The sequence below is a fragment of the Erithacus rubecula genome (genome assembly GCF_903797595.1).
Source record: "Erithacus rubecula genome assembly, chromosome: 1".
Taxonomy (NCBI): domain Eukaryota; kingdom Metazoa; phylum Chordata; class Aves; order Passeriformes; family Muscicapidae; genus Erithacus; species Erithacus rubecula.
Genome location: NC_136658.1, coordinates 28,593,607 through 28,665,695, shown reverse-complemented (window position 1 = coordinate 28,665,695; position 72,089 = coordinate 28,593,607). Strand labels below are relative to the sequence as shown.

General features: G+C 42.8%; 1 protein-coding gene across 1 annotated transcript; it reads left to right on the top strand.

Moving 5' to 3' along the window:
* Window positions 1–33,105: 33,105 nt before the first annotated feature.
* GUCY2F (guanylate cyclase 2F, retinal) lies at window positions 33,106–70,761 on the top strand (the record flags this gene model as incomplete). Its single annotated transcript, XM_079312193.1, has 18 exons — window positions 33,106–33,844; window positions 33,964–34,265; window positions 35,751–36,105; window positions 39,390–39,474; window positions 43,347–43,443; window positions 43,944–44,060; window positions 45,302–45,382; window positions 46,352–46,528; window positions 47,414–47,570; window positions 48,939–49,088; window positions 50,896–51,044; window positions 52,453–52,616; window positions 52,940–53,132; window positions 53,215–53,389; window positions 58,431–58,529; window positions 59,771–59,865; window positions 60,912–60,997; window positions 70,052–70,761. 18 exons carry the CDS (start codon window positions 33,106–33,108, stop codon window positions 70,188–70,190), a joined length of 3,360 nt encoding a protein of 1,119 aa, XP_079168319.1. The 3' UTR covers window positions 70,191–70,761.
* Window positions 70,762–72,089: the final 1,328 nt, after the last annotated feature.

Below are 72,089 nucleotides of genomic sequence, written 5' to 3'. Positions count from 1 at the left end.
ATGAATTTCCTAAGATATGACTGTAAACTCTGCATTGCATGGCAGGCTTTGGGACAGGGAGACATAACCATGATTGTTGCACACCCATCTCCTTTTGAGTCCAGCCCTATACACAACATTCTCTTGTACATTCAGACTCAATCCTTGTTTCCAAAATTAATTACCATTCCTCCTTTAAATGGAATTCCTTCACTGTTGACATCCATCATCCATGTGCCAATCTCCCTGCATGAAGATGCATTGTGCTGTGTGCTCTGTGCAGAGCCAGAAGTGTCTCAGTGGTGTTTTCTGAAAGTAATTTTGGGTAATGGTCCCTGGAGGGTCGCTTAAGCACATTCAGCTCTATATAAAGCAGTATCACCTCTGCCTCATTAACGTTTTGCAGAGCTGTGTTCCCTTCCCCCTCCAGCCTTTTCCCTCTCTTCACTGAAAGGCAGACTGAAGGAAGCCCTTCCTCTCCTCAGATAGCTCCCCCACTGTCCCATTCATCCCAAATCAGAGCTGCCCATGTGCCTGCTGTGTGCTGTTACTTTTCATTCTGTTCCTTTGGTGCCCTTCACTGGACTTAATACCAGCCTGAGACCCTTCTTCCCTGTAGCTCCTACCGTCCATTTGTCTCCATATTATCAAAGATTTTAAATAGTCAAGACTATTTCTACTCCGATTTTGAGAGCCTTGAAAGATTTCCAGAGGCTCACCCTGCTTCCCTTTCTGTATGCATTGCTGCAAAATCTTCCTCAAAGCTGCAGCTTGGGAGTGCCCAGATGTGCAGAACTTGTGTAGAACTCAAGGCATGCTGGTTCTCCCTCCTCTCCTAATGAATCCCTAAGGTAGGGAAGGGCTCTGCATTGGTACTGGGAATGCTCCAGGCATTGCTGGGTGATGGGGAGGATGCAGGATGTGTGATTTACCTTTTTTTTTCTCATGGAACAGCTGCATGAAAAGCCACTAATTGAGTCTTTAGCTTCAAGGTATGTTGTCTTTGATGGCTTCTCTGCTCTCCCTCTCTCCCTTCTTCCCTCTGCTGCCTCTCAATCCTGTAGTCAGGCTGCTGCATGCCATCCCTTCCTCCCTGCCAGCACAGCTGCTCTGCTGAGTACTGGTTTGGGGAACAGATCCAACAAAGCAGCAGAGCCAAAACAGATTTACTGGGGATAATAATTTGCTTCCCTAATTCTTTTTATCTTACCCTACTTAGCCATAGCTTTGTGGCATTACATCGTGATATTGTAGGAACACAAACTTGGGAGAGGGTAAGGGACAAGGACTGGGAGGCAATTGTTTAAGCTGAAGTTGCCATAAAAGAAAATGCATCAAGAAAACACAAAATGTAAGGCCCCTAAGTGGAAAAAAAAAACCCCAAGGATAGTATCATGTTCCTTTAAATCCCTCAAGGAATTTAATTTACTGGACAGAGATCCTTTCTACAAGTAAAAAAAAAAAAAGCACAAACAAACAACTCTTTATAAATTAGGAAATGCTTATTATCTCTGTCACCCTCTGTTCATTTCTGTGCCTCATCCTCTTAAAATTGGAGTCATGGGGACATACAGAGATATAGACTATTGCAATAAATAAACAAGTACCCCGGAGCTCAATTTTGATTACAAATATTTTAGATCTGCATGGATTGAGAGCTTAGCTCCTGCTGAGAGCTGTTCAAATATATCTTTAAAGAAAAAGCAAATCATGGCAAAAACTGAAGCAAGGCTTTTCTCTGCTTTTGCTTCTGGTTTCTCAGTTGAGCACATCCCAATGACATTTCCTCAGGTGTTAGGATCAGTGCTTTGAAAACCTGCCAGGATTACATTTTGTTCTTGGCATTAGAAGCACCAACTCTATCACCTGAAAGGAGTCTTATCACCTAGGAAAATGGGTCTTGCACTCCAGGGCTTCTGGGGAAGAATGGCACAGACGTGGGGCTTTTTTTGTAAGTGGGAATCTGCTGCTCACATTAGTCTATGAGGCAGCTGAAAAATTTAACAGTGAGACTTTCTGGAAAACATCTTCACTTCTCCTTCACTGGCATGGTCCTCCCTGGGCTATTTGTTCTGCAACCAAAAGCAGCTCAAATCCCTGAGGTTGGGGTCTCAGAGATGCTTGACTCTTTCTGGAAGTATTTAAAAGTTGTGTAGATAGGAGCTTAGGGACATGGTTTAGAGGTGGGCTTGGCAGTGTAGGCTAATGGTTACACTTGATGATCTTAGAGGTATTTTCCAATGTAAATTTTTCTGATTCTATAATTCTGTGGCTAATGGAGAGCAGTTGGTTCCTCTAACTGATTTGACACTGCTAAGATCAAAATCACCTTTCAGCACTGTCTCTGAGATGACCCAGGCTGTAACATGACCTTGAGCTATTCAGTTCCCATGTAGGCACATAGGTCTGGGATCAAATGATGGGATGCACTCTCCAGACCTCGTGGTGCTCCCTCTTAGAAGCCAGGACAGAGGAATCACAGGGATTTCAGGTAACAACAATCAGCTCACTGGGGACTGTTTGTATTTGTCACTCTTGTCCCACCTGCTTTCTTCACCTCCTTCATCTGATTTCCCTCTGGTCCTCTGGACTCTCCCGTGCCAAAATGGGAAGCTCCTCTGGACCTTGGACCATCCAGTGCATGCAGTTACAGTGCCTGAGCCAGCGAGCCTCATGCTAATTCTGAAAACAATCCTAGCTGCACTTTCAGACCATAGCACAAACCATTTGTCCTCAAGCAGGAGCTGGGATTTAAAATGCTTTAAGTCAACAGAAACCAAGGAATACGAATATCAGGCAGTGCAAGACCCTGGAAAATCTGTCCATGTGTAGCACAAAGGAAGTAGCCAAGAGTCAAAAATGTACCTTTCCCACAGGTAAAGAAGAGGCAGTGTGATGGGGATATGTCCCAGCAGCAAGCAAGGAGGCAAGGCTCCTGTTGCCTGGAAACTGGGAGCCGAGTTGTGACTGATCCTGGGGCTCACCCTGGAATCACTAAAAGGCCAAACCCTTCCCTGCTCCCCCTCACGAATATGAGGCTGCAAAAACAGAAATGTGGCAAGCAAACGTCTCTGGTTTCTTCTTCTGTTTTCAGGGCTGCCTTAATCCAGCATCAGCCTGATTGTGTTGCTCTGTGGTTTACTGTACTAGTCTGATCCTGTTCCCTGTGGTTCATGCTAACTGCTAGAGACTTTTTGCATTTAATTCTTTCTTTGATATCTCTTTTTTCTGTCCTAACTTGGGTTAAAGGGCTTAGATTCTGAAACAAACTACATTGGTATCTCTAAAACAACCTATGACCTGCAAGAGCAATTTTTAATACACTTATTTTAATGATTCTCCTTAATTATAGGGTATAATCAGACTTTCTATTCTGTATTAATACAGTACCTTACCCAGAGAGGTCTTTGTTCATGGCTGGGATTTCCATGTCTTTCTAAAGAAATCTGCAACTTGACAGTCTGTTCTAAATCTGTCTTTAACCAGCAGAGCTCAGCTGCAGACCCTTCACAGAGTGCTCAGGAACTCACTCAATCTCACTTAACTGAGTGCAGGGGACCCTAAACCAAGGTATCCCTCTGTAAGCTAGGCAAATGTGTGCCACTGGAAAATCCTTCACCTCTAAGTTTCCCATCCACAGCTTTCAGGGGAACAGCTCCAGAGAGGTTCTGGTGCAACAGAGCATCCCTGGGACTGGCCCACGCTGCCAGTGTGGAATCAAAGCACCTTCTCATGGCACCTTCTGAGCATCTGCTGCATTCAGCACAAACCCTTGCTGTGGTGCAGACTGTGGGGGCTGGGAGCTTCCTTCCCCCTCTTCTCCAAGCCCTTCCACTTAATTTGTGTCATTTTGTTCAGATGCAGCTGGAAAGAATTAAAATGTCAGCCAGGCACAATTGCCTCCATTGAGATGAAAAGCTGCTGGAAGAAACAATGCTAACAAGCATGGCAAAGAGAAAAAGGGAAAGCCTAGTGCTGTTTAGCTGGTAATAATTAGCCCCACGAATGGAAAGAGGCAAGATCCAGTGTGGCTCCCGTTCAGTTCAGGGGAGGTCCAGTTAGGACTAGGTCAATGGGCACTGCCTAATTGCTGCTAATCCACTACTGGATGGAGTCTGGTGTCCAAGATGTGCCATCATGCCAAAGCATCTAGCAAAACAGTTGCAGAGAGCAAGAGTGGGCAGAGATTTGGATAAACATAAAATACAGTCCTATAAAGGTACTTTAGGTCCTAATTATTCCCATTCTTGTATTCCCACACAAACCTCCTTATCAGGGATGTTTCTTCTCATCAAGGTGTGTGGAGGATGCCCTGAGTCCACCAGCCCTTCTTCCTTCCTTCTCCTCTTTCCACGTGTTTCTTCTTTTTCTGGACAATGTCAAAACTATCCAGATGTTCTTGTGCACATTGGGCATGCAGTCTCAGCTTGCACCAGCAGCTGTAGACAATTCCACCCTTTTTTTTTTCTTCCTTATATATTTCCAGTGTAGTTTCAGCATAGCACACACTTTATAAAACAACATCTAGATGAGACACTGGGATCAGGGCTCCTGCCCTGCTGTGTGAATGGCTTCATCTATACCAGGATGGCATTAGGAAATAAGGGTACAGAGAATTCTGGGGGGGCAGTGACATCCAAATCACACTGAAAGGACTTGTGAACTCTGGCCTACCTGGCTCTTTAAAATCCTTGGCAATTTCATGTGTTGTTCCAGATTCTTCTTGTTTGCCTGCCCTGGAGTAGGTCAGTGTTTGATTGTGACTGCAGTGTGCTGCTGGTGGCTGGGTTTGCACCCACCATCAGGTCAAATGTTTGATGTGCCTGGGAATTCCTCTGTTTTATTCAAGCTAAAGCAGTTGGCTTAATAAAAGTTAAGTTCCCTCCCTACAGGTTTTGATTAAGCTTAGCCTTGAAATCTTTCAGGCAATATTTATCTGATGCCAGTGCTGCAGACACAGATTATTGCTTCTAGAAGGAGCAAGATGGGAACTGGACCAGACATCCTAAATAACAGAAAATGGGGGTGGGCAGAACACCCTGAAAATTGTTTTAAGGTCAAATTTTTGGCAGAGAAAGAAACACAGCTTAAAGGAAAATGCAAACTCGTTGCACATGATTGAAATCAAGGGATCTAAGAAATAGATTAAAATTTTCCTGGGAAAAATTTAGGGTTTGCTCTGCAGGAAAAAGCAAAGCAGAGGAATGGAAGAGCATTGAATATGACTGCACCAGAAGCACTGTGGAATCTGAAGTGTAAGGTTTTTTGTTAATAAAAAGCACATCATCCTGCAATACTAATATGGGGGTGCCCTTCATTGGTTTTAGAAATAGGGATCAGCCCTGCCCATGACAGTGGGGCTGGAACTAGACAGTCTTTAAGGTCCCTTCCAACCCAAACCATCCAATGATTCTGTCCTTATTTAGCTCAGTAGAGCTAGGCTCTAAGTGTCACGATTTTTCACAGCAGTGCCAACACCTGGCTGAAACAAGGTCCATCACTTTTGACATCTGCTTGTGTGTGCCCTATCTTTGAGTGCAAGCAGCATCACTCCTCTCCTTTTGGTGGGACAGAGATCTGTGATCTGTCTTGATATATGTTTTCAAGGGGAGGGCAAAGGAAGAGAATGGCTACTCAGACAAAGCAAATTCTTACAGTCCAGTGGTCCAGTCAGACCATTGTTCCAGTTAATCCTGTCTTCTCAGATAGCAACTGCTCACTGGGAAGAGGAGACTCTTCCCAGGATGCAGCTGGTGAGCTGTGCAGTATCCTCAACCATGTGAAAAATTACTTTCTCACCCTCCCATGTAAACTTCTCGTGCTCTGAAGCACAATGTTAGATTACCTGAATAATATTGTCTCACAGCTTCTTCTGGCTAAGCCCTTTCTTTGAGCTCAGATTTCCCCAGTGAGGCATTGAAGTGAAAATTATGCCTTGCTGGACACTGCTGTAGGGACTTTCACAATCAATAGTCTCTCACTTTCCCCTATTTTATCTCTTCCTTTAGGCTAAGAGGTAAACAAGCTAGTGTATGGTTTGCAAGTGTGAGACATAATTGCAAAGGGAACATTACTCCTGTGCCCAACAGCATGATCCCTTGCCCACATTTAGGGAGTGTTGGAAATTGGAAGCAGGCATGTAAAAGATCATAAGAAATATATAAGAAACATAAGAAGTCAAGGAGGATGCCACCTGCCACACTGTCCCAGTTTGAAATGTATTGCAGTTTACACAAACTCAGGAATACTTTACTATGGCTGTGTTGGATACAGGCAGCACAACCTCACAGCAGCATAGAGCTCCCCTGGGCTCTCCTGCATTCCAGGATGGAATTCCAGGCTGGACCCACAGCAAACTGCAGGATGCTGCAGCTTCAAAACCTGATGCTTAAAGACAGCAGTAACTTCCTGACCCTGCTAGGAAATTGGTATGTGTTGGTGTAGAGACACCACTTTTACTGGTGGAACATCTGGATAACCTCTGCATCATTCCTGGGACCCTAGCTGAAGAAGTTCATATTTATATATAAGTCACCATCTGAGCTTTTACAGCCTCTGAGGTTCAGTGATGCCAATGCAATAGTCCTCATGAAAAGCATTCTTTATGCCAGATGAGATTAACTGTATGCTGGAGAAATTTGAACTTCAGATAGGATTTGAGTTCCTGATTTCTAGCTTGGTTCTCTTCTGTATTTTATAAAAACTGCCCCCCTCTGTGCTCTGTCTGTGGATAGATGTCCTGTCCCTGGAGGTGGTGTGTCCCCATGAGCCCTTATCTCCCTGGAGTTCACCCAATTAGCTGTGTCCAGCCAGCCTTAAAGGAGACAGTCTGCTAAGGGTTTGACACTTCATAATGCAGGTTTCGTCCTGTTTTCAGGCACTTCTAAATACAATTTGTGGCTCTATCCTAGAGTTTGCCCCAGAGCTGTTGCCACATCCAGATACATTCAGAGAAAGGTCTACAAATGCAGCTGATGCTACCCAAGCCTGGCAGGAGAGACAGGAACAACATCTGTGCATGACTTTGTCTCCTTAGAAGGCCATGGCATCTCACCCTCTTGCAGCTCAAGGCCCTGGCATGCAGGGAGAGGCTGCTGCTACAAGACAGAGCCCTGGCTCTGCAGCTGTGCTCCTTCAGAGCACACCTTCCCCTCCTTTTCAGTGCTGCCTCCTGGTCCCAGCCTTTGTGAGTCCCTGTAGGGGCCTGGGGAGGAGGAATCATCACTCTGCACCCCAGGCTCCCCTCAGGAGGTCCTGTGGGGAGGGCTTTGCCATCAAGGCAGTCAGTCCCTTTTCCAGCTCTGCCAAATTTCCCCAGGGTGCCTCATTAAGCCCGCTGCTCCCTCAGGCCCACGGAGCTCATTTCTTTTTTAATGCACGGGCTGACAAGCTTGGAAATATCAAACTCAGCAGCTTCATGCCCTGCTCAGATCTGAGGCACTGTGCTTTGGAGCTAATTAGCTGGATTTCAAATCAGAAGGGCAACTGACTGCGTTCTCTGACAGCTCTGTTTCATCAGGACCTCCCAAGAAGATTGTTTTAAAGTTCTTCTCTTCCCAGGCATGAAATGAAGTCACAGGAAACATCTCTTTTTTGTTGTTTGGGTGGGGTTTTTTGGTTTATTTTGTTGTTGTTGTTTGTTTGTTTCTGGTTTTTTGTTTTGTTTCTTCGGTGAAGGGAGGGGAAGCAGACATTAAATAATTGTCTTTGCCTCATCTAATGCACTTAATATTTGTTTTTAGGCAAGCAAATATATTTTCACTGGGGACAGACAAGCTTGTTTTCCTGGAAATGTCCATACACTACCACTTTCTATCCCTTGGTAATCTTCAGTGCAAAAGCTGCCTTGAAGTAAGGCTGTGCTGTTTTTTGCATGATATGAGATAGTTCTCCCCTGCCTGCTGCCCTGCCTCTGGCAGGCCACCATGGTACTCAGTGACCTGCAGGACCACAGGTTTCAGGGCTGGAAGAGGGGATTCTGAGCATCAAAATGGATTTTCCAAATTATATCCCATGCTCCCCATCCTGAGCCTTAAAACTTCCACCGCAGCCAGGGCACAGCCAAAGTCAAGAGCAGAATTCACAGCTTTTGGCTCCTTGTGTGTTGCCAAAATAAGATCAGTGGTGGCTTTGTGCTGCCCAGCTTTTTACAGTTGGAACAGATCTATGTTTTAAAGGCAGTTGTATAACACTTTTAGCAGACCTAGCATTCACTGAGGGAACATGGAAATCTCTTCCCTTCTATAACCTGCCCTGATTTCCTACAGAATTCCCCTAAAAGCTTCTTGTGTGGATTTGAGCCCACCTGAAGTTGTTGTTTCCACTCTAACTCATTCAGCCACTCTTTTGCCTCCATCTCTGGACCCTTAACCACCTCTGTGGTGGAGGCTGTGCTCCTACACAACACATTGCTATGGGAAATTGGCAATCTTGGAAGCTGCTACAGTAAGTTCCCACCTGAGCCCTCTGGCACCAATTCAGCCAGGCACTTTCTTCTTTATTTTCCGCCTCCACACCCCCAATTAAAAGTAATAAGTCATTAAATTGTCTTTATATTTGTGTTGGTGGGCCTGTCAAATGCTTGCACAATAGCAGCTCTTACACAACCTGAGACAAAGAGTCACACATGAACTGGCTGCCCTCTGTCACTTCACTACAAAGTCCCACATTGTACATGATGCCTTAAGAAAGGAAACCTAGTGAAATCCTGGAAGGGCCCCCAGAAACATGGATATGAGGTAGGGGAAATGGCATGGAGGGGGCTCTCAAATCTCTGAGGCATAAAGTAACAGGAGTCACTTAAATGAGTGGAGCTGGTATTCTCCTCCAGGAAAAGCTGGCTGAGCTAGCTCAGGACAAGGATTTCCAGCACCATGCCATGCTGGGGGCCTGATGTGTCCCTTCTGCACAGTAAAGCAGCTGCCCATCCTGTGTCTGCAGCACAGGGGTGCAGCTCTGTGGGGTCTGTGGGAGAAGATTTCCAGCTGAAAGCTTTGACACATGCTGCCTTATGAATCCCTTGCAGTCCTCCAATGGAAGCTGGAAGGATGATTTGCTCCCCATTTGACTGAAAAGAAATCAGAGAATGAAGAGTGAAAAGATAGCAGAAAGAAACCTTTTACCCTTGTCTCCTGATTTAGATCTTAATTAGTGACTCTGGGTGTATCTATGTGGTGTGTGGAAACAGGGATGAGGTCACTGCCCATGCACTGTTGTCAGGATTCAAGAAGGACCAGATCAGAGCAGGACTTGGGCTCTACTGGATCATGTCCCTGATATTTTTCCTCTCATGCTATGACACAGCACTGTATGTGTGGGTTTTGGGTCAGGGCTGCCCAAAAGCTGATGGATCAGAATCACAGTATCATCAAGGTTGGAAAAAACAGAAGACCATTGAGTCTGACTACTCACCAGAAACTGCCAGGTCCAGCACAGGAAGCAGTGATTAAACCCAAGATATTCTTTCACCAGAAGTGAAGAAAACTTCTACTCTTTTTAGCTGGTGGTTGTGTGAGGAAGAGGGGGGACTGACAGGACTTGCCTTCACCTGCTTTTCATTGCTTTTCATAGCAGGAATGAGCTGATCATAGCCTCAGGCACACAGTGCCCTTGTGTACTGGAGAATCAGGTCTCTGCCTGTGGAGAGGAAACAAATGTACAGCTAGACAGGTACCTGTCTGCTTTCATGGACCTTATGCTGAAAAGATGTTGAATCCCAGTGCCCTTTCCTGGCTGCTAACCATCCTTAAAATCTATCCCCATAGGGAAGGTGGGCCAAGGTGTGGTTGGCTGTATAAGGTTACACTGCATGATGCTATCCAGTATCTTTGCCAGGAGGCAAGGATTTCATGACTTCTTGCATTATCCCTGTTTTATGAATTACCAGAGTGCTGTGTTTATATAGCTGTCATGTAAAAAATATGTGCCTGCCCCACCCTAGCAGGGAGATTTGCCTTATGGTGAGCTCCCAGCTCTGAACCAAGCCTGTTCAATCAGGGACACAGCCAAACCAAACCAAGCAGCTACTCCTGCACAGTCTACAGATATTGTTATAGTCCAAATCCTACTTCCAGAAACTGTCAAAACTGGTTGTATGGGACGACAATGCATCAGTCAATGCAGAGTGCACTTTGTGCCCTGGGAGCTGAGCACATCACCATGATGGGCAGCATTTCACATAATAACATTTGCATTGAGACCAGTCAGCATCATGCTCTGCCAGGAAAACTGGGTCCTCCTCCTTCTGGCATGCAGATGCTTTTAACAGCTGCAACATTTTGCAGCCTTTAAAGCCTGCAACCATATTTTAGTTCAGCTTCTGCATCACTCAATGACCAGGTTTGCAAAGCTAACAGAGAGGATGAGCTGACTTTTTGCTTCAAATGTACTTTCAGTGGCTGACCAAAAAGTTGGAAGCTGGGAAGTGGACAGGTCCTGTGACTCACAGATCAAGTCTGGCAAAAAAGTGGTATTGCTTACAAGGAGCTGTTAGTCTTTGCTCTCTTTTGCCCTTGTTTTATAGTTGCAGAAACAGACTGAGACTCAGACCACTATTTAACAAGCCCAGTTTAAATTCAAGTGCACACATGTGATCAGATCTCTTATAAACAGACTGGTTTTTGCTGGCAGAGGTTTCCAGAGGAGCTTTTGGTTTATGGTACCTGGCAGCTAAAACCAGGAGAAAGCTGTTGGACAACTGGACATTCCTCATCCAAACTGTAAAACACGCCAAGCACTGTAATCTATCACATGTGTTTGCAGCCAGTAGGGAACTTCTGCCCTGCTTTATGTGCTGTTCCTTGCCTGTTGCCTCCAGGCAGTCACTGTGCTGTCCAGAACTTTGTGTCTGAGTGCGTTCCAGCTGCCCTGAGGAACAGGGCTGTGCATCACCTCTGTCTGCCAGGGCAGAAATTTGGAAGAACTTTGTAACCTGCTACTCAAAGCAAAAGAAAGCCAGCACCAATCAATTCAGGTGTTATATCCTGAGGATCTTGGTTTTGTTTCAGCCAGATCCTAGGACTAAGGCTATGGTGAGAAGCCAGACCTTGCCCCAGAGCACTCAGTCAGACCACAGTCCATCACTTGAATTTATTTGAAAACTACTGTCTGCAGTCATGACTATTTAAAGATTGTATCTATTTAAAACACACGGACACACACACACACATGAAAGGGAGCTAGAAATAGCAGGGGCTGTGAGGAATGGGGGTGAGCTTGAATTCTTCCCTGTCTGAACACATGGCAGCTTGGATGCTTTCCATGGATGGTCCATGGCCACTGTTCCTGGACTGCCAGTAGCAGGGAAAGCAACCTCTCCCACACATGCAGGCAGCCCCTCTGCCATTGCACTTTGGCCCTTCAGTTTATTTGCAGGTTGTTATCACACTATTTATAGCTGGCTCCTGTTTCTAACCCCACAGATCTATTTGCTGCTTTCAGAGTCCCTAGAGAGCCAGATATGTTTGAAGTGTGACATCTGTGAGGACAAATGAAGAGAAAGCCTGACACAAAAAAGAGATGTAAGGGGCAGACGAGGCACAAGGTATCTTAGGACCATCACTGAACTGAAGGATACACTGAGGGAGTATCTCCCTCTATATGATGCCATCTGTCAATCCTGCTTCCTGGAGTTCACAGTCTGACCGTGGTGATGGGAGAAGAACTACCCTGGAATAACCCCAAGGGTCTTTTATTTTTGCAATATTCTTCTCTCTGCCTCCTGGCTTGTCTCTTCAGGCTCCATTTCTTCTCTCAACATTTCTGCCACTTCTTGAGACAGTGACTGTTATGGCCCAGAAGGATGATTCTCCCTTTGGAATGAGGACCACCTTCTCATTCTGGGTACAACTGGTCTTTCTACAGGCACTGGCCTCCCCTGTGGGATGTGCTTCCCCAGGAGCTGCCTGACTCCCAGCCTGAGCAGCTGCAAGCCACAGGCTCTGCACGAGCAGAGACCTGGCATCCAGCACTCTGTGAAAATGCTGGCTGTGCCTGAGCTGCTCCCTGCCCATTATAGCACAGCAGCTGTGAAATGCATTACTCACAGATGTCTATAATTAGGGGCTGCCACCGCCTTCCAATGGCATCTGAACCTAAAGGGCCAGTGAAAACTGAACAGCATCCCTTGAGCCACCAGATGAAAGGGTCATGCTCCATAGACCCCAGTCACTCAGTTTTACTGATTTAGCTTCATCCTAATTGTGGCAATCAATGTGAGGAATCCTGAATCCAAAGAGACCGTGGCTGAGCTGCTGTTTGCAGCAAGGCATTCCCTTAAGTTCAGGGGGCTTTATGTCCTGGAGCTGTATGGGATCCTAAATGACAGAAGTAGGTCTTTATTGCTGAGTTTTGGGTTGATTATTTGTGCCTTTCTTCCTGACATGGGAAACTAATTTGCATCTTGACTAACACCAGCTGTTTGCTACTGTTGATGAGTTTCAGTCATCTGTAAGTTTTGTCAACAACATCCCGTTTTATACATAGTTCATTTTCCAACACGAGCACCACAGTATCAAAAAATCTATAGAAAGAGAGAACACAATAAAAAAACCCAACACAGTTATTTTAAATAAAACTTCTTAAAACTGTGTATTGAGGGAACTTGCATGCTTTTTGGGAAAGCAGGCAGAGCTTGTTGAAAACATTGTGTGTCCATGGTGTTGGGGTGTCTCCCTTGGATCTTCCAATGGCCCCAGCCCCCATTTTTGCAAAAGAAATTTTGATGTGCTTTAAGCACACAAACAGCCCCAACAGAGGGTCTTTGTTGGGCTAAGATAACAGGCAACTGATGGAGACAGGCAGTAGCACAAAAAATGATATTTCAGGGTTGGTGGTCTTTTCTGCTGACGATCTGTACATTTTTGGGAGGAGCAGGAGAAGGTCAGCATGACTTCAGAATGAATGATGAAGAAGAAGACGCAGGAAAAAGCCAGCACAGAAGAGAGATGGTTAAAATGAACTCTTACCAAGATCACAGAGCAAGAAACAGTAAGAGCCAAACCTGAGATTTTATCTCTATGTTCCCTGCACACCTCATCTATGCACTATTATCTCCTCTTTTGCTGCCATTTTCCATTTATTGCTGCAGTTCTACAGGAGCAAAGAATAAATGCTTGTGCTTTGGGTATTTTATTTTATTTTATTTTATTTTATTTTATTTTATTTTATTTTATTTTATTTTATTTTATTTTATTTTATTTTATTTTATTTTATTTTATTTTTTATTCCACTTTGCAAATAGACCACATTAACTTCACAGCCATGGATAGTTCCCATTTGTGGCTCTGCTATTTCCAGAGATAGGATATCCATCATTCTTGGAAGTATATGCAAGCTGACATTTTCTGTTAGACCAAAATATAATTAGATTTGCACACACCAGGTACAAGGTTATCTACCACAAAAACAAAAAGACATCCCACGAACAGGGAAGAACATCTGGGAGACACACCAATCCATCTAGGGACCAGCAGAAACAAAACCTGAATAATAGATGGGCTAACACAACACTACCAATGTCCTGTCTGATTAAATCTACTTCCTCAAACATCATCAAGGACAAAAGTGTCCCCTTTGCCCATAACTGGATGCATGATGAGTAGGGAAAAAATATATGACTTCTTACACATTGCTGAGTTGCTTTGTGTCCTCTGTGTTTTGCATTAAGTGCTCACAAGGCACCCCTGTACCCTGGGCATCAAACTGGTTTGCAAGTGTCCTGGTTTTAGGGATGTAACTAGTTAGACATTGCCTCAAACTGGGAAATTTGCAGGCAGACTCTACTTTCCAGTCTGCCATGCTGCCTGCCAGTGCTGAGGTGATGCTGAGTGTTGGGAGAACTTAGGATCTTGTCTAATGTGCATCCTGGCAGCCACGTATTCATGTTTGTCTTGATGCTTCCATGTTTAATGTTTGTGCAGTCACTAAATTTGGTCTCTCTAGAAGTGTCAGGCTTCCTCTGATAGAACAGCACAAGTTCATCCAGTGGGTCTGTGAGCACTGATATTGCACCCACTGTGTGGTCTCAGCCTCTGGCAGGGGCAGGCTTGGTTTGGGGGAGATACACTTGCTGTCAGTGCAAATCACCAGGGGGAAAAATCAACCTCAAACTAGGTCAGATTAAAAGGACAGAAAGTGAGTTATAAAGGCCAGTCAGCAATTGACTTTGCTAGCACACTTTTATTTTTCTGGGGAGCCAAGGAGGGATCTTTCTCCCTGCCTGCAACTTGGTGACTGACAGAGACTATGTTCATGTTCTGCACATCTTGGGCAAGATGAACTGGCAGGTAAAATGGAAGTATTGGGAGAGACAATAATTCAATTTCTCTCATCAGTTCAGTTAATGTCTTTCATTTAGAGGGCTCATGGAGGATCATTACTCTCCATTAAGCTGCCACAGGTGGACATAGACAGATGGTAAACCAGTTTCCTCAAAGCACTCTACTAAAACTGTCTACCTGGGGACAAATCCCTACACCTGGCTGTCAAAGAAACCTGTCAGGCACATGGATGAGAGTCTGGGAAAATCCCAGGAGCTGGTTCCAATGAGCTTGGATCCTGGTGGGCCTAAAGGAGGTCTGCAGTGTACAAAGGTTGAAGGTGACAGTTTAGGACCAGATGTGCTGCAAGGTAAGGGTGGGCAGAAACTCACCCCAGAAGCTCTCATACTCCACTGCAGAGAATTGTGAGCCTGGAAATCCTTTGATGTTGAGCGTGTGAGGCTGCAGGGAGCAGGAGACCCCCCTCAGTGGGTCCATGTGTGCCATCCCTTCTGTGTCCCAGGAGACAGTCAAGAGCCCTTAAATCCAAGACATTCTTCTAGTCCATGTTTTAGGTGTCTAAACTATCTCAGAAAATTGGAAGCTCTACTGGTCAGAGTTCCTGGAGCCTCTTAAAGCAGTAATATTTAGTGGAGTGGACAAAAAATTGGGTTCAAAAGACCTGCATTCACACTCTTTTTTCTACTATGAGTTTGAAAAAAGCCCATCTGCTTCGTTGAAGGATGGACAAAGAAAAAGACTGCACTTCTACTCCTCTGCTTTGACATGTGGGAGATGGCCTGGGGTTAGTTACACTATGAGAATAGTGTAACTAGAATAGAAAAAGAATCACAGCTTCAACTTTTGTGCCTGGTCCCTTGGCTTGCCTCCTGCAGTTCCCTCATTGTAGCCCAGGGCTAGTACAGGCTATATGGCAGAGGACAGAGGCAACACACATTTTCCTTGAAAGATCTCTTAAGACACTGCCTGGGACATAAGTTTTATTCAGACTTTTAAAAACTCTCAGAAAGGGAAATTTTAAAAGGCTGATGTTGTTTTTTCCATCACATGAACAAGGTTTCTTGGGTGGAAAGGATTTTCTTTGAGTTGTTTTGCTCTGTGCTACTCAGTAAAATTGCAACAAGCACTTTTGAGTGGCTCCACCTTTTCCAACATGAGGTCATATTTCCTGGATGGAACTGGTCATTGCTGAGTTATCCTGGAGGACAGAAGTGTTGAAGGCCTCCAGAAGGCTTTGTGAGGGTCTATTGGGGAGAGCTGAATCAACACACTGAATAATGGATGTCTTGTGTGGGCATGCAAATCCAGGGCCAGGGCTATGCCAGGCTTAATGATGGAAGATTCAGGCTGGTGTTGCAGATGCAAGTGCTAGAATGGGCCAGTTCAGATCTCTCACAACTCTTTGTGGCCTCACAGCTTCTCGGGCAGATTTGACAAAAATCTCTTGGACATTCCTAAGAAATGAGAGATGCTGTGGACACAGATATGGGGCTGTATGAGCAGCTGAACTTGCCTGTGAGATCACAGAGCAACAGAAGCCATGGCAAGGGGTGACCTGTGCAGGATGAATACTCAGAGATTGCTGATAGAAAGCAATGTGCCCATGGACCTCCATTTCTTCCTGGAGTCAGGAGAGCAGCAACACGACATGAGAGACAGAGAGAGATGCAATAGGAATATCCACCTTTAGATTCTCACACAAGCCCTGTAAATGCCTTTTTTGAGTAAAACTCACCACAGGCCCTGAAGGCTGGAGTTAGTCTCCATGTCATGCATGGGACTGGCAAATAAGAAATTACTTCTGCCTTGGAGGTAAATATCAACTAGGTCTATAAAAGTCAGACCAAATTCTCAAAGCATTTCACTTCACAGGAGCAATAAACTACCCACTTACTGCTGGCCAGGGCAGCTCTAGGGGACCCTGAGCAGGGCAGAGAGGGTTGGTCTGCAAGGGACTTTAGAGATCACTTTGTTCCAATCCCTCCTGCCATGGACAGGGACATCTTCCACTACACCAGGTTGCTCCAAACCCCATCCAGCCTGACCTTGAACACTTTCAAGGATGGGTCTGGGCAACCTGTGCCAGTGCCTCACCACACTCATCATAAAGAATTTCTTCCTAATATCTGATTTAAACCTGCACTCTGTCAGTTTGGAGCCATTCCCACTGGTCCTGTCACTCTGTGCCCTGTTCAAAGTCCCTCTCCAGCTCTCTTGTATCCCCCTTCAGGTACTGGAAGGTCACAATAAGGTCTCCTTGGAATCTTCCCTTTTCCAGGCTGAGCTTCTCTCAGCCTGTATTCACAGCACAGGTGTTCCAGCCCTCTGATCATCTGCATGGCCTCCTCTGGACTCATTCCATCACATCCACAACCTTTTTATGTTGGGGGTCCCAGAGCTATACTGCAGGGGGATTTTCACCAGAGCAGACAGGAAGGATCCTCTCCCTTGACCTGCTATGGCTGTGCAGCACTGATGCAGCCCAGGATTCAGCTGGTTTTCTGGGCTGAAATCACACATTACTGCTATATCCTCCTTCATGTGATATTTATCTGTTGCTTTTTGCCCAAAGGCTGCTTTGTCAGCTCTCTGTTTGTACCACATTTCTTTTAGGATTGCAGGGGCTTGTTACAGCTACCACAATACTAATAAAAAACCGCTGAGTTAAAGGTCCTCTAGATCCACTGTAATGACTTTCACAGATGAGAAAAAAGCCCAAAACAAAGTAGGGAATTGTCTCTGCAAACTGCTAATATTGCCTGAGGTGAATTGACTTGGACATACCATTTTCCTAGTGGAGGCAAGAGCTCGTGGTGTTTCTGCCCTTCTTTCCTTCAGCTATATTCATTACAGAGATAATTCACTCCAACATGTGGTGTCACCTAAATCTGCCTTCCTATCTGTGTCTTGTGGTTGATCCTCTCACACCTTGTAAGGGTTCAGACTTTTCTGCAGAATTTCCCTCTGGACAAACCAGTAAAGATTTTCTTTGTTGACTATGAGCAGAAAATCTTTAGCTCTAGAGTACCCCTGAGGTATCCCACTTCCTGTCTAAAGTGACTGAAATTTTGAAGCATGTTCAAAGATACTTGGGGAACAAAGAAGAGGACTGAAAGCTTAGGCAGACAAAGACTTAACAGGGAGGCAGTCACAGAGGTAGCATGATTGCATAGTGCTCCTTTCCCTATGAAACTAGGGCAAACAACATTTCCGTTGCTTTTTATTATGTCCTGCTGTGCACTGCCATCTTCCATCTGCAAACATCAAAGAGCCACTGCTGTAGTAACCACACATGACATCTGATGCTGAACAGGAGGAGATGAAATCCTCAGTAACAGGGGACCTATTTCTATCTAAACTTCCCAGGCAATAACACTGGAAAAGTGTTTTATAAAATGCGTAACATAATGAGAAGCTGAGAAAACATTTTCCAAAAATTTGTTTCTAGCCCGCTCTAACAATTGCCATCAAATCCTGAAATTTTATTCTCATTTCAGCACAGAACAAATTAAGCTTTGAATAAAGGCTGTATTATGGCCTGAATGAATAGGACAATGTTTGCATTGAGACCTCTACCTTCACAGGGTAGGAGCAACAGGCTCATGGCCAAAAATCCAGGACTGGGCAGATGGTGACATTTCATAGCATTGTCCCTAGACAGCCCCTCATCAGTTCCAGGAATCACTGTGCAACTTTCCAGATCACAAGCTGAGCATCACTATGGAGGGAAACTGCTACAGGGATGTCAAGGTAGCACAGATGATGTGATGTACTTATACATCTTTCTTAGCCAACACCAGGATATAAGTGTCTCCTTTACTACTGAATTGCAGGAGCATCTAAGTGCCATATTAACACTAAGAACCAGCAGGGAGCCCTTAAAAAGCACAACTGATATATGTGCTGCTTCATCTCAGATCTTGCCTCTAACAGTGGTGAAGGGATGGATTTTGTACCCTTTATGATGCCATGGTGTGCTGAGATGGGAAAATTTGGTCACATATATTTCTGTGTATTAGTAGATTTCTTGAGAAAGTTGCTCAAGTAATTCTCTTCTGAGACTGAATTCTTTCTCCTTGCACTTATTACTGCAGCTGGACTCACCATTTCTGTCCTGACTCAGACCTCTTCTTAGCAGAGGAGATGCTCAATGAAACATCAAAAAGTCAGTCCTGTGATTGGATGAAAAGCACTGCACCTGGGCACACGATGTCCATCGTGTACCTTGGAAGAGGAGCTTGTGCAGCTGCAAAAACATCTGTGTAAGCCCTCAAGCTGGAGCAGGGAGAAACACTGAAGCAGCAGCCTCATTCTTCTGCAGAGAATATAATTTGTTTTCTGATGGAAACATATGGCCATCATTAATAATAATCACTGATTATGCCAGTTCCTAATTGGGCACAAGACACCTTGGTGTGCGAAATAGGGTAAAATGACGTTGGCAGATGGTCTAAGGAGACAAAAGTGAGAATTGTGTGGGTTTATTTGAGAATGAGAGAGTCTAAAAGAGTGAACCAAAGCCTAGATTGACTAGTCATCTGCCAATCACACCAAGATGTCATTTTTTATTGCAGCTGAAGAAAGGCTTGCTCATTATTTCTTTCCTACATTTGAACAACACTCTTCAAAAGTATGTGCTACATTGTGGAGTCAGACTCATAAAGGAAGCCAATAATTAACAAAATTACGGCTACATCTATTAATTACAGAGTCATCCTCCCAGGTCTTGGCAGCTGCCCATCGGGGTCATATCTTCCCAGTCTGCTTCATTTTGGCAGAATTTCCAGACATTCACTGCTGTGACACTAAATGACACATATTGTCTGGAACGACAGCTCTTAGGACATTGCATTCATCACTCATAAGTTTTTATCACAGCTAAACACTTTTAATTTCTTCATAATATAGTAGCAATTTGGATGATAATTTCTGGGAATGAGAAAATTTGGAAACTTGGATAAAACATAAGGAAGTTTTTTTCTGGGACAAATCGTCCTTTCTCTAATGTTTCAAGAACCTGTAGGATAAGGTGCAATGCATAAAGAACAAGTGAAGCTTTCCTAACAGACCTTCCCAGCTTTTAGTAGTGGTTTAAAGACTTCCTGGGCTGGAGTTTGAATACGGGCTACACTTTGTGTGCAGCTACCACAGACACATGGGGGTTTTTAAACCAAGCAGAAGCAGATTTCTGTGCACCAAGTGAAAAAGAAACATTAAGTTCCTCCTTGTTTTAAACCTGACACCAGGAGCTTTATCAGAAGTCCGTTCTTTACCAGTGAATAATCTTCCCCTTCTCTGCACCACTCGTGGTGGCACAGATGATGATCCTAAGATCAGCTCAGATAAATAAATGCCCCTGCAGATTACCTAACTGGGATTTTGGTAACTTTCTTCCTCTCCAAATGACTATTGTTATTTACATTTGGATTTTAGTTTCAAATCAGCTTCATCTGACTTGGCAAAAACTGCCACTGTGCTTTGTTTCCAAGGAAATATTTGGATCAAACATAGCAACCAGAAGCTGCTGTTATTATTATTTAGCAAATAGCCCAGACCTTTGTTTTCTATCCAAGCATCCCTCAGACTCTGAAGAGTTTGGAAATCTAATCCCACACTGGATCTTTGCAAACAATGCCTCCCTTTCAGACGGGCCAAGCCACAAAGCCAAATCCAGCCCTGCCGAACCTTCGCGTTGCTCAATCCTTGACGTGAGCTCCAATCGCTGCCATCTGTTTCCAGCTCTGTTATCCATTACTGCTGTCATGCTGTGCCTCCTGCTCCCTGGATCCATAGGAAAATGCATCAGACCAAAGCTGATGAGGCTTTCTAATACTGCCAATGGTGTTATTGCAGAACTGTATTCGTTATGTACCTTGAGGCTTATTAGAAGCATCTGGAATGTTGTGCTTCGAGGGTGTCAACAAAGGCTTCTGAGATTTCACCTTCTTCCTCTTGCACAAGCCTGTTTTAAATTTCTTTTGGGCAAACAGCTCCAAACACCTCTATTTCATCTCTAGTAAAAATATCACACTAGATAAGCATACCCCATTTATATTCAAAATTTTGCATGCTAGCTTGTTTTTTTTTGTTTTCGGTTGGCTTTTTCCCCCTCCAGAATTGCACAATAAAAATTTAATGATCCTCTGCATATATTATAGACTTATATGGAGATCTATGCTGCTTGAAAGTTAAGCATAAGTGCTCACTCCATAACAAATTGCTGCAGAGGTTTAGAAAGTCTGCAAAACAACTCTCAGCACGGGGCAATGATAGCTAGGAATAGGCATTTATCCTTTGCTCTTTAGAGATATGACCCACTTTAACCAATGTTAAGTGGAAATCCCTCCTCTCATAGAGGAAAAAAGGGCAAATTGAAAAACATAATCAGAGCCTTCTTCCTACATACGTGCACATCATTGTTTACTTCTGCATTCTTACTTTATGAATATCCAGTTCTTGTGGGATTGGGGCTTTTGTGCTGAATTTGAATTTTTAATTTCTATAATCTTCTTGGAAGATGTGCCATCTTCTTGATGGTTTTCCATCAATCTCTTTGGACTATGTTGCTTTGTCTGTTCTACTAAGGAATATTGTTCACCTCTGGGGCCAAATAGTACTGCTCAGACTGTGTCCGATGGCAATGCCAGGCCAGTTATCTCTCCCCCTCTTCCAGCTCTTTTCCTTCCTTCTTCCCTTATTTCCTACATCTGGAGTGTTCAATGTTCAAGCTCCCAAGGAAATCTTGATGTTGGTAGTAAGCCTGAGTCACTATCTTTGCCTCCAAAAAGACCCAAAAACCTCAGCCTGTGATTGTGTTTGCCCTCAGATCTGTTTGCCCTCATCCATCACATTCACATAGCATGGAAGTCTAAGCCAACACTGTTGAGCCCAAGGCTGCTGGTGTTTATTTTCCTTCATCATGTAGTCAGTTCTCTGTCCTCATTTCCCCCTAAATTCAACTAAGTGATAATTGAGTATAAATACGCATTGACACTGTGAACTATGCAAGCTGAAATCTGATTAGCAATAAACTTTATCCTCCTTCATTCCTGCACCTCATCTTTGCTTAGTCACTGCTTGGTGTCAAAGATCCATTTCCCTGGAACAATGTGTCTTCTTCCCTGGAACAAGGCTTCCTTGTGATGAAATGGATGCTGTAAATAAAGATGTCCACCCAGCTGGAGGGTTCAGCTCCAGGGGTGAGGTTGGACAAGATTTTGCAAAACAGATCCTTTAACACAGTCCTTTCCCCTACTGCAAATCTGACAGCAGAGCACAACCCTTTCTGTATTCCTTGCTGGGAGCTCCTTCAGCATCTGCACAGATGTCCACTCAGGGGAATTAGTTGCCTTTCTTCTGTTTTTCTGTTTGTCTGCCAGACAATGAAATAACAGGGGTTAGCACTAAACAAACCATGGGGGAGACGTGTATATTTTACAAGACCTCAGAAACGTAGAATGTTGATAAAGATGCACAAAAGCCTTGTGGGACACCATGCCTTCTGTCCAGGGAGTGGAGACAATGTTTTGTGTTCTGTTCCTGGAATAGCACAGAATGGGAACACCAGTGGAAAAAGACCTGTATAAACAGCAAGCTGGAGACACAAAGGCATTTCCATGATCATTTTGACTTGACTACATCCACCCATAATTCAATGGCTCCTGTTGCCATAGCAATGGAGTGTCTCATCATTTTTACATCTTTTTCTTCTCAACAGCCATGGGAGTTGAGGAGGTATTGTCTACACATTGTACATATGGCTGGAGGTGTTTTAATCCCCCTCTTTTATCACCCAGTTGTAGGGGTGCATTCATTTCCACACCTTGGGTCATGACAGGGAAGGAGCCAGACACCAGCACCCCATCCCAGTGTCTCCCTGCTCAGGAGGGGGGAATTGCAGGTGGAAGGTGCTTTATGAGTTAAAGCAGAGTTCTGGGAGACAGAAAATTTTGGCTAGAGGACGTCTGAGCGTTTCTGGAAGATTTCAGAGTTCCATGCTGGCTCAAAGTAATCCCTCCTACTACACCCCTGATTGTTCAGATAGAGCAGTAACCAGATGCCCTCTGGTTACTCTGGGACCTGGAGACACCATCTCAAGGAGATTAACTTGAGGTGACATCCCTCCATTAGCTCCATCCATCCAAGGTAGTTAATATGAGGTAGGGTTTCCTTTTAAACTCCTCTTTATGGGCAGCTAAGCTATGTCAGACCCTCACCTTGGGGCAGTATCCAAACGACAATTACCATGCACATACTGGGCCCTCAGTTTTGAAAGGACAAGTTAAAGCACTGTATGAACAAGAAATTAGAAAATTAGAGTAATTCCTTCAGTGTTGAACCTCATGCCACCAAAAATTCAGCAATTAGCATTCCCCCCTTTTTTTTTTCCCACAGTGGTTTTGGTAAAATCTGAAGATGATTGTTCTGAAACACCTTTCTACTTAAATCTGTCTTCCTACCTAATTCCTACCTAAAACCTATCTGACACCATGTGGATATGTTAGACCCAGTGGAGCTGAATGGGGCTACCCAGCTTCTTCAGTGTTTCAGTGGGAACTTTCCAGCTCCCTAGTGGCTCCATAAACACTTTCATTGGAGTTCAGTTACCCTGTGGACATGGAAACTCACCCTGGCATCAGCTGGAGGGTTCAAATCCCACCAGTGATGCTGCAGGGGACACATCTGCCAGCAGACACAGCTGGGAGGGGATTCCTTACAGCTACAGGGAGGAAAGGAAGATTCAATGGATGTTGGAAAAGGAGGGACAAACTCAATGTCCAAGGCATTTTTGGAGGATTTGACTTCTCAACCAAGTGTTTATCCAGAGACCAAGCCCAGGCCAGCCCCACTGCTGGGTGCTGGGCCACTCATCTTCCCCAGTTTCATAGCAGGGGCTTGTTTTGCCATCCCCAATGCCCTGGCTGCACTGCTCTGAGGAACTTCTTGCCCTTTCCCAGGACACCAAGCAGACTAAACCATCCTCCCAGGCAGTGGGTCCAAGCATCACTCTGATCATAGCTGAGGACATTGCCACTCCCTGGAGGAATGGGCTAGGTGTTTTTCAGGCATCATGCTTCATTAAGTGTTTCATTGCATTGCTTTGCAGCTGCAGGGTGCAGTGGTGGGGGCTGCAGCTCTGACTTGTTGATGAGCACCAGGGCTATTGCACACACAGCTCCATGAGACCCAGCGATCTCTGAGCAGGGAAAAACCCTCAGAATAACATGAAATCAGGAGTGATTATAAGCTTGGCATTTAGGGAGTCCTCTGAATTGTTTGTCATACTCAGACGTTCACCAAGAGGGAAGCTTAATTAAAATGAGGTTCTGAGAGAGGCTTGACACTCTTCTCTCCAGAGCAACTCACTGCTTAATTGGAGAAACAAACTGTGTCCAGTGACTTAGTGGAACATCCAAGGCTTTTTGGACAGAAATATGAGAAGGAAGGCTGAGGACAGTGAAATATATTTTACCAACACTGATTTCAACTTGGTCTAAGGATCAAAATCCTGCTAGTGACAGTTTAGTCTGGATGATGAACTGACAAATCACGCACGTGGAAAAATGTGTGACTGGAATAACAGAAATCCTCTCCCTTGTCATCCTCTTTTGTTTTGCTTGCAAGTGCTTGAACCCTGAAGAAATCTCTTTCCTGGAAAAAAAAATCCCTCTCTGACAGACCCGATGCTGATGCATTGTGTCTGATTCCCAGGGAGCTGTTTTTGGTGGTATTTGAGCATGAGCAGGGGATTAGAGGGGAGCCCAGGGATCAAACCACCCCAGCTGACTTGCTTTCCAGTCTAACCAGTTGGAAAATGCCCAGGCTGCCAGCGATGGAGCGCTCTCTTGTGGGCTATGCAGGGTGTGAGCAGAGCCTGTGTCCGCTGTGTTGGCTCAGAGGTGATTAATAAAGAAAATAAAGGCTGGGGAAGAAAGGCGTGACATAAACCAGCACAGCAGCTAAGTGTAACCAGATGTCAGGTTGTTTTGATTCCCTCCTTGCAAAACAGAGGAAGAAGGAGATTCTTGTGGAAGTTCTTGATCTGTAATAGGAAGAAAAGGCCAATGAAGCTGGAACCATGGAAAGTTGGAAACAGCCCATGAGAGCCATGGACAGTTTAGGATGTGGCTTTTCTGACCCTCTGATGAGTCTCCCTGCAGTTCTCTCTACAAATGCCTGCAGACATTTGTGCCACTGGATCTGCCCGTGGCAAGCCTGGTGGTTCCTAGGGTGGCAGTTTTGATGTTTTCCAGACCTGGACACTGCCCTTTTTCTCTCCTGGCCCTGAGCATTCAAGATTTCCAGTGTGGCTTGCAGAGCTCTCAGCAATGAGTGCCTGAGCCCCGTGTCTGCTGCCCATCCACAGCAGCACTGGAGGTATCAGAGCAGTGCACTGTCAGCCTGAGAGGCTTATCATTATCAGCTTAGGAGATGTAGGTCGTCAGGGAATTTTAATCAGCAGAGACACTTTCACATCCAAAGAGACAAAGATATTATCAATTCCCTTAAATGGGCACCAGAAGGGATGAGCTGCAGCTCTTGGGATTCTTTCTTTCTTTATCCTGTCTGAAATAAATTGTTCCACAAAGTGCAGTGATGCTGTGCTGATCCCCAACTGTTAATGCCCTGGTTTTCAGCCACAGATGTACTTAGAAAGTCAAATTTCTCTGAAGGCTTTTCTTTTCCATGAGGAACATGCTGTTTATTTCTCTCACTGCTCTGGAAGGCACCCTTCATGATGGCCACCTGGAAAAGCTGTACCAGGACACAGCAGGCTGCTGGTATTTAAAAATGCCTGTCTTTCTTCTGGGTCAGAGCATTTCCACCAACAGTTTTGATCTGTTTTCCTCTCCTTCTCTCCGAGGGCATTCCTCACCTGCTCTGCTGCAGCATTCCATGCTGTGCAGCAGCAGCTAATGGGGACTTAGCGAGGTGTTAGCCTGGATGTGCGTGTTCCAGAGGAAGGGATTAATACCTGGGGGCTTGTCTGGGACTCCTGCAGACAGCAGGTTTGAAACATGGCAAGGTTTATCCTTTGTCTTGCTTCTGTCAACATCTTCATTAAATTATAATGCCATTAAAAAAAAAAACACACACTGTTGGCATTAAGAAATATATAAACAATTGATAATTTTATTTTTTTTTGTCCTTCTGTGTTTAGTTGAATTTCAGGTATTTCTCCTTGAGTGGCAGCTGGGACTGATTACTTCTATAATCCCAGGAGGCAAAGAAAAAGTGAACCTGGGATGTGTTTTGCTCTGTTACCTCTGGTCTTGCTGAAGAGCTAAAGCATGTGTTTAACAGATGTGTTGCTCTAGATGGGCTAACTGAGTTTGAGCAGCACTACAAAATAACCATCTGCAGCTCTTCACATGGTTTGAATGCCCTCTGGAAACAGTCATGTCAAGGGTTGCCTTTATAAATGGCAATTAATAGGCACTAAAAAGTAGGTGTGTTCTGAGACCAGGTACATTGATCCTCATTAAGCTTTGTCCAGACTCTGGAAATCATGGAAATATTTCCGTTAGAGAGGGAGGGTTGTCAGAAAGGTTTTAAATACAGTTTTTAAAAATGCGAGTAATCCTTCAGATTAGTTTTTCTGTCAGTCTGTAATGAAGCCAGTTACATTCCAGCAAATTGAGCAGGCACTGCTCCAGCCCTGTGGATAGAGGGGATTAGTGGGAAGGCTGGGGCAGAGCATAGGCTTTTCATGGGAGAGGGCTTTGGAGGGAGTCAAGAGAGCCAGGGTGCAGGAAGGTGGTGACTCTCCTGCCACAGTGCAATGCAAAGCTGTGTCAGACACTGCAAGAGCAGCCCAGAGGATGTATACACACATAAGAAGAATGTAGACCTGTTGGAGCAAGGTCAGAGGAGGCCATGAAGGTGCTCAGAGGGCTGGAGAATCTCTGCTAAGGAGGCAGGCTGAGAGAACTGGAGTTGTTCAGCCTGGAGAAGGGAAAGCTTTGGGGATCCCTTAGAGCCCCTTCCAGTACATAAGGGGGTTACAGGAGAGCTGGAGAGAGACTTCTGACAAGGACATGGAGTGACAGGACAAGAGGGAATGGTTTCAAACTTATGGAAGGCAGCATGAGATTAGATATTGGTAGGACAGTTTTCCCTTGTGAGGGTGGTGAGGTACTGGCATGGGTTGCCTGGAGAAGCTGTGAAAGTGTTCAAAGCCAGGTTGGATGGGGCTTTGAGCAACCTGATCTACTGAAGGTGTGCCTGCCCATGGCAGGGGACTTGGAACTAGATGTTCTTGAAGATCCCTTCCAACTCAAATTACTCTGTGATTCCATGACTCTGTGAGCTGAAGATATGTATGTATATATCTATATGCATAGCTGAAGTAGAAGAGATAAGATGTCAAGTTGCTGGAGGCTGCTGCCTACTGAGACCTTCCATCTACCCAGGGAAGCTCATACCTAGCTCGTGCTCCATAGTAATTAATCAGTTAATTCATAGATTCATGGGTTTTCTGTAGTTCCTAATTATGGCTAGGCATCTGGATATCCTGTTAACAGAGAACAATTTTTCTGATAGGTAAGGTGAGAACTGGAGGAATATATAATACCAATACAGGGTGGCCTGGGGTTCTGTATCCATGTTAAAGTCTGTCCAGCAGACATTTGAAAGCTCAGATATTTAGATAAGATTGCAAAACTGGCTATTTTATTCAAGCTGCCAGAGATGCCAGAGGCTGAGACAGACCTGTTGGGATAGAAGATGTTCTGGTATAATTTCCTCTGTGGGGTTTGAAAAGCCTTCATGCAAAGGAAATGCAACTCAGTGTCATTTCCTGGCTTTCTTTTAGGGATAAATGCCAGTTATCAGATCTGTCAGGATCTGACAAATGCTCCAGTGAGATTATGTGGTTATGGGAAAGTTTGCAACATAGCATAGGGTGAGACATCATGCAAAACATCAGCAATCCATGAGTCCATTGACGTATTTGGAAGACTTGTTGTCATTCACTGTGTGCAGGTTTGGCCAAAACCCATTCTTTGTCTGCCAGATTTATGGTGATATTATTTGTTTTTGTTTTGTTCGGCTTTGGGATTTTTTTTTTTTTTTGCCACGCCTCATTTAAGCCATTTACTTTTTAAGTATCCAAGGAATGACAAGCTTCCTGAACTCTACAAGTGCTGTGTGGGTTTGGTGTTCCCCTGAGGTGCTCTGTTGAGACCACTGATGAAATTGCAGTTGTCACTGAGCGTGCTGGTTTTGGCTGGGATAGAGTTAACTTTGTTCCCAGAGGCTGTTGGGGGGCTGTGTTTTGGATTTGTGCTGAGCACAGAGTTGATAATATGAAGATATTTTTGTTACTTCTGAGCAGGGCTTGCACAGAGCCAAAGCATTTCCTGCTTTTCATGCTGCCATGCTTGTGGAGAAGCTGGGATGCCTGGGAGGGTGAGAGGAGACCCAGGCTGCACAGGTGACCCCAACTGACTAAAGGGATATTTGAGACAGTGTGACATGGTCAGTGCATGAAGGGAGGAAGAAGGAGGAAGGAAGGGACATTTGGAGTGAAGTTTGCCTGAGTCATCATTATTTGTGATGGGGCTCTGCTCTCCTGGAAATAGCTGAGCACCTGCCTGCCCATCTCCTTCAGTAGATGGCTTTAACATGCTCATTAAAAGTCCAGCCTGGCCAAGCCTCATGTGAAAAAAGATGAACAGTAGCCACTTCTTAGGCTGGATCATAGCTGTATTTTAAGAGGTTTGGAAATGCCCCCTGGAAGAGGAGTGGTCTCTCTGTATTGCTGCATAATGAGCTTCTGGAAGCAAGGCTGTCAAACACACAGGTTTTGATGCCTAAATAAATACATGTATAAATATCTCATCCGGTGTTATGAGACTCTTTCCTGCCAGCTCTAATATTGACTATCTAAACCTGCAACATCATATATTCCACTAATGCCAGTGCCAGAGACATCAAATTTCACAGGCTACAAAATCTGTTTCCAAGAAAATCTAATAAATCCAGCCATTTTGGGAAAAAAGTGGACTCACTTGAACTTGGCTCTGCAGGAGTCAGGGATGACCTGTTGGTGTTCTGATGCAAACCAGATGTGGCAATAGGCCACAGCAGGACAATCCTTCCCAAAAATTTCAGTCCTATAAAAACTATGGGATTCCAGATACTTCCTCTGCTGCAGAGTCAAGAAGGTGAGCTCAGCTTGGGTTGACATAATGCAAATTCAATGCCATGGAAAGGACAAAGAGGAGAGGAACTTCTAAAGAATGAAAGAATGAATGTTTATTAATTCCAGACTTTGAGCTGGACTGAAAATAAATCTTGTCTGTCAGACTTTATATAACTTTTTTGATTAAGTCACAATTCTGGCATGTAAAGTCAAATGGTGATGCTGTCTTCCTAAATACCTGCAAACTGTCATCCTACTGAAAGGTGATATTGAAGAGAAAATTAGTGTTACATAGTCAGTGTGTCTGCATCATAGAAAAAATAAAAAAAGATTAATTGCTATTTTGACATAAAATGGTAGATGAGGACTCTTTTGTCAGTGTTTTCTAGTGGAGCCTCTGGCATGTGATTTTTTTCTCCCAGTGCTGTTCAACAACTCTACCATATTACCTGGAAAAGAGAGAAAAAGCATTATTCATATAACTTGCAAATCGGTCTGGACCTCTGATTAAATGGAAATATTTGAAAAGCACCTACTAAACCAGATGGGTTTGTAAACATTTGGGAAGAAGGATTCATACCACACTTCCAAAGCAGATGTTTGCACTAAGGAGAGCAGAGAAGGGCTTAAAAACAGTGGTTCTGCAACTATGTTCATCCAAGCCATAAAATTAAAGCAGAGAAAAATCAAATAGGTGACAAAGGATGCCATTGCTCCCTTATTCAGCACTAAGGAGTGAAGATAACTAATGATACTCTTTTTAATTTAGTCAAATAAAGAAAATTGAAAATGAATGCTAAAAGAGCAAGGATGGAATTCTGAAAGCATGCTTTATGGCAGAAGTCTTAACAAGCTGTTTATTTATTTTGCCCAGAGAATGACTAGGATGTGAGCTAATTATGGTGTGCAAATGTCTACAGGGAGGTGATATTTATTGTGCTTCCTGTTTTATTTTTTTGTCTCAGACAAAGGCAGAGTGAGAGCCAGTTGCAGGAAGCTGAAGCCAGGCACCCTAGATGTTAAGTGGGTATTTTTAACGTTGAGGGTAATTAGTTCTTGGAATAATAAATGTAAGAACCCAGTAGATCCTCCAAGATTGTAGTATTTAATTAGGGCTCAGAGGATGTGAAGAAAGCCTAATGTAAATGTTGCTGTACAGCTCTCCCTCAATTTTCTCTATAATCAGTTGAGATATGAGACTTTTCTTCAGGGAGAGCAGAACATGAATCAAGCCTTTTCCCTGCCTCTCTCTGCTGACAGCAGAGATTTTCCAGAGAAATCAGCTTTATTCAGCGGCGCCCTCTGGTATAATTAATTACAAAACACATTTTGTATCCAGGATGCTGGAAGAGCTCAGAGCAGCAGCAGCTCCTGGGAGGCTGCTTGGCCAGGCTGATGAGGGAGGTCAGACTGAGAGATTAGAGCACCCTCTCCTGCTCTAAAAATTAAAAGCAAAGCGATACAGATGTGGCTTAACTGTCCCGTGGGAAATGTTGTGTCACTCACACACTTCAGTGAGCAGTGAAAAGTAATGGGAATTAATCTGATGGTATGCAAATAACACAGCATTGCAAAGAAATCTTTGCTTTCTAGGGTGGTTGTGGCAGCAATGATAAGCTGTAGATGTGAGGAAAGAAAGCAAGGTTTGTAGAACCAGGCAGGATTTCAAATTTCAATATTTATTTCAGCCAGATGGGTTACATAAATAGTTGTAAGTTTTGCCTCAGCTGCTTGATTTACCTTGTTTGTTTATTAGTGAAACCAATCAGGCAATGTCAGGACCTGAGTGTGATCCCTAGTCTTGGATACCCTGAGCATGGGAGAGATGTGCTGGAATCATTTGGGATTACCAGCTTTTCTGTGGAGGATGGATTACTGCCACTGGTTATTGCCTAATGGGGGGAGGGTTGTTACCTCCACAAACAAAAGGAGAAGAAAATGGAGACAGTGATAAAGCCACTTTGGTATGGAAAAAAAATCCCCCACTTTGCTATGGAAAGGTATGAATTGTTAAGGGCAGAGTAATTAGTAATGAATAGACTGTCAAGATTTTTTTTTTTTTTAATCTTTCATTGCTGGGATTTGAATGTTATAAACAAACATCCTCTAGAAGTGAGTCACTGGAGTTTTTCAGCTTTTCCTGGACACTTAAGTCTGCTGAACTGAAGTGGAATTAAACTGTGCAGCCCCATTGCTGATACAAAAAGAAATGAGACAGCCCTGAGCATATGACATATGGATAGAGATATAGGTATATCTGTATGTGGATAAATCAAACTTATAAGTTCAAATTTTAAAACCAGACTCCCAACTGAAAAAAACTTTATTTAATTTTTTTTTTTTTAGTAAAATCTGATGTGAAAATCTAGTGCACTGGTAGCATACAAAGCAGTGTTATAAGTTCAGACTTGACATGAGAGTGTGTCTTAGGCACTTTCCAAATACGAAGCTATTTTATAATCCCTGATAACTTCCCTGAGCTGTAACAGCCTTCAGTGAAGCACATGCCCAGGAACCTCCCTGGATTTGGACTGTGCAAGGAAATGAATGAATGGGAGTAAATGAATGAAATTAACAGTGAGAGCTGCTCTCTGCACTGCATATGAAAGACTCTGTGGCTTCCCTCAATCATTAGTCATGAGGAGCTGCCCCTGAACTCATGCCAGTGAGATGTGTATAATTTATATGATGTAGTTGAAGTTAATACTGCTGAGAGGTTGAATTACAAATTATTCCCTCTGGACCACAAATGCTGGGCCTCTGACCGCAGCTAAATTATTGCAAGGGGCTTCCAAGCTAGGACAGGCATGGAGACATCTGAGGCTTTTCTAGGAAGGTAATTGTATTGCCAGGTTCAGGGGGGAGGTGCAGGGAATGGTTTATTGGAGGGCTTAGCTCTAGGGAGGTATATGCAGGACCCAGAGAAATAACCAAGAACCATTAAATGATGGAATAGTTTGAATTGGAAGAAACCTTTAAAGGTCATCTAGTACAACCCCCAAGAAGACTTTGATGCAAGTGTAAAAAGCCCTGTGTATGTCATGATGGGTACAAAAACAAGCAAGCAAACAAACAAATAAATAAAACAGGGAAAAGGGGAACATGGTACATCAGCAGAAGGGTAAAGCTAAAACTCAAATATTCTGCACACCCCAAATCTAAAGAGCTCAAGAAGAGGAGCCATCTCTGCTGTGGTGCAGAGATTTAAAGAGCTGTTCTGCAGGGGCCATCCCAGGGGCTAAATCCCACTAATCCCAGGGCAGAGCTTTAAGATGCCATCCCTACAACTACTAGGTTAGATTGGAGTACCATCTGTAGTGAGACAGTTCAGTGTGAGGCAGACTTGGCCCTCGGCAAGACCTTCAAGGAGCTGAGAGCTTGGGAGGCTACAGCCCAAGCTGTGAAACCCTCAGGAGAGGAATGTCCCTCACTGAAAGGGACACAGGAAGCTTTTGTCAAGGCACAGAGGATGGCAGAGCAGCCACCCAGCTGGAATGGCCTGTGCACACAGGAGTTTGAAGGAGGTGGGCACCAGAGCCGGGAAGCTGACTGTGCATCGTCTATCCTCATGGTGGTACCCACATCCAAGGACAGCCACTGACACTGGAGAGAGGCTGCTCTGCTGCAGGTGGCTCCTTCTGGAGTCTCCCTCCATCAGGCAGAGGAGCTGTGGGTGCATTTACAGCACATGCTGCACGGCTGTGTGTCCCAGGGCCCGAGCATCCAGGATAAAAATGCTTTCCCAGTAATGAGCAGGTAAGCCGGGGTAAGGGGTTTGCTAATTTTAGAGCACAAACTTGCTGGGATCAGCAAAGTTTCTAAGCCTAGGGGTGACACTGAAGATGGAGGGGAGCTTGCTATGGCTTTGTTATTTCTGTGCTTGGCTGTGAAGGAGGAGATTGTCATTCAAAAAAAACCCCTATGGATCCAAGTATTTAACCAAGAATATTTGAAACCAAGAGTGTACACAAAGCTTTTGATCTGACAGTTATTTAGCAGTTCTTTATCTAAATTCAAATCATAATACTCCTTTTCTCTCATTTTCTGATTATCTGTTTATCCACCATTCAATTTGCCAGATTTAAGAGACTCTGAGTTGCCCTTGAGAAACTTTTCCAGAATATTTTAAAATTGTATGCACATACGTATGTATCCCTAAGTGTATGAAAATGTGTGTGTGTTTTTGTTTTTGTATGGGCCCTGATTCATATTCACAACCCACTGAGGATTTTTGAGGAAAGCTGTGCATTTCACCTTTTAATTTTCTTATATGGGTGTTTGTCTGTATAACTTTGAAACTATCTTTCTTAGGAGCCAGAAGCACAATGTATCATAGGTTGTAATGTGCTGCAAGCAGAGCGGACTCACTTTCACTGCCTGGCTTCAGAGTACATTGCAAAGCATATCAAAATGTTTATGCAAGTGTGCATTTTAGGGTTATGGCATGTCTGCTTGGACACTTTTCTATGTGCTGAGGTGGCTTGTGTGGTGCATGTCCATGTGTCTGTGTGTTGTTTTGGCTCCTCAAGGGCTTGTGCCTTGAGAGCTGCCGTGAAGCTTGGGCTGACTCAGCTGTACCCACATGCACGGAACAAATACATATGATGAAAAGCAAACGTAATCTGCTTTCCTTCCAGCATCTGGGAACGCTCTGCCTGGCTCCCTGAAGAACTTGGTGCAGATCTGCCCTGCAGTAAAACAATGTCATTTCTCCTGTGGTGTGCGAACAGCTTCTCCTGGGTGCTGTCAAGGCACATCAGAGTGCATTCCTTTGACAAAGGGAATTCATTCAAGACATTTTTCCAGGCTCTCTGGTGGCTGTTCTTTGGAATAATCCTGCTTTGTCCCCCAGCACATTGCTCTGTCTTTAAAATTGGGCTGCTTGGACCCTGGAACTGTGACCCCTTCTTTTCCAAAGCCTTTCCCCATGTGGCTGCCAGGTTGGCTGTGGGACGAATAAGCAGAGACCCTTCACTAGATCTTGGCCACCGGCTGGATTATGTGATCCTGCAAGAAGAATGTGAGACACCAAGAGCTCTGGTTAGATTTGTTGACTTTGGAAAGCTTTCCTCAGCTTTTATAGGCCCTCTAAACCCTGGCTTCTGTGAGGTGGCTGCACATTTAGGGGCAAACTGGAATAAAGCTATCTTCTCATGGATGTGCATCAATTACAAGCTGGATTCCACCATCCACCATAATGCATTTGCAAGGACCCTGCCCTCTCCAATCCAAATTTTGCTTACAATAATGAAATATTTTAAGTGGGCTCATGTAGGCATCATTGCATCCAGTGAGGACATTTGGATGTACACAGCCAAGGAGTCAGCAACTGTGCTCAGGAACCACGGGCTACCTGTAGGCATTGTTACATCTGTGCAAAAGGGAGAGAAAGGCATTGAGGACACTTGGAACAAGATTAAAGAAGTTAATAATATTAAAAGTAAGTGATTTTGGTCTCTTTCCTCTTTTTAAATTTTTTTTTACTCCCAGGGTAAGAGCAATTTTGTGTTGCAAACCCCAAACAGATTACTAACAGTTTCCACTGTCCTTGTGTTCCAGTTATACTCCTGTGCATGCATTCTGTTCTTGTTGGAGGGCAGGAACAGGCTGCCTTACTCACAAAAGCTCTGGAAATGGGACTAGCAGATGGAAGATACATCTTTATTCCATATGACACTTTGCTGTACAGTCTCCCTTACCAAAACAACTCATTCAGTGTCTTTGATAATGACAGCAAGCTCCAGGAAGCTTATGATGCTGTGCTGACCATCACACTGGAGTCTGGAGAAAGGACTTTCTATGATGCATTCAGGGAAGCTAAAGAAAGTGGTGAAATAATCAGGGATTTGGAAGCCACACAGGTAAATACTTTTTCTCTTGGGCTTTTCTGGGACCTGTCAATAGGAAACATGAGCAATAGTTATAGAAAAAGTACAGGGAAGAGTCAACCCAGCCTGCTCACTTTAATTTTGAGAAAAATACAGAGAAATTTCAATATGGTCTGCACTCATCTGCACTCACATTTCCCAGATGTCTGACAATATAACTCATTTGGTTCAACTGTGGGACCATGATGGGAATTCAAGAGAAAGGGTCTGTGTCTGAGGCTGTCAGATATGGTTTGCTGTGTGCTAGCTGCAATGGACTTGAATTGAAGAGGTATCTCTTAAGGTGGATGAAGTCCATGGAGTTTGTAGGGAACCAAAATAAAATGTCCATATGTCTGAGAATTTGAGGGGATGAGACAGGCTAAAGAAATACTGGATGCTTCTAGAGTGAAATGTTTAAGGCTATTGCTATTGCATTCTTCTTAGCACTATAGACAATGTTATTATTTGTCAGCACAATTATCTAGAAGTCATTGTAGCCCATTAAAAACCAAATCAGCTTTTACCTTGAGGACATTTACAAGAATTGGTGAATCATACTGGTGAAGAGATACAGGATTCAGCTGAGCTATACTTCATATATTCCTACGACATTTCAAAAAATTACAAGTACTTTTAGGGCATAATTTATCAGATCTGCATGGATCTACTTTAGAAGGAGATGAATCATGTCTTGAAAGCATTAATTTATTTCCCTTCACTTTAATGAGAGCCCAGGTTAACTGAATTGAGTGTCAGGTTCTTCACTGCAGATATCACCTGATCAATTAATCCCACAAATGTCAGATTCTGTGGCTCCCAAGAGCACTCATCATTTTTTCTCACAGGTCTGTGGCTATAATATCTCTTCACCCACCAGCTGTGAATGACCACGTGATTGCAAAAGTCACCATTTGTGTTGAAGGCTCCTAAACCAAGTCTGGCATGGGAGGGAGCAATGCAAACAGAAAAAGCTCTGTTACTCCACAGAGCAAGTTTGATTGTGCAAATGGCTCTGCTGTGGGATTTTTGCATCTTCAGGACAAATAATATTGTGACAGAGAAACCAATTCTTTGGGCTTGACACTTTTCCTGTCTTGGCATGGAACCTTTGATCTCCCTTTTGTAGAAGAATTTTTAGTGTAATGTTTTGAGGCAGGACAAATTTGTGATAAATTTTAGCCAAACATTAGGCTCAGAATCTTGGCTTTTCCCATCATAATGCAATTTTTGTGTGGTTTTAAAAATATTTTGAAACTGCATTTTGGGAATCCACCATAAGAGAAGACAGATATTCAAAGTAATGCATATATTGGGTCTACCTTCAACCTAACCTTCAAACCCATTACTCTGTGAGCCTTAATGTTCTGGTGTCTCAGTATTTAAGTTCAAAACTTAGCCAGGGAAAAAATATTTTTGCCACCAATCTCAAACTGAAGGTTAGGAGCAGCTCATCCTCAGTTTCTTCTGTGTTTTTAGGTTTCTCCACTCTTTGGAACAATCTATGATGCCATTTACTTCATGGCAATGGCTATGGACAGTGCACGGAGGAAAGGAGTCAGAGCCTCAGGAGCCAACATAGCTGAGCACACAAAAAACTTCAGCTTCTCTGGATTTAGTCACCAGGTAGAGACAGACAGCTCTGGGAAGAGGCTGAACAACTATGTGATACTGGACACAGATGGTCGTGGGAACCAGCTTTTCCCTACCCACCTGCTGGACATGTCTTCAGGCTCTGTGCTGTCCCTGGGCCAGGCTATCCACTTTCCCAATGAAATTCCACCCAAACCAGATTCCAGCTGTTGGTTTGATCCAGATGTTCTTTGCACTGAAGGTAAGAAATGAAAAAAGAACCCAAAATAGGGTGAAATGGCATTGAGTTCATGCTTCTCATTTCTTTAATCTCTCTCACTCCAAGTGGTTGTTGCCTTTAAATTAGAACTCCCCAACCAGAAAAGCCTAAATTCAAGAATCTAATATAAAAATTCCCGATCATCATGCTGTTTGTAATGGGAATCCTGAGCAGAGGTAACACCACTGATCCACAATACTCTTTTACTGCATGTTAGATCACAGAATAACAGACTCATTACAGTTGGAAAAGAATTCTAGGATTATCAAACCCTTAACCTATCACAGCCAGGCCCAACACTAAATATCACATCTACACAATTTTTCAACAATTCCAGAGCCATTAGTCCCACTCTCCTGGGCCTATAAGGTTGTTACCACTGTTACATGCTTGAAAGGGTTTTTTGGGTCGAACACTCACCACCTGCCACTATTAATAGTAACCATTATATAACAGAGGCTCCACCCAGCACTGTGTCTCTGCCCTTCTGGGGGACAGGACACTAAGAGGATTTGCCTTGAAGACAGCCTAAGAGAGTGCACAACACCAGATGCTCTCAGCACCCTGCTGTTAACCCCTGCTTCTTTATCCAGGTAGCAATGAGGAGGGAAGAACCATCAGAGCTCACCTCATCGAGAAAAAATGATAATCATTACTCAAAATAATTTGAGTTATTATAGATAACAGAGGTAGTAATAAAAGGGGAAGAAATATCTGTGCTGCTTCCTAGGTTTGTCAGACTGGGCACTGGGTTTAGCTATTGTTTTTAATTTGAGGCAACTGTGGGGCAGTTTTAAAGTTCACAGGGCAGATAACATCTCATGGTAGGGCACTTAACCTTCTCTTGACACATTTTCTTATAATACTAAGCATTTACACCTATTGCTCCAGGATATGACTTAAACAGATGAAATTACCCACATCTGTGGAATATTTCATTCAGTAGCTGAGAAAACCATTTTCCTCGGCTTAGCCATAACTGAGCTGACACATAAATCAGTGTCACTCTATGAAAACTGGAGATGTACTGATCTTATAGCAACTGGCAAGCAATAGAAAAGTATAATACTATCATATATCTAATTTTGCACTGCCTCTAGGAACAATGTAGCAATTTAGCATCTCATTGCAGTCTATGGAAAAATCACACTGATTTTTAGAGAGATCAGATTTTATGTTCATCTCTTTACAGAAGCATAAAGCTCCAGGCATCTGTCAATTAAACAGTAATTTATTATGATTTCTAGAATTTCAGAGATTGAATTTTGTGGCTAGAATTAAATACAAGCCTCACTGCAGCTTCTGTATGAAGTAAGGCTTGGAGGGGTGTTGGATGTGAAGTTGTCAGGCTGCTGTGCTTCCTAACTCCAGGTTCACCAGGAGCAGGGCTGAGCTGGTGTTCCCAGGACACAGACACAGACACACAGACACAGACACAGACACACAGACACACAGACACAGACACACACACACTCTGCAGACACAGACAGTCACTGGCAGAGTAACACATACAGGAGAGTTATGTCTTTACAGGCACCACAACCCACAACCAGCACTGCTGGGATATGGACAGCAGAAATGGCCTTCTGGTGCTTCTCTTTTACACCTCACAATTAGGCTCCAAGTTTGTTACCAGATCTCACAGCCTCCACTCCTGCAGACTCACACATGCATCCTCTGGTAGATGGTCCAAACCTGAATTTCTCCATAGCCATCCCTCAAACTCTTCAGTCTCTGCAGGAGCTGACCCCAGACTTGTGGTCTCTCACGAGTTGCAGGCTCCAGGACTTACCTTCCCTGTTAGCTGGGTTGATGTTATGTCTGTAAATATCATACACAGTCAGAGAGCACAGTTACCCAGGGAAAAGATGTAAATGAGGTTAAGAAAGTGGGAATGACTGCACTGATCAAGTGCAGGGTTTGCCTGGGAAAAATGCACAACATGGTTACGTGTGACCAGCACCCCCATCCTCTCATGTGCTTGAGCATTCCTGACCCATTCCATCTCTCCCTTTACCCATGTTTGCACTTTCCCCTAAAGATCCTGTAAGAAGTTTCATGTACTCCCACAGTTCCCTTAAAGCATCCCCTAATCACTTTATCTCAATCCCATAAGTTCCCTCAAGCATGCTGTCAATTTGCTCTTTCACAAAAGCTCATTATTAGCTCCTTTCACTTCTGGTTAGTTGTGTAGTATAGGTTAGGAGGGACCTTTGAAGGCCATGTATTCCAATCCCACATCTGACCAGGTTACTTAAAGTCCCATGGAGCCTGATTTTGAACACTGCCAGGGATGGGGCATACACAGCTTCCATGGACAGCCTCTTCCTCTGTATGTGTGAGGACAGTCAGGGCCTGGGGCCCTAGATTGAAGCAGTGAAATTGCAGCTTAAATGCTCTAGTTTTTCCCTGAAGCAAATACCAATTTTCAAAAATGCCTTCAGCTTTCACTGGAAAGCTCTAAGTCTCAGTGCTTGCAGATGGTGCCAGTGTAACAGAGTTGTGAACTTTTTGTCAACCCAAATTTTTCCAAGTTTGTTTGCATTTATAGATCTCTGGATACAAACAGAATAAAATAGAAAAATTAGAAAGCAGAAGAGACAGACACAGCAAACAGCTCCCACTGGAATATAGCTTATGCTGTCATGTCAGCTTCCCTTAGCTCTCTAGTAAACACGCTCATCAGCAAAGTATCTGTCTCCAGTACTTTCTGCTGATGGATGTGTTGAGGAGAACATCAACCTTCTGCTGCTCCTCCTCTTCTTCTCTTTTCAGCATTAGAAATCTGCAGCAGAGAATGAAAGAGCCCAGATGGGCCAGTGACTCACCCTGGCCATTGGTATGGTACCACATGATAAAGATTTTTCAGCATTTTAATTCCTCAAGAGAAAAGGGTCAAATGTTAAAAAGTTATGAACTTTGCAGAAGCTTCTTGTAAAGCCTAATCCTTCCTTGTGAGTCTATTTATTTACTTGAAAAAAACCCTATTTTTTCACTGATCTGGGGCCCTAAGTCTGGTTTAGGAAAAAAAAAAAAAAAGGGTGCATGGAAATAAATAATTAGCATAGCTGAAGTATTATGTATTCCAAGTGAGTAAGTATTTGTGTATTTATAAATTAACATTGCATTAAAAATGTCTTCCAGCATTCTCATGCCTGAATATTTGACTTCGTAATCCAGTGGCCTGATATTGATATTTTTAATATTATCTGACCTAAATCAAAATTATTTTCTAATTCACTGATTCTTTTCCCACCTTTGCACAGGGATTGAGCCTGCAGTTATTTTGTTGGGAGTAATGCTCTTGTTTGTCCTGTTGTTGTGTGCTGTGGGCCTGGCTTCTCTCATCAGGTGAGAATTGCAACACATATTTGAGTTGGTGCCACTTTTAGCTTCTGTTGTTTAGCCAGCAGTTTAGACTATGCACACACAGAATTTGTTCTTGGCTCTCCAGCCACATACCTCTTCACATTTGTGGTGTGTTGGCCCTGGCAGCATGCCAGGCATCCCCCAAAGACTCATGGGTCAAGATGGGGTCAGGAAGGGAGAACTCACCAATTACCACAACAGCCAAAATGGATTTGATGTGGGGAAATTAAATTTATTTGCAATCAAATCAGAATAAGATAATCAGAAATATAATCTTAAAAAACACCTTCTTTCCATCTGTCCCTTCTTCCCAGGCTTACCTTACTCCCAAATTCTCTACTTCTTCCTCACCAGTGGCAACGGGGCAGGGAATGGGGTCTGCAGTCAGTTCATCCCACACATCCTCTGCTGCTCCTTCCTCCTGAGGGGAAGGACTCCTCACACCCTTCTCTTGCTCCAAAACTCTGTTGCTGGAGGTTTCTGAAGATGGTTATCACTTTGGAAGTGGAAAGGCTGATATACAAACTGAAGACAGGAACCTGTTATGAGAACATGAGGTTGAATCCAAGTATTTTTCTTACTCCAGATCATTCTTGCCTAGATTTTTGTTCTTAACATAATCATGTTTCCTATGCAGCATGTGAGGCTGACCCTCTGTATTTTCTCCATGTACTAAAGAGAAAAAAAAATTCCTCTGTAAAGAATTTGGAGCCAATATTTAGGATACATCTTTGTTATGAAGTTGATTCACATCCTGTTTTGAACTGGGGTTCAGTTCCCTGGTCATTCCCATTATCTATGTTGGTCTGGGCATGAGATATAGGGGGCAAAGGCAGTAGTCTTCTGGGGAAGGAATAATTTCCTGTAATTGCATGCCACATCTGTGTCCCAACTGTATATCCAAGATAGAAATTTGGCAGAATGGGTTGGTTGGTCCAGGAGCTATGGATTGCTCTTGGCAAGGTCACTGTAGTCCCTGGAGCAGCTGGTCTCTAATTATTAATATCCACATGACCAAACTTAGAGTGAAAATAGTCTGAAATTAGAAGGCATATTTTCTGAGCAGCAATGAGTTCAGCAGAGCAGAGTTGCTAGATTGCTGCTTCCAGCTTTGCCTCTCAAATATTTCCCACACATGTTTTGTCTCCACTCCTGAATCATCCCTCCAAACCCAGATTTAAGGCCACCCAACAAGCAACACCCCAAACAGCTCCCCCACTTTCAGCCCACAGCTGCTTCTGATAGAGCTGCAGACACTGATGAGGTTGCTTCCATCCACCCACACTTTGAAGCCCTGCTCTGTTCCCTGGCCACCAGCCTCTACAATTAAGTAAATAAAAGACAATCTTCCTGCCCAGTCTATTTGTAAGCTCTTCCACAAGCACCAAGCTGTGCTTGGGAAGGCTTGGTCATGAGAAAAGATGTACACCCATCTGCAAGGGAAGAAAAAGTCCAGCATGACTCAGACAATGATTTATATCAGGAAGGGGCATATCTGGAGCTAAATTTAAACCACTGCATGGTCTGAGTTGAAATGTGGAAGCTCTGGTCTTAGCTCTGTCAGGGATTGCTGCATGACCTTAAATGAGTCACTTCACTCTCTCTGCTTAGCTTTTGGTAGAGGGATGCTTTCCTCCCTGCTTAGGGATAGGATGTGATTTATCCAACAAGCTTTTTCAGATGGGCTTGTGAAAGGTACATAGGGGATGACTTTTTTCATGGGGATGAGTTGGGTGCCTTGGGACAGTGTCTTTAGAGAAATATTATAAAATGTCACCCTGAGTAAAGCCTGTGGTTATGTGGTCAAGGCTTCCTCTCATCTTTAAGAAGCTCTCTGTGCTCTTCTAAAATGTCCAGAATGATGCATGGAGAGGAAAAGTGAATTGTGGTGATTTAGGGCTGTTTTATGTGGTGGTGTCCTTCTACAGTGCATTAGCAAAAGTCACCCTATTGTCCACCTCATCGGGAGACACTTAGGCGAGTGCAGATCAGACATCTGCTGTAATGCTAACAAAGTTCCTTAAGCAAAAGAAGTGGCAATGAGGGCCATGGGGGAGCTTTCCCTTCCCTATTCTGCTCCTAGCTGGGGAGTTTTTGACTGTCTAATAGATACTGCTGCTTTGTGCTCAGTGTTAGACCCTGATGTCCATTGAAAAATGGGATCAAAATGATGAGGTGTGATGCCATGTGTGCCATGCTGTTCATCCCATATAGCTTTTCTCTCTGTATAAACCTGTGACCATTACAAGGGCACATCTTGCTCTGTGCTTCATAACTGACCATGCTAAAATACAGACACTCAGACAACATGTTTAGACAGTAACTTGTGTCCAAGCAGCTCTTATAAATTAACTACAGTTTCATTTCAGTCCCTAAGAAAGGCTGGTGTGCCTAAATGTGGTTTGCTCATGACCAGACCAACTGAACTAATAAAACTTATTTTTGTCTCCTAATGGAGAAAGATTTGGGATATGACAAATAAAAGCAAGCCAAACAAAACATGCCTTACATGCACATCAAATTAATATTTGCAAACAGATTAAATTCAGATGTTTATTTATGATAAGACGCTATGAGATGAAAGCTTTTGTTGCTATCCATGTTGAAATGGATAATTCATGACTTGGGATTTGAGTCCAAGCCAAGGAATTGTGATTTGTCCACTGTTTTTACCAATGCCCATCCCCACTCCCACACAATTTTAGACCTTAAAAATCATCTAATTCCAAGCACTCTGCCATGGGCAAGGACACCTTTAACTAGACCAGAACCCCCCATTCATTGAACACTTCCATGGCTAGGGCTGCCACAGCTTCTCTGGGTAACCTGTGCCAGTGCCTCAGCACCTTCACAGAAAATAATTGCTTCCTAATATCTAATCTAAACCTGCATTCTTTCAGCTGGAAGCCATTCCCCCTTGTCCTGTCACTCTATGCCCCTGCCAAAAGTCCCTCTCCAGGTTTCTTGTAGCTCCTCTCCATAGGCACTGGAAGGTGCTCCAAGCAATCCCCAAAGCCTTCTCTTCTCCAGGCTGAACAGCCCCAGACCTCTCATCCTGTCTCCATAGCAGAGGTGCTACAGCCCCCTGATCATTTTCATGGCCTTCTCTGGACCTGCTCCAACAAGTCCATGACCTTTGTGAGTCAGGGCCCCAGACACGGATACAGCACTGCAGGCAGGGTCTAATAGTGCAGGGAATTGCCCAGATGTGGGGGATTCAGAGGAGGTGTAAATTGGCTACCTACCTGTAGCAGGTTGACCCTGGCTGCCTGCCAGGTGCCCACTCAGTTACTCCATCACTCCTTTTCCCACTGGGAGAGGGGAGAGAATAAGATGACCAGCAGAGATAAGGCTGGTCAGCTTTATTACAGTGAAAAGAAAGAAACAAGTGGAGATCTGCCCATGCAAGAGCTAAAAGAGGAAAAAAGGTTAGTCTGTACTTCCCACCAGCAGCAGTGCTGGAACACTTCCTGGGAAGCCAGGCTTCAGCATGCATAACAGCTCCTCCATAAGGCAAACATTGCAAACTCACAAATGCCCCCCTTCCTCCTCTCTCCCTTAGCTTCTATGTCTGAGCTGATCTCATATGCTATGGAATATCCCTTTGGTTAATTTGGGTCAGCTGGCCTGGTTGTGTCCCCTCCCAGGATCTTGCCCACTCCCAGCCCCTTTGGAGAGGGGGAGGGATGGCAGAAGGACACTGCTGCTTGGCAGTAGCCAAAACACTGCTCTGTTTTCAACCAGACCCATGCAGCTACCAATGCAAGGCACAGCATGTAAGGGATGTGAACTTTACCTTGGTCAAACCCAGTACAACACCTAAAATTGATAACCATGATCTCCAACTCTTGCAGGCAGAGTATCTTAAACAACCAGCTTTTCAGGGGTCCAAACAAGATAATACTGACCTTGGATGACCTCGTCTTCATCAACCCAGAGCTACATAGAAAGGTGAGTCCTTCTACTTGTGAAAGGAATCTGGTGGAACACTCTAGAACAGATTTGCTGTGTGGTATTTTCATACTCATGGAGCTTTTGAAGGGTCATTTCACTTCTTCATGTCATTTCCCCCTGCATATTAGAAAATTTCCCATAAGCTGAGTGCTTTTGAGTCTCAGATTAGATATCACAGCTTTTATGAAGATATAGAATAGTAGCCTTGATTGTGTTTCTTCTAGCTGCCAAGGCTTATTCCTTGTTCTTGAGGCTGGAAGGTGCACCATAGGGCATGTCCAAAAAGAAAAACCATCTTACTCTCTAAAATAAAGTGCCTGCATTGAAACATATTGAGAACTATTCCTGGTCCATTCTGGCTCATACCAGAGCTGGTGATCTGCTGGGGAATGATCCCATTATTTCCTTACCCTGAAATCCCTGCTGCAAGGCAGAGCTGGAATACAGGTTCCCCCAAAGGTAGTAACTGCCCATCACCTACTTTCTTTGCCTTCCAGAGGCTGACCTTGGACAGTCTGACTGATGCAAACAGCATAGCAGTCAAGAGCAGAAGCTCTGCTTCCTTGAAAAGCGCAGTTGCCACCCATGAAACCTCCAACGTGGCTTTGTATGAGGTAGGTAGGGATGTGTTCACTGGACTGCTCCAGGGGATAAAGTATTTGGCTGCAGTACTGTAGTTCCCAGGATGGAGATAGTTTGAACAAACCCTAAGTCTGAAAATAAATTATTCCCAAGCATGGACTTAGCAGTGTTTAAGGTGAGTCTGACCCAGCCCTCACCCTGACACTTGGAGTCACATGGGATGGGGATATTCAATATACATTTATAACATTGCCAGTCTGGTTTTGTCAGAGGAGTCACCACCTAAGGTGGTGGTACCATGAAGAACCTTTCCTACAAGAGAGTCTTTATTTGGTGACATCTCTAATAAGTAACTTTCTTACAAGACAGGATCACAATACACAAATGGAAGCTCAAATTCCTTTTTGTGGCAATAGGACTGTATGGAGCTTAAGCAGAGGCAATGGCCAAAAAAACTCACCCTATCCATCAGCTCTTTCCTGAAAATGCAGCTTTTTGAAAAAAAGGCATGGTAACTTTCCCTGGAAAGGAACAACATAAATTTAATCAATCATTAATGCCAGAAAAAAGCTCTGGCCAGAGTTATTTTCCTTTCTAATCAATTTATTGATGTTTATTAGATACTAAGACACCTTCCAGATATGAAGTTGTGATCCAGTTAAAGGTCCTGCCTCACCCCTTTTTCTGAGGATTTGCTGTGGATATTCTTATTTGGGTTCAGTATATAAATGATCTGCTTCCAAGAACATTAAAAATCCCCAGTCACTTTCAAAGTCCAGAATCTGAAATTCAGATCTGGATCCCAATGTTAACTGCTGCTCAGAGATTTGCTCTGTCAGTCCCCCACCTGTATTGGGATTAGGGGGCTGGAGCTTCTCTCTTAAGAGGAAAGGCTGAGGGACTTGGGGCTGTTCAGCCTTGAAAAGAGACAACTGAGAGAGCACCTCACTGACATCTATAAATATCTGAAGGGAGGATGTCAAGAGGACAGAGCCAGGCTCTTCTCAGTGGAAAAGAGGCAATGGGCAGGAGCTGATGCACAGAAAATTCCACCTGAAGAGGAAGAACCTTGCTGTGCAGGTCACTAAACACTGAAACAGATTGTCCAGGGAAGATGTGCAGTTTCCATCACTGGAGAAATTTTAGCACTGTCTGGACACAATCCAGTGCAATGTGCTCTAGGATAGCCTTTCTTAAGCAGGGAACTTGGACTATAGTCCACCAGTGGTTTCTTCCAGCCTTAACTGTTCTCTGATTCTGTGATTGTGGACAGGGAGACCAGGTATGGCTGAAAAAATTTGAGATGGGAGCAGTTCACAATGTGCGGCAAAGCTCCACCAGCATCCTAAGGAAGGTAGGAATAGGGGATGATGTGGAGGGAGGGTTTCTCAGGGAATGTTTTTGGCTTCAGAGTGTTTTTTCTCTCCTTGTCTCATGTTTACCCATTAAATAATGCATTGTGGTTGTCAATGAGTCTGGTGAAATGTGGTAGAGTGGGCCATGCCCAACTGCATCTGACAAATTTACCCTAGATCCATATGTCAGTCAGCAGCTTGTAAAACCCCACCCTGGACCTGCCACTTCCAAGCTGGTGCAGTATTAAATGTGCAATGAATCCTTCAAGTCACCTTGCCTGCAAAGGCACAGGGGTTTGGGGAACTCATCCCTGCACAGTGTGAGGCACTGGTAGGTATTTTCACATATTATATGTTGACAGTGTGACACAGACATGGTTGTGCATTTCTCTGAAGTTTGCTTTGTGTTTCCACCTAAGATGCCGCTCAGGTGCTTGATTTTGGTCTTCAATTTTACTGTTACAAAAGACAAGAAAAATGCTTGTTTTCCAAATTCAAGGCCATTAGCTGTTGGCAGCTATTGCTAACATAACAGTGGCATTTTTATGCATGTAAAAGCAACAAATTTACCAGGGCATGTCTCCAAAGACACCACTGATGGATGACTTTGGACTCTAGGTATGGTATTGCTTTCCAGTTCAGAGCAAGATCCACAAGCTGAACTGAATCTACCCCAGCAAAGTAGTGGAAAATTCAATCCAGTTTATCTAAATGAAACACAAACTTCTGTTTAGTTTGCTTTTGCTATCTTGCTTTTCTTATCCTAATGGATAGACAAAGGAAAACAAAGCTTGAAAAGAGTGTTGAGTAGCCAAAAATAAGCACCAGAGAGGTTGTTTGTGTCCCTATCCTTCTGTGGAAGGCTGTCTGGGAGTACAAGTGTGAAAAGGGCATCTAGTGACATCAAGAATCTACTGAGCAGACGTCTGGTTGATCTGGTCTCACTGTGATTCACTGTCTTGTTTCAGATGAAAGATCTGCATCATGAAAATGTGAATCTGTTCCTGGGATTCTTCTCTGACTGTGGCATCTTTGCCATAGTGACAGAGTACTGCTCACGAGGCAGCCTGGAGGACTTGCTGAGAAACGAGGATATGAAACTGGACTGGATGTTCAAGTCCTCCCTTGTGATGGATCTAATTAAAGTAAATCCATTGCTCCTGCTGAGCCATGATCTGAATGGGACTTTTATGATGACTAAACTATTTCAATCAGAACGTTGAATTTTTATAATAACACAGGGAAAACAAATCTGGATGTAATGGTATCAGTCTTTAAAGGAGACCTCTTATACTTATTTCATTGTCCTCTGAGAGAAGCACCATTTGGGGCAGTGGAACTACAACCACACAGCAGGACAAGAGGCTAAAACTATCAGGCAGCAACTGATCACCCAGAACAACAGAATTTTGTGAGAAATTAATTCTTTGCAAAGGTCCTGTTGTAAATCAGAAACGCATCCACCATAGAACCAAACAGTATCCATCCCCTGCCACAGGATGGCTGCACACATGGTCCCTTTAGCAGCGCTCACACTTTCAATCATGCCCCGTGTTCTCATGCCTTAGTGGTGAACACTAACCTGGAACAAGTGGATTCCATTCCAGAACCATTCCTGTAGTTCAGCCTTCTGAACCTCCTTGAGGGAGATGGGTAGGGGCACCCAGCTCTTCATGACTTCCTTTGACCTAACTCTTTGATAACACTTGTGTCCACTTTCTTATCCTTGCCTAAAAGCAGAACTTCCCGGTGCACTGAGACTTAGGGCTACAGAGGGAGGCATTTGACTCTTCCTAAAGTTGTCAGACCTTTCCAATATTACTTTAGGGTCCAGACAAACCTATTTTATGTTCCTAATCCACTTCTGAACTTTTCCCATAGTTTATTATTTTGGTCATTACTGCATTTGACATGGAGTCAATGCTGCATTTGATGCCATCTGAGGTGATAAACTGGCTTGGTGTCTCTGAGTGCTGATGGGTAAGACAATTCCTAAGGATCAACCTGGATTTTTTTTCTGTGTTTCATAGGGGATCAGATATTTGCATCACCGAGATTTTGCCCATGGACGTCTCAAGTCTCGTAACTGTGTTGTGGATGGCCGGTTTGTCCTGAAGATCACTGACTATGGTTATAATGAGATCTTAGAGGCACAGAAATGCCCCTATATCCAGCCATCCCCAGAAGGTAGGTGTGATGAGGATTTATTTTTTTAATATTTGTCCACTGATTTAAAATGTTTGTCCTAATGCAATTTCAGGCCAGTGGCCACACAAGGATTTTCGTGCTCAACCTCACTACATCTAGTTTCCTCCATACCATGCATTGTTATCAGAAAGGGTAAGCAAAGGTTTTTTTCAGACTTCCTGAAAGTGAAGGGACTAGTAGAGTGACATGGTAAAGAAAATGTCTCTTACTATAAGCAGTGAAAGTGCTTCAGCTTGTTGCAACTGGAAGGACTGAATAGTCCCTGAAATCTTAACAGTACTGAATTTCTGTGACCAGTAGAATGACTTCACACCCTTAGACCCAATCCCACATTTAGAGTTTTATATTAGCCCAAATGCAAAGACACTTTTTTTGGTTACAATAAGTAATCTAAACCACAAAATTATGTAGATGTCTTTGAAATAGGTCCTCCACATGCCAATCACCAAAGACTGCCACATGAGATTCCCACCACTTAAGAACAACCCTCGTGGGACCAGGTTTGGAGACTTTGACAGGATTTGTTTCACTTGGCCATTGCTTTGGGGTTCCTGTAGTATCCCAATTCATTCTTGAAACCTGGTTTCAAGTAGTATGTAGTGGTTTGATCTCTCTTTCATGGAATTTGATGCCTACACTTCTCCAGTGTCAGCCAGGGCAATTGTCAGACAGAAGACTTTCTTCTCCTTCCTTAAAGAAGATAAAGACATTTGCAGTGGCAGAAATGTTCCATATCCCCATTACTCAGAATGCACAGTTACCAGGGTAACAATATCTCAGTTGGAAGATTCATTTCCTGATGAGGCTGGATATGTTTTACAACTGTGTCTTTTGTCACTTGAACTGTTGGATTTTAAAGACTATGCATCAGATTTTTCCAAACTGATTTTACAGAAACTATTTTCACCTAAAAAGTGCTCTGGAAAATATGTTGTTAATTGTTACTTTGAAAAAGAGCAACAACTGTAACAAGAAATTCAAGATTTGGTGCAAACATTTTATCTCAGGAACATTTTCAATTTTAAAAAAAGGGTGCTAAAACTTCTAGCAGTGATTAGATGACTTCTTATGTTGAAGTTCATGGCTGGTGTTATATGATACAAATTGTTAGTATGGCAATTAAAAAAAATAAACACAGAGTAAAACTTGGAAAATTCTATATTTTTGTCAACACAGAAGTTTAGTATTTCTAACATACCACAAGAAGTAAAGTATTTGATTCAGTAAATAATGTAGCATTTTCCAATCTTTCCTCAAATGACTGAAATAAGATATTCATTTTAGCACTTACTTTGCAATAGTCTGAGTTCAAGTGTAAGGAATGTGATGCTCTGGAATCTTTTTTAGAATTGCTCTGGACAGCTCCTGAGTTACTGAGAGACCCAGACATGTGCAGAAAAGGCACAATCAAAGGGGACATTTACAGCTTTGCAATCATCCTACAAGAAGTGGTTGCTCGGGGTCCACCTTACTGCACATCAGAGCTCTCAGCTGAAGGTAGGCAACTACTGCAGTATATTTTTCAGGCTTTGTGCAGAGCACTTATAAAAGATCTGGCCAAGTCCCCTTATTAATCAGACAATTATGTATCAGTCTCATGGCCTTTCTCAGTGGCAGAAGTCTGTTTTCAACAAACCATTCATAATAAACATCAAAATGTGTGGTTCTCATCATAGCCTTGGTATGTGTCTCATCCCTGCTTTCACTGGAATTGAGGTTCTGGGGGCTCCCCAGGATGCTTCAGGCCTCTGCAGCACCTCCAATTCCCTGCCAAACTTGGACATTTCCTCACAGTATGGGGTGAGGTCTGAGGGCAGAATTTCCCATAGCCTTTGCTTCCTACTCATCAGCCTTTTTTGTGCATCATGGAGGCTGAAGTTTTTGAGCTGGACCCCTTGCCAGCATCCTGTTTTGTCCATCTGTCCATCTATTTGTTCTTAATCCTTTCCCTTTTATAGAGATTCTCTTCAACAGAGGTTGAAGTGATGCATCATTTTGCTTATGTATATCAGAAACAGCAAACAGGTGAATTCTTTAGGAGTTGCTCATGGTGCAACCACGTTGTGCATCCATGGGAAGAACAAACTCACTGCAGTCAGGGTCAGGTCACAAGCACTTAAACAGAGAGGGAGTGGCTACAATCTAAAATTAGCCAATTTCAGTGACAGCCCATTCTCAATGTATTTTAAGCTGGACAATCATCAGGTAGGGTATGAAAATTCAGTGTCTGCCAGTTTTGCTGGAAAACTGGGGCTCTGTGCCTGGAGCTGCTGTCACAACACAATGATAATGATGTTAATGATGTATCTTACTCTGTAAATCAGAGCTGGACCTATGATGTAGACTATGATGCAGACTATGATGCAATTAGCAGGTTTCCCCACTTCATCCCCCTGCAGAACCTCCAGCAAATGTTGAACACAGCTCAGTCCTGTTTTCTAAGCTGATAAAATGATGAATTTGTTCTGAATCCTAAGGAGCTTTCACTTGTGGTGCGAACTTAAAAACAATCTGGGGAAGGCATTTCCCCTCGGCTGCCCCTGGAAATATTGGGTCCAGATGTTTTGATTAGTTCATTTGGCAGAGTGTGGGGGATGAGCCAAAGATCTTTAAAGTAAGCTGTCAGTGCTGAAAAGCTTTAGGCACTCACAGCAACAGCAGGACTCCTGCCAGAAAAAGAGGTTTTCACTCCATTTGACTGCTCTGCACTGAGCAAAATAAGATTTCAAATACAATAACTTTGGTGGGTGTTAAAGGACTGACTTCTCAGGGTTTGAAAACCCAAGCCCAGTTCCTTATGAGCCTCATTTCTAGGAAGGGAACTCTAGGCAGGGAGTCATTGTTTTGAACTCAAGCTCTCCCCCTTAACATACTTTCCGCTGTCTCCACTCCCAGCAGCCTCCTACGTCCTGCTTCCAGTTTCTGATGAAGCATCAGAGGCTGGTATCCTTCCTGTCTGGGCTCAGCCATAAACCTCTGCTGTCTTAGAAGACTGCAGGTCCTAGTGGAGAGAGTCAGAGGCAATCTCATTAAATACAAGCCTGCAGGCTCACACATCCATCTGTCACACATCCTTCCCCCATCCAGACACTTTATTACTCATAATCTGGTTCTCCAGGGACAAGAAGGCAGATGAATCTTCTTTAAATCCTTCAAGAGACTCCTGACAAACAAAAGCAGAAACCTCCAGCTTCATTTGGCACAGACACTGGGTGCTGATGGACACATGAAAGGGTCCATATCCTTTGGCCCTTTCAAGGCCCTCCATCTTACAATGTGCTTCCCATTCCTCTTTTTGCCACAGAAATTATAAAGAAAGTGAAGAAGCCCCCACCCCTGTGCCGCCCAAACGTAGCTCCTGAAGTAGCCCCCCTGACATGCATGCAGATAATGAAGCAATGCTGGGCTGAAGCCCCTGAACGACGTCCATCCTTTGAGGAGGTGTTTCATAAGGTCAGTAAATAAAGAAGCTGGTGTAATCCCTTTGCTCCTTCTTGGCAGGGAAGTGTTTTATGGTTGGATTTTGTTTTGTTTTGTTTTGTTTTAACTCAGTTATTAAAGAATAAAGAAGCTTCAGAGCCCTAGACTTGTCTTGACTTAAGGGGAATGAAGCAGCCTGGACAGGGGCTTGATGTCTTCACATTTGCAGTGTACCTGCAGAAATAGTCTCATGGAGATGAAAGATTTGTAAATTACACACCTTCAGATCAATTTTTTTATGTTCTAAAGTGTTTAAATGGTGACTATAAGGAAAATTCGCCAAAGACTGTTAAAAACAAATATACAACATTTGGCACAGGAGGTCTCTCAATTCCAGACTGGTGAAAGAGTAGAGAATATCCCAGGGAAATAAGTCTGTACCTGAGGCCTGTTTAAACAGCTTTCCCAGAGAGAAACTGTTACTTTTTCATGAGACTCTTACTGGCCAGTCTCATGGACAGGTACTGGCAAAATAAGTCCCCTTTCTGATCAAGCAATGTAGTTCCTCTGTTCTTATAAGGTCATAGAATCACAGACCCATTAAGGTTGGAAAAGACTTTTCAGATCATCAGTCATCACCTGCCTACCACCACCATGTGCACTGTTAAACCATGTTTTCAAGTGCCACATCCACATAATTCTTGAGCCCTTCCTGAGATGGTGACACCACCATTAAACCGAGTGGTCTGTTCCCAACAGGCTTTACAAACCCTTTCTGTGAAAAAAAATCTCAGTATCCAATCTAAACCTTCCCTGACACAACTTCAGGGCATTTCCTCAAACCAGGTAAACAAATATCCATAATTTTTACCTTTTGGTTCTATGAAGCTGTGAATAATTTTGAATCCACTGACTCTGCTGTTGAATCTAAGGTAGCCTCTAAAGCCACAAATTATCTGAAAGTTCCAGCATCTGAACTTCAGGTCAGGGGGAGAATGCACAAGCAACTCCATGAAAGAGCTGGGAATGGAGGTGGCAGTACACATGCATGCCAGTGTGCAAAGATGGATTTAAGTCCAGTAACATGAAAAAAGATTGCTAGTAGCCTGAACTTTGTGCCTCTGAATGCAAAGTTTTGCAAGCTAACCAAAAGATTGTTTATGGGATAAATGGGGTTGCAATCCTGCAGTCTGACAAGACTTCTTAACAATGTAAATGTTGACAACTACTCTAAGGTTATGTTTCATCTAACTCTCACTGACTGATGCAAATTCACCTTCTAATTCACCTCTTCCTTTATCTTTTAACTCTTGCTATTGAAAAAGCCAGTCTTCAGCACTGACACTTCAGAAGAAATATTTGCCTTTTGTTCCTTTCCAAACTCAGGGTGCTGCAGTGGTGTAAAGAAACAGACAAATAACTCTCCAGTTTGATTTTCCAGTTCAAAACCATCAACAAAGGGAAAAAGACCAATATCATTGACTCAATGCTCAGGATGCTTGAGCAGTACTCAAGCAACTTGGAAGATTTAATCAGCAAGCGGACTGAAGAGCTAGAGGTTGAAAAACAGAAGACAGAAAAACTACTGTCACAAATGCTTCCACCGTAAGTAATGGTACTTTAGGTGGTAAAAAAAAAAAAAAAAAAAAAACAAACCAGAAAACCAAACCAAAAACACCCCAAAACAAACCCATAGCTAGTCTGGACAACACTCTTCCCCAGAAGTGAGCAACATTGTAGACCTAGCCAATCAATTTTGACAAGAACCTTCAAATCAAAGTAAGAAACTGTAATCAATGCTGGTTACAGTCGTCTAGAACTTTCTATTTAGTGGAAGATCAGAACACAGAAAAACAAGAGTCTGAGCTCTTGGGCATGCACTAGAAAAGGATTTGTTCTCTGCCACCTTTTTTGTGTTGCTATTTCAGTTCAGTGGCAGAAGCCCTCAAGACTGGTGGCACTGTGGAGCCAGAGTATTTTGACCAGGTGACCATCTACTTCAATGACATTGTGGGCTTCACGTCCATTTCGGCCCTCAGTGAGCCCATTGAGGTCGTTGACCTCCTGAATGACCTTTACTCTCTCTTCGATGCTGTTCTTGGAAACCACGATGTTTACAAGGTGAGAAGTAATTTTATTCTGTGTTTCCTTTCACCTTTTTCAATTTCTATATCCTTTTCCTCACTGTAACGGTATTTGCTAGGTGGAGACAATTGGTGATGCCTACATGGTTGCTTCAGGGCTCCCAAAACGGAATGGAAACAAGCACGCAGCTGAGATAGCCAACATGTCCTTGGACATCCTTAGCTCTGTGGGAACATTCAAAATGAGGCACATGCCAGACATTCCCCTCAGGATACGCATCGGGCTGCACACAGGTAGGCAGCAGCACCCACCTGCACCTGACATCAGAGAACCCCTTCTCAAATGCATTTCCAGCTCTGAATGCTTTCTTCATGCCTGCCCTCCAAAAAACATCCTTACAAGACACTTTAAATCCATGTCAACAAGGGAGTTAAAATGGAAAAACAAAACCCAGAGAGGATTTGTGGAGGAAAGTGGTTTAGTGCCATTTTAAGGAGAGATTTTGTGTTCTGTCCCAGCCAGGAGCTACATCTGGCATGTTAGTCACAAGGGTTTCATTGTATGGATAGCTCTTTGATGTGCCATAGAACCCTCAGAGGTGGGATATTGAGACACCCAGTGTTGTCTTCGCAACTCTGTTCTTAAATGAAAAAGCACAGAAACACTGTCTTGTAAAGTGGAAGAATAATAAGGTTGGAGATATTTATTATGGGTAGGATATACCTGAAGAAAAATGTGATACAGCTCTTAAGGAACAGTTACGCTATGTTATAAAGAAGACATTATCTCTGATGTAGAAGTCATAATTTATTCAGTCAACAGAAAACCTGCTCGTTTAAAATGAAAGGAGGAAGTTCCTTTCATATATATATGTACAAAATGTAATTAAACTCCAAAGTAAAACAAACAAAAAAACCAAAACAGTAGAACTACAGTTATATAGACGAGAGTATTTTAAATGTAGAAAAGTACATCTGCTATTATCATGAATCAGTATTTGTATAAGATAAGTGAACCTTGGTAATTTTATACATTTTTTATAGACAACCACTAATAGATTTTCCCTAGCTGTTTGTCACCAAATTTCCTGCCTCTTCCTCTAAAGTACCAGGTGTTGACCATTGTGGGAAGCCAAACAACGACTAAGAATGCCCAGGAGTGTGACCCAATATTATATGGGGTTATATCCTTCAGCTTATGTGATAATATCCACACTTTTGCAGCTTTAGCATGCAAGTGTTTTGCAGATGTCAATATCTTGGCCCCTGATGTACATATTGGGAGACAGAAGCAGAGTAAAGGCAATATCTCAGTCAGAATATCCCAAGAACAGAGCTGTGATGTTAGCAGAGTTAAAATCAATATTATGAATCCTAGATCTAGTTATCTCTAAAATGCATCTCCCTACTGTTTTCTTTGAAGTGTGTGATTCTGAGCTGAACCTTCACAGAAGTGTAAAGCATTAAGGAATGATTTCAAGAGCACTGTGTGTTTTATACTCAGTCAGAAATCAGATGAGATTATGGCTACAGATTGTCTTGCCCAGAGCAGGAGTCTCTGGAGCACCACCAGCATATTTTCAACGTGGAAAGAGAGGAATTTGCTGTGCAACATCTGCTGCTGCCTGTTGACAGCAGTGTTGCAATGTATCTCCCATGCAGTTGGCCAGAAAATACATCCCTAGGTGATATCTACAGCGGGTAGTAACCTTTTTTCATTTGTTTTTATGAACTCTGGATATCTGGAAAGCAGAATTTCTATGAACTGTTGTGTTGGGTGTGAGAGGAAGAGGGGGGAGAACTCTGCAGATCTTATTTTGTACAGGTCTGGCAGTGTCATGCTGTCATGGGAGCAGCCACACACACATGTTCCAAAGCAAACCAGCTCTCTGAGCCACAGAGCTGACAGCAGAGTTTGATTAACCCTAGACCCCATTTCTCCTGAGAAAAGATGCATGAAGAGAGAATGATCAGCATCATGAAAGCCTTGGGGAAGCTCTTGGGGGAGAGGAGAACTTGGCTGACACTTTCACTGTACTGGAAAGGATGGAAAAAGGGTGTGACCCTTTTTCATGTACTTCAGCTGCTCTCTGGAAACTGGTGCCAAAAGGAACTCATGATGCCCTCTCAGAAAAAGCAGTAAATGCATTTTGGGCATAGGCTGCCTGTGTCTTTTCATCCCCAAGGGAAAGCTGCACCTCTGGGAACTCCTGATGGTCCATGCCCATGGTCCGCTTGTGGCAATGCATAGGTAAGACAAAGAGGACAAGATGACTAGTGTTTGTTCTGCCTTTTCTCCCCTCTTTTAAACATATCCTGGAATCTTGGCTGTCCCCTCTTGACTTCACTGCAGGTCCAGGATAACTCAGCTGATTCAGCTGTTTCCCCACCATCCCTGCCTGGACTGGAGCAGCACAGCCAGTGAGAGCAGTGGTGAAAAGATTACCTTTTCCACGGAGGCTGAAGATGGTCTGTGTAGCAGTCAGGCTCTCTGGCAGCCAGCCCTGCCCTTTGATCTTGACTCTTAAACTCTGCAGAACTGCTGATGGTCCTTGCACAGTCTTAGCCAGAGCCTCTCATTAGCCGACCCTTGCCAGCCCTCGCAAAGAAACACTTCAAAGCAAACCTATGAATCTGTGTAATTAAACAACTAGGCCATAATGTCCTCATCACAGGGTGTCTGCTTTCCTCTGAAACTTGTAATTGTGGGAGATTTACCATTGGAAGTTTTCCTTATCCTTCTGCTGAAGCTGTTTGGAAAAGGGGAAACACATACAGGAGGTGAAGGCAGTGAGAAAATTAAGTCTTAGATGCTTTCAACACAGAGAATGTGTAATTTTGGGGAAATTTACATTCCCAAATATAAGCATTCAAGTTTTGATCTCAGAACTTTCTGCAATGGGACAGGCTTAAAAGCAGTATTCTAGAAAGAAAACACCTTGCCCTAAAAATCTTGCCTCTCCTACGTTGTGAGCTTTGCAGAAAGTGTTGGGTGATTGCATCAACTGAGTTGGGAACCTGAATTCAGGCACCCACATGGAGATGTTTCCAGGAGTTTTAGGGAGCCTGCACTCATTTTGAGGACAAGCAAATGAACCCTGTAAACCTGTCCATGTGCAGAAGTAGAGGAGCTCATATAGCTCAGTTGACCACATTGGTCTCCACTAACTATTGTAGAAGCTCACCTGCCTTTATTTGTGCTTTTTAAAATGGAATCCCAGAATCATGGCATACTCCGAGTCGCAAGGACCCTCAAGGGTCATGGAGTCCAACTCTCAAGTTCAAGTTGGAAGGACCAATCCCACAACCCTGGTGTAACTGGAACCATGCTCTAACCAATGGAGCTCAAATCCTCTTCATTGAGGGATGCTTTTTCAACAGAACCACCTTTTTGTGTCCTTGCAACACCTGTTACAGAAGGAGCTTTGGTCTTTAGTGAGATTTCAGACTGCTGCTGTCATGTTATCACCACAAAAAGAAGAGAGGCAGTGTTTTGTGAGATAGTGTTTTCTCAGAAAAACCTCTTGCTGAAGCATGAATAAGAAGTGTCCAAAAAGACCTTTTTTTGTGTTTATGTCACATTAGCATGCACACAATAAAGACCAGTTAGGGAACTATAAGGTCCTCGGCTAAGACTATTGACAGTGCCTTCACAGTTGTGCATTGAAGTGCCTGTAGATGAAAACCTGAATTACACTTCCTCTAGTGGAAATAGTTCCTCTCCTGAGAAGCTTGAAACAAATTAGAGAGTAATGATAAGGATGAGAATTAACTTGTAAGAGGTTCTGAGGAACAGTGTTTTGTCTGAGATTCACCGACAGTTGAAAAGAAACCCCCTTAAATCATGTTTTCATGATCTCCAGCAGTCTCTGCCTGCTGAGTTTTATCCAGTTTGATCCATTGTGATCCATGCTGCTCAAGACCTTGTAATATTTTTTGTATGAACCATTCTTCCTCTCTCTTTTAAAAAAATCTTTTATCAAGCAATGCTTCATCAGGTAGGAGTTAATATCTGTCTTGCCTCTGAGTTCGCATCCTCAGGAAGTATTTCAAAATCTGGCAACTTTGAGCAGCAACTTTTCAGAGGTTACAGCAAGAGGAGTTCTTGTGAAGCTCCCCAGAGCTTTCAGCTACAGAGTTTTATTAAGGTCCTTGAGATAGATCTGAACATTCTATGAAGCATCAAATTTTAAAATAAGGCTAAAATCAGAATAAAATTGCACTGTACTAAACTAAGTAACTAATCACTTCTAAATTAGCCCACAATTGCTACCATTTATATTATTACTGTTTAAACCCCAAAATTTTAACCTATAACCTTCTTATATTAGATTTATTTTATCTCTATAGCATGTTTCAGGTACTGCTGATGATGTACAATGCACACAATATGTAAAAGATTACATCTCTTGTAATCTTGCAAGGGAAAAGATTTCCTAGATATCAGTTATACTAAATCTTAACTCAGAAGGATCATGACATTGAAAAGGCAGGCAAAGCCTGAAAAGGCATAGCTCATAAAATGGAGAGATGGAAAATACAGAGTCCTGCCTTTTGTCTGCAGGAAGCCCCCACACCTTGTCACAACACTTTTTATTTTTATTCTTGCACTTATTTTGCAGACCCTGTATTTTCTATTCTAGGCAGTGAAATTTAGCATCTCCTCTTTCAGAGTGCAGTCTAAACATTAACTAAGCCAAATACCCCAGATGAAAATTGTCTGTGCTGTTTGGCTTCCCCACATTTTATCTCCCACTCTGTGCATATTCACATGGATCCTGTCCACAGAGTTCTCCCTGACAACTTGGAAACAATTCTTTGGGAGCTACTTAGGAAGTGAATGGATCTTGTATAAATAATGAGAAAGAGGGAAAAAACAGCTTTTGACTAGAGAGGCCAGCTAACAGTGTCTTCTTTTCCAAGGAGGGGACACATGGTGGTCCAGAGTTCTGCCAGCACCTCTGCACTCCCAAGGCCAATTTTTAATCCTGTTTTAGTGGGTTACAGGGCATCTCACAGGATCTGAACTTTCTCACATGGAAAAAGACCTTTTTAAAATGAGATTATGATAGTCCTCGAGTTTCCATGAACTTTAAACAAATTTCTCCCAGATGACAGAGAACTGAGGGCCTACCACACACGGCCTTCCTCAGACATCAAACACCAGCATGAAAACCAGAGCAACGCTTAACTTTTGACTGCTTGCAGCGAGCACCAAGGCCAAGGAGACCTTTAGAAAACCTTCTGCATTCCCAATGGGTTTGTTGAGTGTCAGAGGAGAAGATGAGGATTGTTTGTCAGCGAATGCAGGTAACGTGGCTGCTGTGTCTTGCAGGGCCGTGCGTGGCCGGCGTGGTGGGGCTGACCATGCCCCGGTACTGCCTCTTTGGGGACACGGTGAACACGGCCTCCAGGATGGAGTCCACGGGCCTGCGTGAGTGTTTGGGACGGCCAGACAAGGGCAAAGTCAAATGGCAGAGCTCAGAGCAGCCTGCAGGAGGGGGCACCAGTTTCACCATTGCAGGCTGTGCTTTAGGACCTTCCAGCTGCAGTCCTCTGACTCCAATCCCACCCACCAAAATCAACATGAATCTTGCCCTACTTACCTCCAATATGGTTTGGATCTTGCTTTCACTCAGTGCTGAGAGCCCTTAATTCAGAGCTGTTCTTACACAGTAAAATAATGCACTTACCTTTCACGACCTGTACAAAGCAAGGGCTGTACAAAGTGGGAACTGCTTCCATCATACCCATGGTCATAGAAAGACAGCAGGAACACTGCAGGTACAAGAACACTGTTACACATTAATAGAAATTCATATAGATAAATAGGAATTGGAGGTTGGTCTTTCAGGATCTTCCTCTACATATACAAACTGATGTTTTTCTTTCTTATTAGTATGGAAAAAAAGTTAATCAGTTCATATCCCATCCTTCAAATGGGAAGGTCAGATGATTGACAAAACTGAAATAAAAGCTAAAAAAAAAAACAAAACCCAAAACTATTTTGGAGAGAAATGTTTTAGAAATATTTCCTGGCTTGTTCACACAAGCAGAACAATAACAAATTTCAGTGAGTTCCAGCAGTGGCTGTAAAACAGTCTGGGGAAGATGGGAATTCAACAAAATTCTCCACCTTTGCCCTCTTTGTTCGTAGACTAAATGGCAGCTCTGGGTGGAGTAAATTACTAAAAATGCAGACATACCTACATGAATAGCCACATTTTATTTATGTTCCCTTGCAAACTCCATCTCACTGCTCTTCATCCCAGCTTTCAAATTATGTTGGATGTCTGGAGCAGGACAGTTGGCTATTTTTCATTTCTTTCTCATTCCCTTGTTATACTGTGGCAATAGATAAACAGCAATCTATCTGACAATGTTACTGTACCACTTACCATCTTTATGAAGAGATGGACTCCTACATTGAGTGTGTTTGGTATCCCTCTCCAGGAAGCTTCCAGAGCAGATTTCCTCTTCCCCTGTGCTCTTTACAGCCCTGCCTGGAAGAATCCATCAGTCAGCATTAAACTCGACATAGAGAAGCACCACACAGCTACACCAGAATTGGAGCACTCCTGCTTTGGAGCCCTTTTCCTTATCAGGATGAAGCAGTGGGGAATTCACAGCATGTGTGCAGTACAATGATCCAGCTGCTTTGCTTTCTGTTCCCAGCTTACAGAATTCATGTCAGCCAAAGTACAGTGGATACACTTCGGAGTCTGAATGAAGGCTATGAAATCATACCCAGGGGAAAAACAGAACTGAGGGTAAGAAGGCCAGGGCTCTGTGAAGCACTTCACAGGGGAGTCAACTTCCTTGAAGAATTTTTATATTAAGATCTTTTTTGGTCTTCATACACCAATATTCAGCTGAATCCTTCCAAAACTGTCCTTTCATTTGTTTCAATACATTAGTGGTTATTGAAGGACTGTGGGGTCAACCAACCAGCTATATGTCCTGGATATAAGGATTTATATAGTAGTCTATTTAGCCCACCCTTGACAGAAGCTGCTACATTTTCAATGTCCAAACAAGATAGTCCTGAATAATTCAAACATCATTTCTACCCTTACATAGTCAATAGACAGAAGTAGGAGCTTTGCTTGCCTTGAATACCTAGAACAAAATGTCTGAATATGGCCTCAGGTCCCTCAAAAATCTTGCATGACAAGTGGAATCATCCAAGTTCATATGCCTGCAAGTAGAGATCTGGGGTAAATATTCCAGGTTTAGTCAATGGAAAGAAGCCTTTGCATAGTTAGTGGGGATAAATTAGCCTTTTAGGAGATTATTAACCTGGAGTGCTTTCAGTGTCTGGTTTATGTGAAGATGAATGTCAGCTTTCCTCCCCTTCTGCAGTCAAGGGTGACTGACTCTCATATAGGTGCCTACAGTTCATCAGATGCATCAGAGCTTAAAAGCTAAATCATCAGTGGTGGGGGAGAAAGTTATTATTCTGATACTCAGTTCAGAATGAGTTGTAAAATCTCTCAATTAATAATGCTAGTTCTGCCAAATAAGATGATTAGCTATCCTGTAGTTTCCAATTTCTGTTCAGCTGTGTAGTTTCAATGACCCAGATCAATGAGGGTAATTTGTAAATGACAGCTGGAACAAGGATAATGAATCTCCTCTTTCAGGAAAATGAAACTCACATAATCCCTGAGCTATTCTGAAGGACAGCCCAAGCCTTCCAGGCATGGTCTGTCTCTGGATATGTATGAAGCCAGAGAAACCTAGAGAGAGAAATTACATATTGAGCAGAGGGCAGTTAGAGAGCTGCTTTTTATTTGGATTTTTTGTCTTATTTTAGGGTAAAGGAGTAGAAGAAACATATTGGCTAGTCGGGAAAAAAGGCTTCCAGAAGCCCTTACCTAAACCTCCTGAAATAAGGCCTGGGTAAGTGTGACTTCATCACTGTCCAAGACATTAATTAAAAGGTCTCTTTTGGAGCTCACAGGCTGAATATCTGTCTGTCCATGTTTCTGTTAGCAAAGTCTGTATCATGTCCTTAGGTGACTTACATGTTCAGGTGTAGTATTGGGACTCAGAAGCAGTGCAGTTCCTTCAGCACCTCTCCTTATTCACAGTTCCAAATAAGTGACATGGAGACTTGCTGCTGCTCCCCTATACTCCCTTGGAGACTGAACACCAGGGAGTTTCCTTGAATTTCCTTCCTGCTCTGTGTGCTTATAGGAGGCACATGGGTAGGGACACTTTCAGGTCTCTGGTGCCATCAGTATGTGGGGGACACTCAAGATTTTTCTCCACTTCCATCAAATTTCTGCTGAAAACATCTACTTCTTTCAATGTATAAACACTTCCTTTTCATTCCCTTTCATTCTAACAGAAGAATAAGAAAGCTTTGTGTCACAAATTTATGGCACTGTTGTGTAATTGAAGATTTAATGATGTTGCCTTCATACAGATGGGGGTTAGCAAAGACTGAGCACTTAAAATTCATTAAGAGATTTTCTAACTTTGCAATGCCTTACTTTGAAAACAGAGTACTGCCTGTTCAGCTGTCACCTGCTGTATGCCCTGAAAGAATGTTGTAGTCAGGGCATAAAACCAGGAGTCAGATTTGTTTGACAAGAACAATGTGGTCACCCACATGAAAAGCAGTCAGCCTTGACTCCTGTTATAGACAATAAAGAGAAATGTTTGCTAAAGGGTCTGATTTGACTGGCCCATGCAAGATGCCTGATTTGTTGAGGTCCTAAAGTAGCTATCTCAGGGATTGATGTCTGACAGCAAACAAGGTCTGTTTTATTGTAGCTCTGACTTCTCCTCATCAATATCATTCTACATATGGCTTCATTCCCTCTTAGCAAATCAAAAAATCTCCCCATTTCCCCACATACTCAGGACCAGAGGATCTTGAGCATCCATGTGTAACCTCTGAAGAGTCCACCCATAACACTGCAGAGACAGAGGTGATCTGCTCCTGTCCCAAGGCCCAGATCTTCATTGTTCTTTTGCAGTATCTCTGTCCCCATAGGTCATGCAGTGGTTGAGTGATTTTGACAGTAATCAGAGGGAAAAAATAAAGTTACAGAAAACTGTATTTGTCCTAGTGAGGAGGCAAAATGAAACTTATACCCCATAGAAATCAAATGTCAAGATACAGAAAGAAGTAATGGATGTTGAAGCAAAGTAAATATTTGGAAAACTGCCTCATGCATAGGCTGTGCTGTTACCAGATAATACATCCTGTGTGTGAGGCAGTTCATTACATCCCATTTTCAAGCCTTATCTTGATGATTTATGTTTTGGCACAAAATCAAGAGGCTGAAAGTTGTTTCTCTCTAGTTGGCCAGTATGGTGGTTTCAAGACACTGCCTCGTATAATTCTATAATTCCTCATTTGTAGGCTTTTGAGCTGAAGAAGGAAATACTGAATAAACTTCTTTTCTAATCATTTTTTTCACTCTGTCCTGAGGCAACTTATTTTCTCTTGGCTATTTCTTTACCATGAGGTCTATGAGCACTTGTTTTTATCTCATGCTTTATATTGTGACTTGAGTAGCCTTGACATCTACAGGTGGGTAGTTGTGGTGGCAAGGCTGAAAGGGGTTTCCTCCTAAGTGAAGGTTAGTACATCGTGCTATGCAAACCTGTGGACCATGAATTTAAGGGTCAGATCATATGAACGGAAGATCTTGAAGTTCCTGTTCAAAGGATAAGTCCTTCTTTCTTGGTCTGGTCAAATCTCAGTTTTACCTAGTTTTCATGGAAGTTTTGGGTTAACTTTGCATGACACAGAACAGCACAAGACAGTTCTATATCCTCTCTAGACCTTCCCTTGCTTCAAGGCAGATTTCTATACATACATCTGGTACTGCCACAGGAAAGTGACAGACTGGACATAGGGAATGTGCAACAAAATTAAGAGACACAATGAAGACAAAACCAAACGTGTCAAGCAGTCAAGCAGACTCCCTGTAGGATAGAAATTCTTTTGAGATTCCAGTCAGATAGGTTTAAAGGAAGGCTGTGAAATTTCTTTGAGGGTACACCAGGTGACTGTCTGGGGGCCTGAATTATCAGACAAGGAAAAAGCACAAAGTTGAGAGTATATGATATTTGAAGCTGGCATCTTGTGATGCTTTGGGACAGGCAGCATCTTTTCAACTCCAGTGGAGCACTCATCTTGTCCAAAAAAAGGAGAAAAGATATGATGTCATACAAAACTAAGAGACACAAGCCTGACCTGGACTAAATCTCAGCTTCATTTTGCAAAACCCTGAAAAAATATCTAACACTAGGAAAAATTCAATGGCTAAGGAAATTCAGAAAGAAAATAACAACCAACCAATCAATCAACCAAAACAAACTAAACCAACCAAAAAAAACCCAACAAAAAACCCCCAAACCAGAGCAAAACCTAGAGCCAGGATGTTTTTCATTTGCCATTTGAAGAAGATGAATGACATGCTTGGTCTTCTGAATTTCCAGCTTTTACCATTCTGGTTTAGAAATTCTTTTCTCTGTTACTGAATACAGTGTTTGGAAGCATCAGAAGTCCTCTATCCCAGCAGGTAGTTCTATTCAGAAACTTTCCTTCTAAATTATTTATGGAAAGTTAACTGGAGGAAATAAATTAACACAATTCATCAAAGATACATATTGTCAATCCTCTCAAAGGCTTTTAAGCATTAACCCAACACCTAGGTAAAGAGCATATGAGAGTTTTTGATTTTTGACAAACTCAGATCCCTTACCTTGTATGAATTCATGCAGTAAGTCTTAAGTCCAGAAGGGTTGATGGATCTTCTAGCCCCCTACCACCCACAGAGCTAGCAACCTGATGTACAGCATCACTGGGAACTGAGGATGCAGCCAGGAATAGGTGAGAGTGTTGGATAGGAATAGGAGAGAGTTTTTGCATGATGATCAGTCTTGGAGGAAGCACTGAGATCCTTGCTTGAAGATAAATAGGTGTGAAACAGTGAAGGATGCTCAAAGAATCCATCTCCCAACCCCAAGTGAGAAACACCTTTTTATGAACCAGGAAACAGACAGTCACTAGGACAAAATGTTTTGTTCTTCTACCCAGTACAAGGTTGTCATTGCTTTGTCTGTGTTGGAGCACCCTGGTAGGATGGATCTGTAGAGAGTCTAGTGTGCTGTTGCTGCTGCTGTGTCTTTCTGAGGAGAAAATTGAAAGCATTTCCTCTTGGGCTCCTATTTGAAGTCTGTCAAATGCTCTTTTAAAGCAAAAATAAAAGAGCTTGTGGACCAAACAGCAGTGAAAAACTCTTGTTGACCTACCATAGCTGGAATTATACAACGGCATAAAAATATTTCCTAAATAAATTTTATATAACATTTAACAAGAGCTGTTCAGGGAAATCAAAGAATCCTCTGTCTCATAGGCTTCATCATGCAATGTCAGGGCAGATGTGTTTTGCTTCACACTCAATCCCTTCTTTTCAAATTATTTCTGACCGCCTAACACAACAACCAAATGAAGACCAAGAAGTATTCTGATCATGGCTGTGGCATAATGACAGTGAGAAAGAAGAATTTTTCTCTGAAATCTGATGGAGGATGAGAAAGGGAATGAAAGTTGGTGACTCATCTCCTTTTCAACAAGACTTTTTGACTTGTGATGTGATTGCATCAGCTTTTATATTTAAACAAGCTTTTCCTGAGCAAGCTGAAGTTTCTGGGAGAATTGACTGGAATATTACAGAATTTGTGCTAATAGCAAGAAAACCTAAATGCAGTGTCCAGAAAGGAAGCAAAGTCTGATCTTCATCAATTTTCTCCAGCTGGTTTTGCAAACAAGGTGATGGGAAAGAGGACCTTGGAAAAATAACAGCTGTCTCCAAAAAGATGGGTTTTGCCCAAGACTGGGATGGATAATGCAGAACCAGACCTCTCCAGTTGCTCAGACTGAGTTGAGCAGATAAGCAAGTTCTGTTTACACTGGATCTTTCCTTTTGTTGTTGAGCAGTGGAGGAAAGTCAAGTCACTGCCAAACAGTTATTTGATACTTGTGTGAGCAGTGTCTGGATGTGGACCTCAGGCAGTCTGATACCCTGCTTAATCACCAGATACTCTGGTCAGGCCTTTCCCTTCTGTGGGTCACCTGCTGCACTGTGGTGCAGGCACAGGCAGCAACCTCCTCCACTCTCCTGTAGGTGAAATCCTGCTGGGTGAACTCAAAAATCAAACCCCTGACTCTCACCCATGTGTGGCTGAATTTTGTTACTGCTTCCATAAAGGGTCTGGGCACAAAGATTCCTTTCCTCCCTCCAACAGGCAGGATTTAGTCTTATTAGAATTTATTTACCTCCATCTGATCTGGTCATCTTGTGTGTCTTTTAAGAGTCAGTGCAGAGAAACAGACATTTCTTGGTGTTGATCTTCTGCTTTGGGATAAACTCCTGCTGTGGTCCAGCAGCAGAATAGAACCCAAGATATTTGGCTTAGATGGAGACATCTCTATTGCAGATTAAAAAATATCAGGGAGCTAAATCTCACCTGAGTTGTAGATTCCCAGAAGTCATTCTTCATTAAACTCATCAGGATTATATCCTGGCTTCCCTCTCTTTGAGACCCAGCCTTAAAGGCACCATCACTCATGATGAAGTTTATAAACAGGGATCAATGTTTCTAAAAAGAAGAAACATGTCCCCAGAATTTAGATAAAGCATGGGAGGACAACTTGTCTAGGCATGTCCATTTGTAGAGTAGAACTGGCCAAAGACCTGAAACTTGGTTCTAATCTAATTGGGAAAGGCTGTTAAATTTGTGTTCAGCACTCAGAGACAACTGGCTTTTTCTAGGGACTGTTAAATAGGATTTCCACCAGGAAGTGTGCCCACAGATTAGTGAGCTGAGAGCTTCTGAAAGCAACATCCCTGGAAGACCAAAAGGCACTGAATCAGGAACTGAACTAACCAAATGCAAGGTTTTCACTGCTGTTTTGTTCTATTCCTCCCTTTAATAATGTGGGAAAGGATCAGTGGAATAATGGAATCTTTCTCCCAGGATTAATCTTATTTAATAGATTCTGGAAACAGCCTTGATAAGGATATAGTTTGTACTCTTCAATCAACAAAGACATTAATCTTGTCCTGGCAGAAGTGTCTAAGAGTGCCAAGAGCTCTCTGGACACTTAAAATTTAATTACCTGACCTCATCCTTAGCAGTAAGTTGAGTGGCACAAGAGAAGAATTAATAAAGCCAGAACCAGGACCCATATTTGTTTTCCTTTCTCTCACCAGAAGACACTTACCTTTCCCTCAGTCTCCATTACAGTCTGTTGTTTATTGCAGATGAAACTGAACTGGTTCTTTCTCTAATGGCCTACCTGTTCACTGCAGGTATAGTGCTCATGGGTTACTCCCGGAAGAAATTGCAGAGTTCAAAAGGAGGAAAGCTGAAAAACTCCTTGGCAAAAGGGCCTAGATCTGAGGTAGTAGCTGTAGGACAGTCCCCATGTAGCTCTGCTGTTTGGTGTCTGCTTGTGTGTTATTTGTCTGTACTTTACTGGTTTTTGTGTCTTTATTTTCCCTTTTCCTTCTATTTTTCTCCTTTTTAAATTATTTTTTTGTTTCCTTTTTTTTTTAGTATGTGTAATTATTCTAACATGTCTCATTCAAGAGGTGCTTGGAACAGCAGCAAAGCTGTAGCCTTGTTGGGTGATTTCCTAATGAATTTGTAACCTAGTATGCTATTAATTCCTGAAGGACATCGAGTACTATTATGTTTATCTGCAGTGTATTTTCAATCCACTCCATGCTGATGTCCATGGTACCAGGAAGAGCCCAGTACATGATAAACACAGAGATAAAACTGGAGTTCAGGCTGGAAAAACACAAATTGCCTTCTGTTGCTTTTGTGCAATGTACATCTCCTGCCAAGTGTAATTCCATACCTCATGACAGAAACAGGATGCAGCTTTGATACCCATCATTATGGTACCGATGGGTACAAGAGATAATGGATTTATGGTTTGGGTGGAATTTGGACATCACATGGAATATGACAGCATGACCTGATAAAGGTATTATCAGAGCAAGGCTGGCATAGAACCATGCACAACCACACTTGCACAGGTGTGTGTCCCCTGAAAATGATGTATGTGCAGGATTTTTTAATAATATCTCTAAAAACAGTGGTAGTGCTTCTGCTCAGCTCCTCTGGACTAATGTGTACTTCATTTCCACTTCCCTAAAAAAGGAGGGGTGGATGAAAGCTCAGAGTGCCTAGACATAGGCTGGTTAGAGAGACACACCATATTAGGCTGATAGATTGCTATGAAAACTAAAGCTCCATGCAATTTTCTCACACGGATAAAACCCAGCAGGTAACTGTGGGCTTTGTACCTTTTTCCCAAATACATATTTTAAAGATTCAGGATATGTTAGCAGGCTGGTTTATCTCTCTTAACTGAAATTTAAATTTTTGTCTGAAGTTCTCCCTATCGAGGACCTAAGGGCAGAAAATACTCATTTTAAAAAAAATAAATTTGAATATGGGACACAATCTCAAGAGACCTGCATAAGCACTGCCATATATGAGCACCCACTGCTAAATACAAACTCCAAGGCACAGAAGATCACCCTGCTGATTTACACCTAAGAGTACCTGCTAATCTTCCAAGGCCAGTGACAAAGAGGATCTCACACTTGGGTTAGCCCTGCTATATACTGATATATAAGTATTTAGCACAGATATCACCCATAGACATAGACTTCCACACTGAAGCAGGCTGATCAGCAGTATATTATGGAGAACAGAAGGTCCTCATTAGTCTAATCGATTGGAAATAGCAGAAAAATCAAAAGACATTCATACCTGGATCTTTTCAATGGCACTAGTTCAATCCTTCTTGTGTGCAGGAAGCTTTCAATGAAGGCAATTAAGTCCTCAACAGGCACTTATTCCCACATGCCTGCTTGGTGGTTAAGTGATGTTTGCAATTAATCTGTCTTAGATGCTTCTGATGAAAGGGACTATGCTGCCAATAACATTGTTTTTCCTTGATGGCAATAAAGGAACATTATAGAAGGATCTCAGATGTAGTGATCTATAGTCCATTTATCCAATTTATGGTCCTGTTAGTCTGTGACCCTAAAATGCTAACAGTCCCACAGGGTTCTAGCTGCAGTACAAAGAGGGATCCCCTTCTTGGAGCAATTATGTATTTTGGAGTATTCATTTGGCCTGGAGTCTTGAGGAAGGTCAAGACTCTGCTTCTCCTGCTCAGGAATCAATCCTTTAAGCTTGAAAGAGTGGCTGTGGACTCTGCTGTCCTTGATGTATTCTTGATTTGAAAGAGAAATGATGGTTCTGGCTGGATCTTGATAAAAACACTCAGCAAAGTACAAGGAGCACTAGAGTGCACCTCCAGTTGCCTGAAGATAAATGTCTGGCTATATCATTAGTGACCCTTTCCTTATGTCCTGTGGTCTGTGACCTTAACATGAGCCTTCTAACCCCCTCATGCAAGTGGGATTCAGCCCAGAGCACCATGGCTGTCACAGACACTTGTTTAAGGCTGGTAGATGAAATAACAGCTGAAGACTATGTAGGATAAACCATGGCATCAAATGCTGCTGGACAATATCCTCATCTTACAATCCTTCTGAAAAGGAGAAAGGGATTTCTCTCTTTCACTTCAAACAACACAGAACTGTGTCACAGTGAGGTCAGTGACTCCCTGGGATCCATGGATAGGCCTCAGTTTGTAGATGAGACTTAGACCCCATGCAAGTCAGTCAGAATTCATTGTGGAGTTCTCAGGAGTGAGATTTCACCCCAGAGTGATTGGCAGTGGCTGTATTTATGGAGGGACCCTTTGTATGTGAATATTACTGCAATCTGTACTGCTCTCTGCTCAGTTTTAGATGTGTAAGCATACAGGTGAGGTGTCCTGCACAGACAAAAGCACCAGCCTGGGACTATCCCAAAGTACTGAGGTTCAAAAATGTCTCAAGTTTTCGGGTTTTTTTGTTTGTTTGTTTGGTTGGTTGGTTGGTTTGGCTTTTGGGGTTTTTTTTGGGTTTTTTTTTTTGTTTTGTTTCTCAGGGATATGACTCTCCTTGCATTCTGACCCCTCATCCTACGAACTCAGTGACAGGAAATCCCTTGACATTCTTTTTTGTTTAGGAAATAGAGTAAATACCCAAATAATTACAGCTTGCTGACCAAACCACTCGCTAGCAAGGTGCAGCTGACCAGCAGATAAGATCATATACTCCTAGCATAGCTTGGGTTGGAAGGGACCTTTCAAGGTCATTTAGTCTAATCCCCCTTGCAGTGAGCATCCTCATCAGAAAAAAATTTCTTCCTTATATTTAGTCTAAATATGACCTGTTTTAGTTTGAAACCATTACCCTTTGTATTATTTCTACAGGATACCTGTTTCATGTAGTCAGCTTTTAACATGTATTTCTATTCTAAAGTAGTTGCACATTCATTGCACACAATGATGGTGTGCAAAGTTTAAACCATACATTTATGTATATATATAACTCTTTGTTAACTACTTCTTTCTAATCTCTATAACAGCAATGGTGTTATTAGTAGGAATTATCATTTAGCTATTTTGGTTTTAGAGCAGTTGGAATGATATTTTCTTCTATTATACACAGTAAATCTTATTCATAGTAAATGCTTTATCCATGACAGGGTAGTTGTACATTTGAGACCTTCCTAAAGCCCTCAGCCATTTGCTGAGCTTCTGGCCTCTTACAAGTCCTTGATGTTTATTTTGTCTCTGAGAACCCTATCATATTATAATGAATTTGCACTCACCAACAGATGGGGGCCCAGAACCTGGGCTTGATGAACTCGTGAAGTATTACAGCGAAAGATCCACTTCAACTCCACCATTTAACATTTCTGCTTTGGCTGACACAAAATGATGCTAAATTAAAACTCATGTCTTGGTGAGCAGAGCTCCTAACTCCTCTTTTCTTCTCTGTTTTGCAGCCACAACTGGCCAGATGCATTGACTAGGAAATTAAAATCTGTCCTGAGGAACACAAAGAGGACACTAAGAAAAGCAAATTTTAAAGAGCTGGGAAGCATAAAGGAGTCTGGAATAAGTTTTGAAGAGGATGAAATCTGAGAAGAACATGAACACCTTGAAGCCAATCCAACAGAGCTCATGCTCTCCATCAGAAGCCTTTTAGCTCTTGCTGACGGTGAGCCTGAGCAGGCAGATGAATCCTGATCATCATCTCTTGTGAAACTGGGCACCAGCTCAGAGCTGTATGTGCGTGTGTTTTTGGGAGGGATGCACTGAGGAACAGTTTTATATTAAGTAGTTGTTTTCCTGTTGTTATTGTGGGAAGGTCTGGTTTCATGAAAATGAGTGCAATTGAGAAGAAGATGTTTTGGACAACAACAAAGAATATTTTTACTCCCCCACAGAAATGTTGAATCAAAATGTTCTGTTCCTGTATGTCAACTTCAGCTGAAATATTTTCTTTCAAATTGACATTTCAGCTGCAAATGCCAATTTAATGCTATTTTCAAAATGAAATAACAGTTTTGAATTGAAACAGTTTGGTATGAATCAATATTTGTTTCAAATGCCAAAATGAGATTCTGTTCAAAATGTCAAAATATGTCATATTTGCAAATCCAGATCTAAATTGCAAGAACTTTTTTTTTTTTTTGCTTTATACACACATATATACAGGATATATAAAACATGTTATGCCTTTCATCCCAAAGCAGGATGAAAATGGAATGCCAAGATATTGCAAAACTAAGATGCAGTTCCATTATATGAGTAGCACTAATAAAATATGAACATTTTTCCTGCAAAACTGGGGCTGAGGGAATGAAGAGAATGTCATTAAAGCAGTGCAAAGCCTAAAACCCATCACTCTTTTTCCCTTCCAATTTCCAAGAAGCCTCTAAGGCACTTGTCTATAAGTGCCTTAAAGTAATCTCTGGCCATTTGTTCCTGAGGGTAGAAGATTTTCTGTAAAGGGTCAACATTTGGCCTGCAGGCACTTTCTCCAGAGCACACTTCCTCAAAGTCAAATAATTTTGGTGTTGGGCTGTTCTTCTTCCAAGTTTTTTACTCCTGTTCAACATCTGGCTCCTAACAACCTTCTGGGAGTTGTTCTTCTCTCTTCTGCAAAGCTGAAGAGAAGAGTGGGTATGGTAATTTAATCAATATTTCTACCCAAAGGTGTTAACTGAGAACACTGAGACCTTTCTCATGCTCAATTTGAATTCTTCTCATCAGACCAATCAAAACAGATATTCACCATTCAGATAATAAATAAGAATCAACAAACCCTTGGCAAACTCCTACTGGATATTGAAAATATCTTTATGAAACAAGGTGAGTCTGACTTCACAGAGTTAAGGAACACAGTATTTTCACAACTAATTCACTGTATGAAGCATAAAACATGCACTGTCAAAGTAAGATCTGTTTGAAGTATAAACATCTAAAAGGCAAAAACAGAAGGGAAATTCACTAATGCTCTTTAATAATGGGCTTTTACTCTGTGGCACCTTGTTTTGTAAAATAAGCTTTTGCTTTTTTAGTGGTGAGTTAATATTCCATGTGGGAGAAGTTTGCCCTTGAAGGACATCTGTCAAAAGGCTCATACAACACTCAAGCTGTCAAACAGGGATTAGCAAAGCCTTCACTTTCTGCCCTGTGCTCACCTTCTGTTTGAAAATCCATCCAGAAAAAAGTCCTGTGGAAGTGACATGGGGCAGGTAATTCTGACACAATATACCTCAAAGTACAATTCCAGAGAGGAATGTTATCTAGATTGATCTGTGCAAACATGGGTTTAAAATCAAACAACTTCTGCCTAATTCCTGTATTTTCCATTATTTTCCCATAAAAAAAACAAAACAAAACAAAACAGATTATCTGTCACTGCTATCCTGTTACATAGCAGAGTGGGTTATATCAACCTGAATTTTCCACGAAAATGATTGAAACAAGATTTCAACCCACACTTCTGCACACAGTTTTGAATTCTTTCTTCAG